The sequence below is a fragment of the Bombina bombina genome, chromosome 4 (assembly GCF_027579735.1).
Source record: "Bombina bombina isolate aBomBom1 chromosome 4, aBomBom1.pri, whole genome shotgun sequence".
Classification (NCBI taxonomy): domain Eukaryota; kingdom Metazoa; phylum Chordata; class Amphibia; order Anura; family Bombinatoridae; genus Bombina; species Bombina bombina.
Window position 1 is genome coordinate 363,316,619 of NC_069502.1, and position 72,089 is coordinate 363,388,707.

Here is a 72,089-nt window from a genome sequence, read left to right on the forward strand (position 1 = left end):
AGTAAACTCTGAAAATATATTTCATGATTCTGCTAGAGCATTTATTTGTTAATCAACTTTCTAATGACTCCTATTTTATTATTAATTAGTCTTTTTTCTCTTATCTTTATTTGAAATTGTAACTTGATAATTTAAGGACAGGACAGAGCCTGCCCATTTTTTGTTTTAGTACCCCCTGGCGAGCTTTTGAGATTGGTGGCAACTGGCCACATTTATTAAACCAATTCTGCACCTAAAAAATGCTCATTCCTGCTTTCAAATAAAGATTCCATGTGAATGAAGAAATAATGACTTACTATTAAATTATATAATTGTTTAAATTTTCATCTCTATCTTGAAATAAAATGTTTGTGTTTACTATTTTATTAATTATCCATTTAAGGCCTTTTTTATAATATTTACAGAATTAAAGATGGAAACTTTGCCCAAAAAATACCAAATATATTCTTTTTTTTGGATTATATATATTTTATTTCTCATGATTTATAAATAAAGGCAAGGGATAAACTTTAATCCACTTTATGGGGCAAAAAGTCAGATTCAAACGTAAAGGGACACTTAACCAAAATTATTTCTTTCACGATTCCGATAGAGCATCAATATTTTTTTTTATCAACTTTCTAATTTACTCCTATTATCAAATTTTCTGTGTTCTCTTGGGGGTCAATGTATTAATGTGCGAGGGGAAATGATACGATGAAGCTTATCATGTCCGCCGCACATCGATAAATGACAGCTGCTTCATAACTTTTCCTGCGAGCCTCAGGGGCATGAAGCCCCGTATCGAGCTTGATAAATTAACCCCTTGGTAACTATCTCTTTATTGGAAAAAGAATGAATGTAAGCCTATGAGCCAGCCCATCCTTGGGTCAGTACCTGGGTAGTGCTTGATGATTGTTGGCTAAATGTTGCCACCAATCAGCAATCGCTATCCAAGATGCTGAACCAAAAATTGTTCCATTTCTTAAAGGGACAGTCTAGTTAAAATTAAACTTTCATGATTCAGATAGGGCATGCAATTTTAAACAACTTTCCAATTTACTTCTATTATCTAATTTGCTAAATTCTTTAGATATCCTTTGTTGAATAAATAGCAATGCACATGTGTGAGCCAATCACACAAGGCCTTTAGGCGCAGCAACCAATCAGCAGCTACTGAACATATCTAGATCTGTTTTTCAGCAAGTGATATCAAGAGAATGAAGCAAATTAGATAAAAGAAGTAAATTAGAAAGTTGTTTAAAATGACATGCTCTTTCTAAATCAAGAAAAAAAAATTGGCTTTCATGTACCTTTAAGCTTTACAATGATTTACATTCCTTCTTTTTCAAATCAAACTCCAAGGAGACTGACTAAATATTAATAAAAAAAAATAATAGTATTAAATTTTATTAAAATTCTATGCTCTACCCGAATCTTGAAATAAAAAATTTGTCTTCAGTGTGCCTTTAAATATTCATTTATAAAAAAAATTATACTTATCAATTTATTATCAAATTCACTTTGAGCAGCGCCGTCCTCATGCTTTTCTTGTGCAGTTTTCTATACTCTCCACTGCACATTCAGCATTGGTTGTATTATTTTTTAAGTCCAGGTATGTTTTTCTCATGCTGCAGTCTCACTCTCTTGTTATGTGCATGACTGCATCAGACAAACATACCTGTCCTTATAATATAAATATCTTATTGTTAGAGGACCGCTCATGCTGCAGTCTCACTCTCTAGTATGTGCATGACAGCATCAGCTAAACATACCTGTCCTTATAATATAAATATCTTATTGTTAGAGGACCGCTCATGCTGCAGTCTCACTCTCTAGTATGTGCATGACAGCATCAGCCAAACATACCTGTCCTTATAATATAAATATCTTATTGTTAGAGGACCGCTCATGCTGCAGTCTCACTCTCTCTAGTATGTGCATGACAGCATCAGCCAAACATACCTGTCCTTATAATATAAATATCTTATTGTTAGAGGACCGCTCATGCTGCAGTCTCACTCTCTAGTATGTGCATGACAGCACCAGCCAAACATACCTGTCCTTATAATATAAATATCTTATTGTTAGAGGACCGCTCATGCTGCAGTCTCACTCTCTCTAGTATGTGCATGACAGCATCAGCTAAACATACCTGTCCTTATAATATAAATATCTTATTGTTAGAGGACCGCTCATGCTGCAGTCTCACTCTCTAGTATGTGCATGACAGCATCAGCTAAACATACCTGTCCTTATAATATAAATATTTTATTGTTAAAGGACCGCTCATGCTGTTTAATAAATAACATAATTAAGAAGTAGCTATAGCTAATAAAAATACAATGCAATTCTAACACTTCATTAAAATGTATAGAATTATTTTTATACCAATTATATTTGTTTATGGTCATCTGTATATGTGACAGATATCATCCAATCACAGACTATGGGGCATATGTTGTATCAAGCTCCGAATGGAGCTTGATGCCCCGTGTTTCTGGCGAGCCTGCAGGCTCACCAGAAACAGCAGTTATGAAGCAGCGGTCACAAAGACCGCTGCTCCATAACCTGTCCCCCTGCTCTGAGCAGGCGGACAAAACTCGCAACAATACAACCCGATCGAGTTGATTAACACCCCCCTGCTGGCGTTCTATAGTCTGCGAGTATGCAGGGGGCGGCGTTGCACCAGCGGCTCTTGTGAGCTGCTGGTGCAATGCTGAATAGGTTGAGCGTATTGCTCGCCATATTCAGCGAGGTCTGTCGGACCTGATCCGCTATGTCGGATAAGGTCCGCCAGACCTTGATAAATATGCCCTATATGTATACCCTGTGAGCTTCTGCACATGCTCAGGAAGTTATTACATAAAAAGACTGTAAATTAAATGTATATAAATGAAGTAAATTATTAAATGTATATTTAAAAGGACATGAATCAATGTTTCTTCCACGATTCATATAGATAATAAAATTTTAATTAAATAACTTTCAAAATAACGTATATTATTTGATTATCTTCCTTCTCTTATCATTTGTTGAAATGTTTTTCTAGGCAAGCTTTGGAGCAGCAGAGAAGCTATTTTCTCGCTGTTGATTGGTGGCTGCACAGTGCATATACAGGGAGTGCAGAATTATTAGGCAAATGAGTATTTTGACCACATCATCCTCTTTATGCATGTTGTCTTACTCCAAGCTGTATAGGCTCGAAAGCCTACTACCAATTAAGCATATTAGGTGATGTGCATCTCTGTAATGAGAAGGGGTGTGGTCTAATGACATCAACACCCTATATCAGGTGTGCATAATTATTAGGCAACTTCCTTTCCTTTGGCAAAATGGGTCAAAAGAAGGACTTGACAGGCTCAGAAAAGTAAAAAATAGTGAGATATATTGCAGAGGGATGCAGCACTCTTAAAATTGCAAAGCTTCTGAAGCGTGATCATCGAACAATCAAGCGTTTCATTCAAAATAGTCAACAGGGTCGCAAGAAGCGTGTGGAAAAACCAAGGCGCAAAATAACTGCCCATGAACTGAGAAAAGTCAAGCGTGCAGCTGCCAAGATGCCACTTGCCACCAGTTTGGCCATATTTCAGAGCTGCAACGTCACTGGAGTGCCCAAAAGCACAAGGTGTGCAATACTCAGAGACATGGCCAAGGTAAGAAAGGCTGAAAACGACCACCACTGAACAAGACACACAAGCTGAAACGTCAAGACTGGGCCAAGAAATATCTCAAGACTGATTTTTCTAAGGTTTTATGGACTGATGAAATGAGAGTGAGTCTTGATGGGCCAGATGGATGGGCCCGTGGCTGGATTGGTAAAGGGCAGAGAGCTCCAGTCCGACTCAGACGCCAGCAAGGTGGAGGTGGAGTACTGGTTTGGGCTGGTATCATCAAAGATGAGCTTGTGGGGCCTTTTCGGGTTGAGGATGGAGTCAAGCTCAACTCCCAGTCCTACTGCCAGTTTCTGGAAGACACCTTCTTCAAGCAGTGGTACAGGAAGAAGTCTGCATCCTTCAAGAAAAACATGATTTTCATGCAGGACAATGCTCCATCACACGCGTCCAAGTACTCCACAGCGTGGCTGGCAAGAAAGGGTATAAAAGAAGAAAATCTAATGACATGGCCTCCTTGTTCACCTGATCTGAACCCCATTGAGAACCTGTGGTCCATCATCATATGTGAGATTTACAAGGAGGGAAAACAGTACACTTCTCTGAACAGTGTCTGGGAGGCTGTGGTTGTCTGGCAGGCTTTTGAGTGTCCTTGCAAAGAAAGGTGGCTATATTGGTCACTGATTTGTTTTTGTTTTGTTTTTGAATGTCAGAAATGTATATTTGTGAATGTTGAGATGTTATATTGGTTTCACTGGTAAAAATAAATAATTGAAATGGGTATAAATTTGTTTTTTGTTAAGTTGCCTAATAATTATGCACAGTAATAGTCACCTGCACACACAGATATCCCCCTAAAATAGCTATAACTAAAAACAAACTAAAAACTACTTCCAAAACTATTCAGCTTTGATATTAATGAGTTTTTTGGGTTCATTGAGAACATGGTTGTTGTTCAATAATAAAATGAATCCTCAAAAATACAACTTGCCTAATAATTCTGCACTCCCTGTACATATATTTCAATTTTGATTGGCTCAACCAGGTGTTTTGTTAGAAATTATTTGTGCATTGCTGCTCCTTCAATAAATGATACCAAGAGAATGAAATTAATTAGAAAATCAAAGTAAATGCTAAATGTTTGGAAAATGATATCCTCTATCTGAATCAGGCAAAATATTTTGTTTTCTTTTCATGTCCCCTTAACTTTCCAATTATCTGATCTAGCTGATTCAGAATCAGAAAACTTTATTTTCACTTTATAGTCCATTTCAATGTATAACAGATAAGCAAAGACTACTGTACTAACTTTACAAAAAAAAACCCAATTTATTTGTTACATAACTAAATTTTATATTCATATAAAACAACAATAACCTGTGAATAAAGTCAGTATAGTTTATCAATAACCAAAAATATGTTTTTATTTTATTTATAGGTATTATGATTGCAGGGCCATTGTAAAAAAGAAAATGTCATTGATGCACTCCACAAAGAGAGTGCGTTTTAACAGTTGGGAGATGGAGATCCGGGACAAGCTTCTTGAAGAGGCTGTTGTCACTGGAGAAGGAAGTGTCACTGGAGAAGGAAGCTCAAGTAGGAGAGACGAATCTGTCAGGGAAAAGAGAGCTGGTGAGTAAAATTAAATATACGATTACTTTGATTACTTTGCATGGGTGTGGAAATAAAAACCAAAAAAAAAGGGAATAAAGTGGAATACAAGACAATCGATTTATCCTTTAGCTATTACAATTTCCCTTTTTTTTAAAAAAAAAAAACAAATAAAGAAAGACCCATATCTGTAAGGCCAAAAAATCATGTATGACGGGAGTTGCATTCTAGGCAGCATATATAGTTACATAAACATATTTCATAACTCAATTTCCATCATCCACATACATTTCTTGTGTATGTGAATTGTGAATGTGAAAGATGGAATATGAATGCATCTGTCATAGTTGTATATGAGAGAATCAAAATCACACTTTTTATAAGTCTGGTGAGGTAGCTTGATTGTCAAAATGCCATGACTACAAAAGCCTGTTCAAAGATACAAATGTTCAAATCCCAGCAGGGCCAACTCAGCCCTTAATCCTTCTGATGTCGCTCAAATGAGTACCATTACATTTCTTAATAATAACAACTATAACTATTCAACTGCCGATTTTTTTAAATTTTGAGAGCGAGCGCTGAAAATGACCTTCAAGACTTTGAGTACCACTGTGAGAAAGGCGCTATATAAATAATAATTATATATATCATCCTTCTCCCTCACCATGGCCCTTCTTTTGTGTTCCCCTCACTCCCCTATGCCCCTTCATTTGTTGTTCCTCTATATCCTTTTTCCTCATGTCATCTTTCTTCTCTTTCCCTCCCAAGGCCCTTTTTTTTTCTTTCCCTACCTCACCAATACCTGAATTTTATACGCTGTGGCCTTTGCATCCTTTTTTCTGTAATGTGACTTCAAATATTTAAAATATAAAAAATCGACCATGACATTAAATGCCTATTATGGTCTGTTGACAAGATTTTCTATATATATTTCACTACCTGGCCTGTATAGGTTTTTTTTTACATTATGATTCATTCATCACTAACAACTTTTGTCCACTAATACACGTGTTAGACTTACCTGTCTCTTATCCTTGATGTTTTCCAGATCAACGAAAATACTCTGCAGGCCGATCATCAGCCCCAAGTACCTAAATAAGGAATACAAAGTAGGTTTTAGAATAAAAAAAATGGATTGAAGATTAGATTTCTACTCCCAGAGTATTACATTCAAATAGTAGTACCCTGTCCCAGTTCCCTAGCCCATCACTAATAACTATTGTTCACTAATACACGTGTTAGACTTACCTGTCTCTTATCCTTGATGTTTTCCAGATCACCGAAAAAAAATCTGCAGGGCGATCATCAGCCCCAAGCACTGATCAGCCTAGTTCTGGTAAGTATCTAAATAAGGAATACAAGTAGGTTGTAGAATAAAAAAAATGGATTGAAGATTAGATTTCTACTCCCAGAGTATTACTTTAAAATAGTACCCTGTCCCAGTTCATAACTATTGTTCACTAATACACGTGTTAGACTTACCTGTCTCTTATCCTTGATGTTTTCCAGATCACCGAAAACACTCTGCAGGGCGATCAGCCCCAAGCACGCCTCAGCCTAGTTCTGGTGGTAAGTACCTAAATAAGAAATACAAACATAGGTTTTAGAAAAAAAAACATGTATTGAAGATTAGATTTTTACTCACAGAGTATTACATTCAAAATGTATCCTGTCCCAGTTCACTAGCCCTGTTACCTTTTTCTTGGAAAGTTACTTTCCATGATCAAGTGTTGTGCTTCAAGATATAATGAACCAAACATTTTTCTTTCATGATTTCATACTAGAATCTGCTAGAACAGCAAATGAACCTACTTAATTACAGTATTTGATAATCAATTTTTCTTTGTTTTCTAATATTATCTTTGTTTTAGAAAGCAATAATGTAAGCCTGGTCCCCGTTTTTTTTTTTTTCTTTCCAACCCATGCATAGTGGCATAGTGCTTGCTTACATTCTTGATTTATAAAATAACAATAATAAGAAGACAACAAAACAAATGTTATGATAGGACTATACATTTATAAGGCTGCTTTATATTTCCTGCTCTTTCAAAATATTGAAAGTCAAATATTTGTTTAATTATCCATTGTATCGCGATTTTAATATAATGACTTTCATCAGCCTGATAAGGATTCTGCCGGCCATCCACTTGTTGCGACTATCAGCTGACCATTCTCTGCTAAATGTATGGCACACTATTCACCTTTTCATTAAATATATTTTTTTTTAATGCTTTACCATTTTTTAAAAAAAAATTAATATTCAAAATAAATATTGATGTCTTCACACAAACTTATTATCTATAATTTAGTATACCTTGGCTTGTGCTGATTTTATTCTATATTTAACAGTGTTAGTAACTCGGATTCGGATCCCACCAGTAGCAGCCTTCGGAAGTGGAGAGATGCCCACTACTCCTCCACGTAAGTTATAACAAACTGAAAATATAAACAAAAAGACAGGCAAAAATTATCTTGACATTTTATGTAATTAAGCCTTTACTATATCAAAAATAATCAGCTACAAATGATTTATAACGCAATTTTTCTACAAATAAATTTATTAAAGGGATACTAAATAAAAAAAAATTATTTCATGATTCAGATAGAGCATGAGATTTTAAGCACCTTTCTAATTTACTCCTACTATCAATTTGTCTTTGTTCTCATGCTATCTTGATTTGAAAAAGCAGTACTGTAAGCTTTAGAGCCGGACCATTTTTTGTTCAGCACCTGGGTAGCACTTTCTGATTTGTGGCTAAAAATTGATAATAATAGGAGTAAATTAGAAAGTGGCTTAAAATTGCATGTTCTATCATAATCATGAAAGAAAAGATGTGGGGTTAGTATCCCTTTAATTGAATATAACTTTGATTTAGATTTGACAGAGAGATAAAATCGGTCCATCCTGGATATTAAAATATATTTGAGTGAATAATGTATAATAAAAGTTTGTGGATAGTCTGTTGCTGTATTTTTCTTAGATATTATGGAAGAAATCTTTTAGCGAGAGTCTTTCTATGTCTGTACAACATGTCGACAAATACATTGGTTTCCATACAACAAAATAATATTTGATTACTGTTTCATCTATTTCAGAACTACGCGGCATTTCTGCAGGTGGAAGCCATAGCAGTCAACTGCATTCACCTGTTCTTTGTGTAGAGGGAAGTCCTGTTGTAAATATTCAAGCAACATGCTTTTCACCATCGTCATCTGTCATCGTTGACCAAACATCAACAGAAGACCATGCCCCCATTGTGGATGAGCAGACAGCCCAGACTCAAGCACCTCAACTGGAAGAACAACATCGGTATAGCCGGACGGAAGAATTACTTCTGGAAAATTTACTGGCAACAAAAAAATTAACAAAAGCGGTCAACAATATGAGAAAAGATGTCCATAGACACATAGACAGGGCATTAGCCTGTGTCAACAGAGATCAGAGGCAAGCAATTGATCAAATGCACGAATCCATTTTGGATGCAATTTATCTGAATCTACACAATGTTTCCTGACCTGAAACATAGATAGAACTTTATTATATAACTTAATTTTATGACTCAAACTTGTGATACTTATATTATTTTACAAAGTTTAAAAATTGAAAGTTACATTAAAAACCTTCTTTATGAGCAGCACTCCATGCCGGTTTAATAAAAATTATTTTGAAGTAAACATGTATTGATAATTCTTACCCGTGAACTCCTTGTAGCATCCTCTTTTTTAACGTCTGTCTCCTCCCTCAAAGTCAAGTCTACAGTTTTTCTTTAGAATTCTATGAAAAACATGAGAAAGAAACACAGAATATTTTATTAATAAATGTAAATAAATGATGGAATGTGGATTAAGTGGTAAATTTAAAAGTCACTCACTTGTTTGTGCCTCTGTGCAAAGCATTACTATTATTGTTTTTTTTTCTTATGAGGAGCGGACTTCCAGAATGACAACACTGTCCTAGAGATTAACCGTATTTTTTTGCGTATGGTAGCAGCTGGCTGATTGTTCAATCTATATTTTTTTGTATCACTAATATTTTTTCTTACTGCACAAAAATATTATTCTTAGTTGTAATTCAATGTTTTTTTTCTTAAACATTAAGACAATAATTTTGGATAACAGTCTCCAAAACTCCCACTAACTAATAAAAAAATTTGTGGCTTTACTTGAACTGTAACTAATGTGTGACAATGCTTACAACATAAACTTTTCGTGTAACGTGTAAATATGTGTTAACAATTGTAAAATTAGGATGAAGGTGCACTTATTAATTATAAACGATTTAAAAAAAATGGATACACTAGTACAAATGCTTGAGCAAGCTTGTTTAGGGCGGCTAAATCAATATCTAAAAAAATAACGAAAAATATAAAGAAAGTCAATAGAAAGTTGAAATTGTAATAAAATCAACCATCACACCCTTGGGAAGTAAAATCGCTGTCAAATAGAAATTTATTTTTAGGGTCGCCATTCTATGACAAATCATCACATAACATTTCAATGTTTATTATGAAATATTTAAGGTTGAAGGTCACATGACATTACCTTCAAATTACTAATATAAATCAAAATAATGGGATTTTTGGGCCTTAGCTTTTAAGTTTAAATTATTTGGAATTTGTTTTACATTTTGGATGGATACCCTGCTGTAGTGGGAATAAAATATATTATGTCTCAAAGAGGGGTAGAAAATTTTGAATTTGTGAAGTTACTTTATTGATGACCTCTAGCTAACTAAAAAATATCATCCAAATAAGAGATCTTTTGCTTTAGGAGCCATGATGATTGATTTGTCATGTAATGACAACCAGCAAAGCCGGATTAGCCTAACGGGATACAAGTAAATGTATTGTTGGGCGGGAGCAGATATGGCTAGAAAAGCTAGAATTTAAAGTGCTGATTAATGGATGTAATTGGGCTTTACAGTGCATATAGCAAGAATATGTTGAAAAAATTAATTAAAAAATTATATACTATAATTTTGAAAAAAAAATTTTGGGGGAAGGAGTATCACAGTAATCTCACCTTTGTGAAAAATTGCATGTGTGCATTATACTGAGTGGACGGAAAATAGGGCTGTTCGCCCAATTTTCCAGGGATGATTTTAATTCCCAGTCCAGTACTGACTGGCACACTGCACAAGTGGGTCAGCAGGAGATTATATGATCCACTTTTTAATCTGAATCAAAGCTGAGAGCTGGGTAACCCAGCTTTGGAAGATTTATTTTTAAAAATGTCATCTGCTCCAGGAGATGGGGGGACAACTGTGCACGATGAGGTGAAAGTGTATTTCCTGTGATTGAAAATACATGTTCACTGTGGACGCTGGTTGGGGGACAGGAAAGTAGCTCTTGGGCTACCACAGACAGGACAGGCCACAAATACCTCTTTTCATCACAAAATGTCAAGTGATCAGTACTGGGGGGCAGGGGAGGTTGAGATAGGTAAAACTTAACCGTGTCGTCAATATTGCTCTCTTTCATCGGGGGGATCTCTAATGTCTCCAACCAATGTGCCCAGTGTATCAGCCCAAAAAGTAGCTGCTGTGGTGGGACGAGGACAAGCAGCAGTGCTAGAGCTTTTGGGTAACAGAGTCTCACTATCAGACTCTGTCATCTCTTCATCTTCCTCTACAGGTGACATTTTTTTTTGTCTATCACGCACCCTCTGTATCAATTTGTCCCGCCATGAGGTCAAGGTATTTGTACGGAGTGCTATCTTTCCCTTTACTCTAGGATCACAAAGTAGGGCTAGCATATAGTGAGGGCTACTGTCGATGCACTCTTTTACGCGCCGATTCAGTTGCTCCTTCAACCTCCTTACAAGGGCAGCAACATCATCATGAAGATTTCCACCAGGCAATACTTCCCTATTAGTAAGGAAATTATCTAATAGGTTAGAGTTGAGTGAAGAGGGGAATGACTTGTGCCAGGCTAGCGTTCTCTTGACTTAAATTTTCTGTCACCGCCGAAAAGGTGTGAGGACTGCCACTACCTGTTCAATCATGGCCCAGTCATCCCTGCCCAGTGGTCTGTCAATGCCAATGGAATGTTTGTATGCCATTGCATGGATTGCCTTTTGCTGTTCAAATATACGCTCCAGCATATCTAATGTGGAGTTCCATCTAGTACTCACATCTTGTTTGAGACGGTGCTCTGCAAGTCCAAAATCTTTCTGTTCCTGCCTAAGGAGATGGCTATCTTTGACACTATGATGGAAGTGGCCAGCTATTTTTCGGCAACACTCAAAAAGTGTTGCCAACCTTCCAGTATCGTGATCGAGGGCAAACTTAACAACAAGATGCAGTACTTGTGCCGAACAGCGTATACCCACAAACCCGCCATCCCGTAGTGCCTTTAGCATATTGGCTGCCGCATCGGTGACAACAAAACCCATTTGTGCCTTTGTCCCTGCCTGCTCTCCTAGCCACTGAGCCACCATATTACTCAGTACATGTCGGATGTTCTGTGAGGTGTGCTGATGATCCATCACCTCAGCATGCAGGAGAAAGGAGCGATACCCATTGGCTACTGCACCAGTCACTGAGTCTGAGGTTTTTGAGCCTGAACGTTTGGCTGATATAACTGGTGGTGACACATTTTTCAGCCACCAATGTGCCGTCAAAGAGAGGAAGGCATGTTGGCCACTAGGAGCACTCCATAGGTCAGTGGTGAAGTGCACTGACTGTCCAGCAGCCTTTACCAGCTCCTCCTTCAAAACAACAACGCCTGATCTGTAAAGTGAGGGAATTACAGATCTACTGAATGTGGTACGAGAAGGAACTTTATAATGGGGTACAACTGCCTCCATAAGTTGTTTAAAGGGGTCCCCTTCCACCATATTTAAAGGAACCCCTCCAACCGCTATGAGCTAGCCAATGAGGCGTGTAATTTTTCACACCTGCTGTCTTGACATGCGACTGGAATGTACACCAAATTGCTCCATTGTGGGCTGGGTGGATTTCATGGGATGTTGGCTGACACTGATAGCAGCTGCACCAGAAGAGGCATGATCACCATGCCCCTTGTGATTCCTACTGGTGGTGACTGTGACACTGCTAGTAGTAGTTCCCCTAGTAGTGCTGGCTGGAGCAGAGACACCACTTTCTTCCCTTAACACCACTGGCTTGTGATGGGTGCGAAGGTGTTGGTTCATTCCTGAATTGGTCAGATGCCCCAACACTCTACCCCGGCTGACTTCCCTACCACACAATTTGCATTTGGCTTGGCGACCATCACCAATAGCCTCAAAATTCTGCCACACTTGTGCATGACGGGTACCTTTGCCACTGTGCAGTGAAGAATCTTTTGTGACAGTTTCTTTGGCCGCACATGCTGTAGCAACTTCTTTTCTTTTTGTTATTTCATGGCCTTCTCTCTGTGATGTAACAGGAGGAGGCCTAAACATTGAAGGGATGGCGGGAATGGAGGAGGTTAGTGGCCTACCAGTAGTGGCGGGTGCACTAACTACAATCTGGCTGGGAGACTCAACAGAAGCTATTGGAGAGCTCAGTGACACTCGTGGTGACGATGTTGGAGACGGAGAGGAATACAGATCTATAGAATACTGTGAATGATGGGTAGGTGAATAGTGAATGTGATCATCTGGTTCAAAATTATGAGATGATGCTGATTCATCCATGTCAGTAAACATGGATTTATCACTAGCGACATATGTTGGGGAGCCCTCTTCTCCCTGGTGACTACTGGTGCCCTCTTCACATATATCAATAGCAGATGGGCTATCAGTAATGTTGGCACTGGCAGTAGCAGTGGTGGTGGCAGCAGTATCAGCATGAGAAATTTTGTCTTCCTCATACTCAAATACTTCACGTTTGGGCTGCTTAAATGAATGTTCACTGGAAAAAGCCTGCGTTGGTACTGTTTGGCTTCTACTGTAAAACATTTTAGTTGGCAACACGGTACTAGAACTGGACATAGCAGAGGTGGTGACACAACTGGCACTAGTGATTGTACTAGTTGTTTTGGGGGGAAGATCTGTAAAATTAAGATGCCAACGAAATGCGGACTGCTTCCTGGTCTCAGAGGAGGATCTATCAACCCTGCTAGAGGATTGTGACCTTGAATTTTTACTTACAGCCCTTTGAAATTTAGAGGGTGGACTCAGATGACTACTAGTACTACCGCTAGTGAGTCTACGAGTGCTTTGACTACTGCTGCTGCTAGCTCTGCTTGAACCAGTAAACTTTACCTGAGGCTGCTTCATTTGCCTCTCCTTTGTAGTATCAGGTCTATTGTGAGACCTAAATGAGGTTTCACGTGTGGAGGGTGGATGAGAAATGTCTGTGCCTGGCAATGAGGATGTGGATTCTGTGGAAGGATTTGACACAGACAGTAACGGTACACATGTAGTGTCACTGGTGGTTACTGTGACACTGCTACTGGTTGTTTGAGGAACATGAGGTGGGGGAGGACTATCCATTATAAATAGGTAGTTGTCTATATATATTTAAAAAATAAAAATTGAAAAAATAAATAATACTAATTATTTTAATAGTATAGATTTAGCCAATAATAGAGATTGGATAATGTGTCTAGTTCTGATGATGCTGATGTGTTCCAAAAAAAAACTAAAAAAAAACTAAAGGACAAGTGTGCCTGCTGTAATGTAATATGAGAAGACAGCAAAGCAAATAAAGATAGAACTCTGATAAATTAAACAGACAAAAAAAAAATGAAATTAAATTGTGTGTGGATATATATAAAAAATGATGACTAGTATACATACACACACACCAAAAAAAATCCTATGCAAAAATAAAAAATGTGCCTGTAATGTTATATACGTTTACAGCGCAGAAAATAAATTATACTACAGTTAAACAAACAAAAAAAAATGTTATTAAATTCTGTGTGGGGATATCAAACTACAAATGAATAGTATAGATACACACACACACACACACACACAAAACAAATAATAGATTTATCCACAAAGAGTAAATAAGGGTGATGTCTGTGTCTTTTGCTGATGTGTTCAAAAATCAAAAAAATGCTATCATCATTCAGCAACCAACCTGTGTGCCTGTTATCTAACTTTAAAGTTTAAGACAGCACACACACAGCAAATAACTAAATCTCTGTCTTAAACAAAAAAAACAAAATAATTGCAGTGAGCTCAGCTCAGCTCATTACAGATAGAACTCCAAAAAGTCACACAACACAATCAATAGAATAGTACACAATTAGAATATTTATTTTTAACTAACTATACTAACTAACTAGTACTCTAGTGAGAAGTTTTAAATAATAACAATCAATTATTAATGAAAGAACTATAAGATAAGGAAATATAATATATTTGACTGTTGTTAAACTTTCTCCTCTCCCTTGAGTCACAATTTCAGCCAAAAATAATAATATAATAAGCACAAATACGCAGACCAGTTAATCTCTAGGACACTGTGCCTTCTTCTCTTCTTCTGTAACTGTTCAACTTCACAACAAGTTCAGGGATTGTCTTCTGCTGCAATGCTGACACCAGAATGGAAGTCTGATAATGTCTGCCTTCTGATTAACACAACAGCACAGATAAGCACAGCCCTTGAGGAAAAGCTAGCACATTGCACTGCGTGTGACAGTAATCCAACCCACAAAATTATAATAATATTAATTATTGGACCAGAAAACTATCACTGTGACAGAATCCAACCCCCCCAAAAAAATGAATGATCTGATTGGACAAGAAGATATATGACACTACACTCATTTTAATAAACTAATCAATTCGAATCGATTCGTTGTCACTCGTTATTACTACTAGTATACCATGATAGTCCAAAAACCAAAATAAATATTTTATATTTTCATTTGTTCAATAAATAATTACATAATCATTCAGATCTCACTTTCTTCTAACTATTTTGTGGTTCTTTGGATTTAATAATAAGATTTATTTTGACGGCGCACGTCCGAATGAAAACGAATATATCGGAACTAATCGAATTTTTCGGAACAAATGCATTCGGATTAGTAGTTACGTAACGATACGTCACGTGTAACTAAAAATCGAACTGCGTCACATGTAAAATTGTAAATAAAAAAATCAATGTGCCACACACATCCGAATCACAACGAATACGTCCGAACGATTCGAAGATTTCGGAACAAATTAATTCGGATTAGTTTTTTCATTCAGATATTCGATTCGGCCCGAAGCTCCGAATTATACAAAATTCGGACGAATTTGAATTCGGTACGAAACGAATCGCACATGTCTAACTGGTATACAAGCCCAAAGTGAGGCTAAGCTATATAATACCAATATAACCTAGATCATAGTACATCAATGATAAGTTATCACATAACTCACTGATATTTAAGTATCCTTGAAGTGTCAGTATATATAACTGATTGATTTATGTACACAGGAGAAGTGTTTTTAAACTTGCGAGATGGCAGCAAGATACCTATTATACCTGCTGTCTTTTAATTAATTCTGAATAAAAGTTACTTTTTATTATTTTTTGTTTTCCTTTCATCATGAAGCTCACAGTTTAATCAGTGCATAAAAGCATCTACCCCTTGGTGGCTTTGCTCTTATAATTAAAATTTGATGTTGTCACCTTGATGAATTTATTGATTGGTTAATGAACCCTTAAATAAAACGCTCTGTGGAGTGCCGGGAGCCTTTGACAAAGCAGATGTGAAAAGCGCGTCAGGCGTTCACACTGCCTCGTTTTCCTCTACTGTTGGCCTTAATTGGCATTTTTTTTAGAACTCAATCCATATTATCTGCTTATAGGGGCATTTTGTTGGGAATGATAGGGCTGATCCTGAGGGCTCCCCCTTTATAGTTTATGGATATATTCCCTAAAGGTTATACCGGAGCTTGTCTGCTCCAAGAACCTAACCTGCTAGCATTTGGGTTAGTTTGTTCTATACACTGTACTTCTTATATATTGTAACTATACAGGTTTATCCTATTTACTCTGCTAGAGGAGGCAGTGTTTGTTCTACACTCTTTGTATTTTTAAGTATGTTTTAACATTGGGTGGCAAGGTCCACAATTAATTTAACTTATTTTTTTATATGAATTAAACGTTATGTATTGCCAATAACTACCCTCTCTAAGTGTGCCATTAAATGCTTCTCTTTTTTCTTTTATTATTGTTATTGTATAGTAAAGCCAATAAACAAGTTATATTGGAAGATCATATTACACACTAAACTGAGCAATGCATTTCATGGTCTTTGCAAGCCCTCAAGAATAAAGACATAAGAGGACTGAATGTAAAAGTCATGCAGCTCAGACAGCTACAAATAAGGGGCATGTACTGTTTGTATGAGCCCCTGTTACACAGTGAAGGTAGCTGGGAGTATGATCTGACCCTCTGCACAGGTAGGGAGGATGCATTGTTTGTATGTGTCCATGGTACATGCATGGGAAGGAAGCTGGGGTATGGTCTGATGCTTTGTACAGGTAGAGGATGCACTGTTTGTATGGGTCCTTGGTACACAGTGAAGGAAGCTGGACAATAGGCAGTGTGTGAGAGTTAGCTGGGGCATTCCAAGTGAGAGTAGGTTAGCGTAAGTGTAGGCAGCATTAGGGGGTTAGTTGGGCTTTCCAGGGGTGTGTAGGTTTGGTGTGATGTAGGTGTAGGCGGTCAGTGGGAGTTAGCTTGGTGGTGCAGGGAGAGTGAAGGTTTGCACTGATGTAGGTGTAGGCGATCAGTGGGAGGTAGTGATGTGGAACAGGGAGAGTATAGCTTATATGTGATGTAGGTATAGGCATTCAGGGGGAGTTAGCAGGTAGTGCTAAGGGGATTAGACTGCACTTTGATTTGGATATATCACCACCAGTGCGATGTGTTAGAATCAGCGAAGTGCAGGTTGCGAGGAGGGTAGGGCCATGTTTGCCTCGCCAGCAAACTTACATCATCTGAGGTAGTTAATGTAGGTGAATTGAAACTTTGGTCCCGCCGGCAATATTTGGAGTGTGTCTGCATAGAAAATATTTTTAGTTTCAGTGAGCGCACTGTCTGGGCTGTGTAGCCCCACTTCAAATAGGCCCCTCGGGTGCAGCAAAATGCTTAAGAGTGACGATGTCAGTGTCGTAGGTGGTGATGTCAGGTCTCCATTGATTTCTTTGGGAGAGACATTGCCATTTGCCGGCACTGCTCGGCCACGCCCCTTTTCTTTGAAAATATTAACAGATCTACGGACTGGCAAACCCAAGCAGGCAGTTTGTTAATGTTTTGAATATCGGTGCCTTCAAGAGAAGCACATTGTAGTTTAGCTGAGGAAAGCTCCTATAAGTGAGGTTGGTAAAAACAGACGGTTTTGTTAAGTTTAGTTTACCTTGGTTTAGTAAGGAATGAAAAACTATCGGCTAGATTAAGAGTTGTGTGTTAAGGTAAAAAAGCAGCGTTAACAGGTCCTAACGCTGCTTTTTTACGTCCGCTGCTATTACGAGTCTTGCAGGTTTAGGGGCCCTGCACACTTTTTTGGCCTTACCGCAAAACAACTTATGTAAACTTTGTAAACTCTTTTTTCTATGGGACTTCCATAGCGCTGGTATTACGAGTCTGTCCTGGGAGGCCAAAAAGTGAGCGGTACACCCTCTGCCTCCAAGATTCCTAACGCATTCTAAAGTCAGTAGTTATGAGTTTTACACTACAACGCTGTAGCATAAAACTCATAACTAACGTGCTTAAAAGTACACTAACACCCATAAACTACCTATTAACCCCTAAACCGAGGCCCTCCCGCATCGCAAACACTATAATAAAATTTTTAACCTCTAATCTTCCGCTCCGGACATCGCCGCCACTAGAATAAACATATTAACCCTTAAACCGCCGCAATCCCGCCTTGCAAACACTAGTTAAATATTATTAACCCCTAATCTGTCACCCCTAACATCGCCGCCATCTACATTATACTTATTAACCCCTAATCTACCGTCCCCAATGTCGCCGCCACTATTTTAAATGTATTAAACCCTAAATCTAAGTCTAACCCAAACCCTAACACCCCCTAACTTAAATATAATTTAAATAAATCTAAATAAAATTACTATAATTAACTAAATTATTCCTATTTGAATCTAAATGCTTACCTATAAAATAAACCCTAAGCTAGCTACAATATAACTAATAGTTACATTGTATCTAGCTTAAGGTTTATTTTTATTTTACAGGCAAGTTTGTATTTATTTTAACTAGGTAGAATAGTTACTAAATAGTTATTAATTATTTAATAACTACCTAGCTAAAATAAATACAAATTTACCTGTAAAATAAAACCTAACCTAAGTTACACTAACACCTAACACTACACTATAATAAAATCAATTCCCTATATTAAATACAATTAAATAAATTAAATTAATTTAGGTAAATTATGAAAAAAAAATTTAAAAAAAAATAACAGAAAATAAAAAACAAATTACAGATCTTTAAACTAATTACACCTAATCTAATAGCGCTATCAAAATAAAAAAGCCCCCCCAAAAATAAAAAAAAAACCTAGCCTAAACTAAACTATCAATAGCCCTTAAAAGGGCCTTTTGTGGGGCATTGCCCCAAAGTATTCAGCTCTTTTACCTGTAAAAAAAAAAAAAACAACAGTAAAACCCACCACCAACACAACCAACCCCCCAAATAAAATATTAACTAAAAAAACCTAAGCTCCCCATTGCCCTGAAAAGGGCATTTGGATGGGCATAACCTAAAAAATAAACCCACCCAATACATCCTTTAAAAAATCCTAACACTAACCCCCGAAGATTCACTTATCAGCCAATCGGAATTTAAGGGACGCCATCTTGGATGACGTCACTTAAAAAGATATTCATTATGAAGAAGCCATCATTTGAAGAGGATGCTCTGTGTCGGATGTCTTGAAGATGGACCCGCTCCGTCTGGAGGACCACTTCTGCCGGCTTTGTTGAAGACATCTTGCCGCTTGGATGAAGACTTCTCCCGGTAAGTGAATCTTCAGGGGTTAGTGTTAGGATTTTTTTAAGGCTGTATTGGGTGGGTTTATTTTTTAGGTTAGGGCTTTGGGCCTGCAAAAGAGCTAAATGCCCATTTAAGGGCAATGCCCATCCAAATGCCCTTTTCAGGGCAATGGGGAGCTTAGGTTTTTTTAGTTAGTATTTTATTTGGGGCGTTGGTTGTGTGGGTGGTGGGTTTTACTGTTGGGGGGGTAGGTGTAATTAGTTTAAAGATCTGTAAATTGTTTTTTATTTTCTGTAATTTAGTGTTTGTTTTTTTGTGATTTAGCTAATTTAATTTAATTTATTTAATTGTATTTAATGTAGGGAATGTATTTAATTATAGTATAGTGTTAGGTGTTATTGTAACCTAGGTTAGGTTTTATTTTACAGGTCAATTTATATTTATTTTAGCTAGGTAGTTATTAAATAGTTAATAACTATTTAATAACTATTCTACCTAGTTAAAATAAATACAAACTTGCCTGTAAAATAAAAATAAACCCTAAGCTAGCTACAATGTAACTATTAGTTATATTGTAGCTAGCTTAGGGTTTATTTTATAGGTAAGTAGCTTTAAATAGGAATAATTTAGGTAATGATAGTATGTTGTATTTAGATTTATTTAAATTATATTTAAGTTAGGGGGTGTTAGGGTTAGGGTTAGGGTTAGACTTATGTTTAGGGGTTAATACATTTAATATAGTGGCGGCGACGTTGGGGGCGACAGAATAGGGGTTAATAAGTGTAGGTAGGTTGCGGCGACATTGGGGCGGCAGATTAGGGGTTAATAAATATAGTGTAGGTGGCGGCGATGTTGGGGGTAGCAAATTAGGGGTTAATAAGTATAATGTAGGTGGCGGCGGTGTCCGGAGCGGCAGATTAGGGGTTAATGAGAATAATGTAGGTGTCGGCAATGTCAGGGGCGGCAGATTAGGGGTTAATAAGTGTAAGATTAGGGGTGTTTAGACTCGGGGTTCATGTTAGGGTGTTAGGTGTAAACATAACTTTAGTTTCCCCATGGGAATCAATGGGGCTGCGTTACTGAGCTTTACGCTGCTTTTTGCAGGTGTTAGACTTTTTCTCAGCCGGCTCTCCCCATTGATGTCTATAGGGAAATCGTGCAAGAGCACGTACGACCAGCTCACCTCAGACTTAAGCAGCACTGGTATTGGAGTGCGGTATGGAGCACAATTTTTCTCTACGCTCACTTCTTGCCTTTTAACACCGGATTTGCAAAAACCCGTAATACCAGTGCTACAGGTAAGTGAGCAGTGAGAAAAAACTGCTCGTTAGCACTGCACAGCTCCTAACGCAAAACTCGTAATCTGGACGTATGTTAGTACGAGCTCAAACTGAGCTAGGCTTTTGTTTATAGGATTAAGTGTGTTATATTGTTGTAAACAGACATTCTGTGTAATCTGCACTTGCACAGTAAAAATAAAACTGACTGTTAAGAATTTATCAAGACACATGCACCCTCAGACACACTCTGACACACACTCTCACACACTTACACTCAGATACATTGTCACAGACACACTCAGACCCACATACACAATGGCAGAGACACACACACTCTGACACACACACTCTGTCTTCACACATACTGACACACAATAATATGGACAAGCTGAAGTTAAAATGGAAGATGATTTGCATTAGTGCAGATTAAAAAATAACCTCATTGTAAATATGTTTCCAATCTGAAGAAAAACAGTTAAAAAAAGCATAAAATATATTTCATCACTCATCTCCAACAGTACAGATCACAACACAGAAGCTGTAACAGCAGAAATTTGCCCGGCACACTGTTAGGGAATGATAATCCCTCGCTACAGGCAGCCCTCCAGAAGCCCTCACTATAGACATCCCTCCAGAAATCCTCTCTTCAGGCAGCCCTTCTGAAGCCGTCATTGCAGCCCAGACTAGATGACAGCTCCTCCAGCCAGCAAGCCTCAATGCCCTGTTCCGCTCACCTACTCCTTCAAGTTACAAAAACCTGCTTGTGGTACATGGTAATACCGTGTAAAGGTATATTAGAAAAAAAAAAAAATTCTTAAAGTGCTTATGTCCCTGTGCGCTGTTGTGCGCTCTCTATAGGTAACATTGGCACTAGTGCTATTGTAAAATTTACAAAAATAAATCTGGTAGGCAGTTTGGGCATAGGCCACCTGGGCCACTGGGCTCCGGAATTTAGTTAAAGTGGTTGTAAAGTTTAATAAAATCAATCAATAAGTGCCCGGTATTTAAAACTTATTAAAAACAGGGGCACTTTCATTGATTAAAGGGACACTGAACCCAATTTTTTTCTTTTGTGATTCAAATAGAGCATCAGTTTTAAGCAACTTTCTAATTTACTACTATTATCAATTTTTGTTCGTTCTCTTGCTATCTTTATTTGAAAAAGAAGGCATCTAATCTAAGGAGCAAGCCAATTTTTGGCTCAGCACCATGGACAGCACTTGTTTATTGGTGGGTGAATTTATTCACCAATCAGCAAGAACAACCCAGGTTGTTCACCAAAAATGGGCCGGCATCTAACCTTATATTCTTGCTTTTCAAATAAGATACCAAGAGAATGAAGACAATTTGATAATAGGAGTAAATTAGAAAGTTGCGTAGAATTGCATGCTCTATCTGAATCACAAAAGAAAAAAATTGGGTTCAGTGTCCCTTTAAACTTTACAATGAAGCTTCTTTTTAAAAAAACTTACCTTTCTTTATGGAAAACAGACCGACGATTCTCTGCCCACATCTCCTGCTGTAGTATAAAGGTTTTTTAATGTGGAATTAGAAGTTTATGTGAGTGATTTTGAAGCAACAGGACATGCTTTTTTTAAGGTTCAATACTAATGGAAGGAGTTGTTAAGCCATTTGAGATGTGGTGAGCTTAACAAAAAAAAAAGCATTTTAATGCAATTTTCTAAGCATCTTTATAAAGGCTTAAAATGTTTTATTTGTACTATCATTGTGCAATAGTTTTCAGCATTTAAGTCCAATTCATTGCTGTTTAATCCTCATTAGAAAAATGGTACAATTGAATGTAAAATGCAAATAATAAAATTAACAAGCTGCTGAAATGTCCGGCAGATAGATATAAATATCTTGTGCATTAAGAAAAAAAACTAAAGGGGGGAACTTCCGGGAGGCGGCCATGACAGGTCGCATGAATTACAGCTCCTATAACTTCTGCCACAAATCCATGCAAAACTCAATCATATTCACCTTATTATCTACACATTGTGAACAGGATCTTAAAGTACAGCTAGCTCTACATGGATATACTATTTTTCTCAGATTTGAGGCAATATCTAGTGCTCCGGAACATTTCATAGGTTGCGGCCTACCATTTATACCCCCCGGCAGGATGCTAGCCAGCCCTGTCGTTAAGAAGCAGTGATAGCCCGCAAGGCACTGCATGTACTACCCTGATCAAGACACACGGTATATGGGAAAAAGTGCCATTACCCTCCTTACTACCTACTCGCTACAGACGTTTACCCACCATGGAGATTCCCTTAACCTTTTGGGAGGACCTGCGCTGTTTACTCGCTTCACACCATGCTGCTTTGGCAGATAATCTATATGCAGCGGGCAGCAGTAAAGGAATTAGCCCAACACAGTCACCCATATCGCTTGGACATTCTGACCTGGAGGGGGAGGGTGGTATTGCCCAGGGGCCCCGGCGTCCGCTCCTTGCCCTGCCAGTGTCAGAAGGAGACCGAGAGCTCGGATCTACAGATGGGATGGTGCGGCTTGGTTCAGAGACAGAGGAGGTGACCGCCGCTCAAGATATCAATAGTCAGCTTAAGGCCTGCATGGTTACCCGCGAGGAGCCCTGCTCTGTGGTGCCGCTGCACAAAGGGGATGAAGGACGCAGCATTTGCTTTAAGTCTGCGTACATCTGTGATGACCGCGGTTATTACCTTGAGTGTCCCCATGTCACGGTACCGACATCATGTTTACACACACAGGATCTAACGCAACCGCATCCAGCTATGTCAGAGACTCTCTTGATTCATCACGACACCCTGCCACAGTTGTTGTGGGATCCGGGGGGCTTGTTCACCCTCTATACCTGGTCCATTATGTAGGACATTGGCGATGGCACATATTGACTATGAGTACAAGCTCTACACGATGCACATATTTGCGCTTACTATTGAAAGGGAAAATGACTCCTTTATCTCTTCAGGGGGACTCCAGTAATATGCCCTTAGGGGCAAGAAAGGGACTTTACTGGACGCTGCCATGTGAAGCAGAGGGCTCATTATGGGTTCCTTTTATGTCGCTAATAGGCATAATAGTAGGTTAATACTTGTACTGCCTAGTCTATAAGTTTACAGACTGCCTAAAGCTTAGATAATAGTATAATGACAGTATACAATCCTAGTATGGGTCGCAAATCATTTGGGCTCTCTATTTTTACTGTAATGCTCTATTCATAAGATATGTCTATGCAGTGCAGGGGTATGCAATGTTTTTCAGTTATTACAACATATCTCATTTTGATGCTGCCCTTACAGGAAGATTAACTGGAAATTGAAGGCCTATAGTATTTACATAGATTCATCTATGCCTGAGAGTGTTATATACTACCCTATAGGTTGAATGCCATAGAGTTAGGCGCAGGCTGGTCCTGCTTTAGCACCACTACCCACAATATATTCTTCCTATATTGTCAGGCGTGCTGCCTGGTTTTGGGGGGGATCAGGTTTTGCAAGCCTCACAAGCTTTACACTTTCTGGTATGTATCTTCTGTTATATGTATATATTAGCCCTTATTGTAATATAGACTGTAAGAGCCTTGACTGTATGCCTGTCTAGCCATTAGGACAGTGGTTGTAATCTCATTAATGCTCCTCACTGTTATGTTTCTGTTAGCTACCTTAGGTAGATTTATGCGCTAACTTAGACTATTATCCACCTATACCTGAGCAGCCCTTTATGGTATTTTATTGCTGCCCACTAATTCTTTCAGCCCAGTGTTTTAGTTTTAATCTTAAGTTATAGCTTCCATTTTGTAGTCTCTGCCCAACGTCCATATAGCCTTTTTCCCCCTGAGAGCAAGAGTACACCTTATCTGGCACAATATATCTACAACACTAGTCTTATATACCTTTCCTGAGGATCCTTATTATATTATGAACCTCACTCTCTTTAATTCACAATCGTAGGAAGTCCCCTGAACAAACCTTTAACCTAGCAGTAGCGAGGCTTGTACTAACACCTATCTCTTAATTGCCATGAAGAAGGGGGGTCAAACTATTTTGTGTCTTCCCTAATCAATCTAGTTATCAATACCTTTTAATACACCTTTGATAATAATGTTGCACCCAAGGAAGAATACTATAAAACCTGAGGTTCATTTGAGACCCATGAGTGGTCTCCTTAATATCATTGTGCCTTCTACTGTTTTATTTTGCATGTTGCGAGGTCCAAAAGTGGCCTCTGTTGTGGTGGAGAAGGCCCATCACTTTTTTGGCATTCTTTCTATGTTATATACCTGAATTTATTTCTGTATACCTTGCTTGTATGTCATTTCATAAAACCTCAATAAAAAAAAAAAAAAAAAAGAAAAAAACTAAAATTCTATTAGGTATTGTGACGTTTGCAATGGATATAAAAACTGTCCAAAAAAAAAGGTTATCTGATGCTAAATCCTCAGGCAGACTGAAGCAAATACTTTATACACAAGAAGATGAGATTGGATGATTCTGTAATATTGCCCAACAGATGAACAGCTTAAACAGTTTATAACACCTCCAGTACTTGGATTCTAACTCTAGCCTACCTTGTTACTTTAATATGTGTAAACCACAAAGCTAAATCTAGTTTCCCTAAAAAATACACACAAAACTTAACATGATTATAAATTTTGCTCATATTCTGCACATCCCTGACATTAGCATGTAACCTATAGCAAACAAGGGAAAGCAAAATTCATCCAGGTTTAAGAACCAAACAACTTACTGTAGATATCACTAAATACTTAATGATGTAGGCTAGATTACAAGTAGAACGGAAAAATGCAAGCGTAAACAATGCTGGAATTCTGTGCGAGTATCACATGTCCATGGTTAATATTTAGTGTGTGTGGTAATATAGTGCATGCTAGACTATTCATGTTCGATAGCCCAGGTACATAATTTCCCTCAGATGATAGATATCTATGAGGGCCCACACTGATATTCAAATTGGATAATACTTGGGCGCAAAACCAATGTAGCACAAACATTCTGCTCAAGTAGTCGAGTTGATCTCTTTTCTGTATTTGAATGCACAATAGCACAAGAACTATTCAAACTTGGTTTTCAAAAGCTTTAAATAAAAGAGAAATCAATATTTTGGATTAGATAAGAGAGCAACACTTAACTCATGGCTTATATAATAATGCAATGAGTGCCCTACTACAGTTTCCCTTAAACATGTAAATCAACAAATTGTTATACCCAACCATGTGTACTGTTATTGTTTGCACAAGGCCAAGCACAAACTAATGCATTGTTTATTATCAGATGAGCTCCACTCGTAATCTAGGCCATAATTTGAGAATACAACAACATTTATGGGCCAGGAGATGATAAGCCCTAACACTTGACTATATCCAGTGGATTTAACATTAGAAATGAGGCTAGCAAACTGTAAAGTGTGCAGTCATTTTAGCAATTGATTGTGATTTTTTAAGAATACAAATAAATAATGCAAGAAAGTCTAAGAAAATATTTTACTGATCTCTAGTAATGAGATTCTTATATCTATCTTAGGTTCCGATGAAAACAATGCTTCACTGCATTTCGAAAAATAGGAATGCAGAGTATACTTTCAGACTTAACCCAAGAGGATCTCTTATGCTAGTTTGCTAAATTGCATCACACACTACTCATTTACTTCAGGGCCAATACGGCAAACATTAATTTGAACTGTATGTGTTTTTCTCCAAACAGTGGTTTAAAAACCACCCTACAATGTAACTGAATGAGAATGAATCATGCTTTACAAATAAATAACTGTCAAATCACACAGTTACTTGAAATTCGGCTTTTATGCAATAAAATAAAACATAAATAGGAGACATCTGCTGCAAAGTGTTGTAGAAATGCAGTTGGTCTCAAGTTACGTCTTTTGCATTTCAAACTAATTTGTGGTTGAATTAATCAAAATGAGCCTTTATTCAGAGCAGCAGCTTAACAAAGAACCAAAGAGCATCATAACAGAAATGCAAGGGTCAGAAAAACACAGGGAATTAATGATGGGTAAGCAGCCATAACTGGAGAGTAAGACAGCACACACACACAACTTTATACAAACACACGTTCTGTAGCTGAAATAGCTCCTTCACAACTGTCAATGTTTGTAAAATGTACGGTTATATAATATTCTACCTTAAGCAAAATCAGGATAGGGGCTGCATGCATGGAGATACTTCCATAGTGATACAGCCAAGATAGACCTAGATCCCAGATCTTCTCATACAATGAGGGTTTGATTATCTAAAGCTCTCTGCTCTAACAAGATTCTCTGGCAAGTATCATGAGTACTGTAAGGTCTTTCAAAGAGTTTTAGAACTTAAAGAGACATTGTACACTAGTTTTTTTCTTTGCATAAATGTTTTGTAGCTTATCCATTTATATAGCCCACCTGGGAGTGTTTTTATAATATTGTAAAGTTTTGCTTATTTTTAATAACATTGTGCTGATTTTCAGTCTCCTAACCAAGCCCCACAATGTCAGATGTATACGCTCATTTACAAACTCCTGCTGGCTCCTGTTTATGTTTTCTGTCTTTTTATATGCAGGGAAGGAGGGTTGGGGGAGTGTCTTATCTTCCCATTTCCCCTGGGTGTCCTAGCCTAACCTCATCAACACTGTTAAACTGCAAGTAAGTAAGTTTTTAAAAGGTTTTATACTGGATTTTTTTTAAATCAGTATCTGTGCATATTCTTCTTTATAGTAGTGTCTATTACATGTAGTTATATGAAGATTGTTGTATACTTTCCCTTTAAGAGCTGTTTATCTAGCTATGCAGGTTCTGGTTGTGAAGGAGAGACATGGTCATTACATTATAATGCTTATTAAAAGTCCACAAAGATTTTGTGTGATTTCTCTTCATGCCGGCAAGTTTTTGATCTTCAGGCCCTGAGAGAGAATAGGTAGAGTGCAATAAGTCACACACAAAAATAAGGTTATATCCAAACCGAATGGTAGCTTTATGTGCTTCCTGATTAAGCAATATTTTACCTGTGCTAAACCTCTTAAGCACCAATCAACGGAACATAAGGATTGAAAAATATCGCTGTGAGGCCCAAACAAAAAAGGCTTGCTAACAGTGACAAGTCATCATGAAATATGTAAGATAAAAATGTGTATAAGTTTAACACAAGTACTTATATATAAAGAGTTCCAAGTCTTCAAGGGTACAAGTAAAACATAGCATTTATTCTGTGTACAATTAACGCCCATTTTCCAACCGGAAGTGACGTTTCCACTCCGATACATCACTTCCAGTTGGAAAATGGGCGTTACACCCAGTGACGTTCCCGAGTGGGCTTTTAAAAGCTGGCACTTTTAGTTCAGTGGCATGTCACCTTTGATAAAGCCTCGATGAAACGCGTCAGGGATCAGGTGAAGCAAGAGGAGGGTCAAAGGTATTTCTCTCTCTTATTGACAATATTGTATACTCCAGGTCTGTAACTGAATTCATTGAATTTTAATTGTACAACGAATAAATGCTATGTTTTACTTGTACCCTTAAAGACTTGGAACTAATTATATATATATATATATGAGTCAGTACTTGTGTTCAACTTATACACATTTTTATACTACGAATTTCATGATGACTTGTCACTGTTAGATACAAAAAACTGTATTGAAAGACTATGCGCTGGTGTAAGATCAAGCTACACATAAAAAACAGGCAATCCCAAAACCTGAAGGGTTAATTGTGCAGATAATATAGTAGTGGATATATGTGAGCGCCTAATGTGTTAAACACAAATGGCTAAAGATCTTTATAAGTGGCCTCTTATTACTAACAATACTTTTTTCTTTTTGTTCTCTTTGTATCCAACCTAATATCTATAAAAGATAATATATAATATAAAATATCAATATACTTGTCCAATAATGATAATGATCAATAATATATCCAAAAAGCAGAAGCTGCCTATAATATTGTTTGAAATATAAGATAAACTTATTTTTATTTATTTAGAGCAGTTTTAATAGGAGTCACATCAAATTCATTAAAAAAAAAATATATATATATATATATATATATATATATGTAGCAGGAATATGGTACCAATTCTAAAAAAATGTCTAATAGTATATGTTACTAAAAGTAGCTAAAGTCGTACAGTATATTTATACTGTTAAAATACTTTAAAACAGTTGTATCTTATAATAACATAAAAATAGATACAATATTTTCAAGTTTTGTTTAAAAACAGGATGATTAGGAATTCATCAAAAAATTAATAACGTTAAATCCCACATAAATGTATATGTAAAAATGTCCTTCTTATAAAGAATGTCCTTATTGTGCAAACTCTCTGAAAGAGTCTCTTTAGTATTCCGGTTTTAGTGAATAAGCCAAGGTGTTTAGTGATAAGCCTGTGAGTGAAACTTATAGTTTACCTGAAACACCGGTTAGCAGTTCTTTTACAGGTTATCCGGTATATACCTTGTTATCCTTAGATGTTAGTGATTTCCAGAGGGTCCTGTGCTCTAGGTTTTAGAGCTGTCGAGTATAATTATCAGATTTGCAGCGTTCCTTGTGTGCTGCAGAGACGCCAATCTACCCGTGTCTATTCACAGACACGCCCCCACACATGCGGGGATGACGTCCAAAACTTCTGGTTCTTTGCAAATGGTCCGTTTTGCGGCAACGCGTTTCAGCTTCCAGGAGCCTTTGTCAAGCTTGTCACTGTTAACAAGCCTTTTTTGTTTGGGCCTCACAGCTGTATTTTTCAATCCTTATGTTCCGTTGACGCACAAAAACAAAATTCTTCATTTTAGACATGGAAACTAACCAATGAAGATAATTCTATCTGTAACATAAATGCGTTCATATTATGCTAAAGAATAGTGAGGCTTCCCTTTGAGTCTCCAGTGTTTATAGCAGACAAGGTTTCCCTACCTAAGAAGAAGAGATTCAATCTAGTTGGCAAATCTGGTCTGTGGAAGGTACTTGTTGGATACATTTTTATATTTTGAATTTAGTGGACCAGTATACAAGAAATATTGTAAATAATATCGTTTTGGTGAAACATAGAACAGCTTTTTACTAGAGGTTTGCATGACACATATTGTGCAATGATTTATGTACTTTGATCAGCATCTAAATTAATGATCTTACCAGCTGCGACAGAGCTGACGCCACTTAATTCTTGTGGTAGGCGGCCTTTCAATTAAAGCCTCCTAAATGCCTATACAGAGAAAGTAGCAGTATCTGCAAGGTTTAAAGGTTTTATTTTGCCTTCAGTATACTGCCATAGTTGTGTTAGTAAATATTTCAGACTGAATATTCATTAAAGACTATTTGAAATAGAAGCATTTTTGCAGTATTCTTCCATTAGCAAAAATGCATCTAGTAAAAATGATTACTGTTTTTCTGCAGCATACGCACATATCCTATGAGGGTCTGTGTACCAGTGTTCAGGGATAGGCACAGACAAAGGCTGTGGCGGACATTTTCCAAAGTACAGACCTTAGTGAAGGACACCAAGGTACATTTGAAATTAAAAACATTATTTTATAGTGCTTGGTGTTATTATACTGATGCAGATACCACTGATCCTATAACCAGCCCTCCTCTGGCTCCTCTGGCTATACCCATGAGCCAGTGTCACTACTGTGTCATTATATAGTGCTGGGTGTTATTATACTGATGCCGATACTACTGATCCTATAACCAGCCCTCCTTTGGCTATACCCATGTGCCAGTGTCACTACTGTGTCATTATATAGTGCTGTGTGTTATTATACTGATGCATATACCACTAATCCTATAACCAGCCCTTGTCTGGCTATACACATGTGCCAGTGTCACTACAGTGTCATTATATAGCGCTGGGTGTTATTATACTGATGCAGATACCACTGGTCCTATAACCAGCCCTCCTCTGGCTATACACATGTGTCAGTGTCACTACTGTGTCATTATATAGTGATGGGTGTTATTATACTGATGCAGATACCACTGATTCTATAACCAGCCCTCCTCTGGCTATACCGATGTGCCCATGTCACTACTCTGTAAATTATATAGCCCTGGCTGTTATTATACTGATGCAGATACCACTGACCCTATAACCAGCCCTTGTCTGGCTATACGCATGTGCCAGTGTCACTACTGTGCCTTTGTATAGAGCTGGGTGTTATTATACAGATGCAGATACACATCCAGTATTTCACTCAGGCTTTAATTTATTCCATAACTTATTACCCAATATCACTAGCAGTCTCTTGACAAGCCACTAACTTAATTCACACTACATATATTTTTTATTCCTATTATTTAATCAGAAAGAAAAGATATACTAAGGTTGTGGCGGACACTGCAAGGGCTAGTCACGGACACCAGTGTCCGTGTACGGACACCTTGCCTATCCCTGCCAGTGTTTAAGCTCAGAGAGCTGAAGATGGTGTGTATTGCTTCTGTGAAGACATAATTTGTGCCATACAAGCAAACACTGGTTCTCTGAAAAGGTGTGGTGTTTAAATACTGGTACAGGGGCCCTCACAGGATATGTGTCTTTGCCACAGAAAAAGAGTATTAACTTTTACTAGAAGCATTTTTACTAAAGGAATTATATTACAAAAATGCTTCTATGAAGCATAGGCATTCTCACATTCTGTGACAGATACAGTATGCATTTACAGATTCGTCTTTGTCAGCCTTATGACAAATGTGTTTCAGGTTAGGATGCACAATACAGCGCAGGAGCTTTACATTTTGCAGAGGCTACATCGCTCTTTTTCATTGCTGACTGCTTTTTCTTTAAAGGGACAGTCTAGTCAAACTAAAACTATCATGATTCAGATAGGGTGTTATAGGGTGTGCAATTTTAAACACATTTCCAATTTACTTTTATCATCAATGTTGCTTTGTGCTTTTGGCATTCTATGTTGAAAGCTAAACCTAGGTAGGCTCATATAGTAATTTCTATGCCCTTCAAGGTTGCCTCATCTCAGTGCATTTTGACAGTTGTTCACATTTAGACAGCGCTAGTTCATATGTGCCATATAGATAATATTGTGCTTCATCCCATGGAGTTATTTATGAGCCAGCACTGATTGCTAATTGACTAAGATCCAACTCTGTCCAAAGAACTGATATAAGGGGCAGTCTGCAGGGGCTCAGATACAAGGTAATCATAGAGGTAAAAAGTATATCAATATAACCGTGTTGGTTATGCAAAACTGGGAAATGGGTAATAAATGGGTTATCTATATTTTTAAACAATAAAAAATCTAGAGCAGACTGTCCCTTTAAATATATTTTAGGTCATTTTAAAACTGTGTAAAAAATGAAGTCATATGCTGTATCATACACACTAGCCACAAACAAAGAATGCAGCTGTCAAAAAGCTGACTGTGGTAGTGCCCAGTATGAAGAGGAGGGGCTTCAGAATCTTGCATTAAAATAGGACAACAGTTCTGAAAAGAGCTATATACACAGGATGAAATACAATAACATGATGTAATCAGTCTTTTGTAGTTGTGCTCAGAAGTTTAATGTCCCTTCGAAGAATGATGATTTTCGCAGATATTTAGACTGCGCTTAGAATGTGTTACCTGGCATGAAACCCTTAATATTCTACAGTTTTAAATGTCTCAAATAGTGTTGACATAAAATTTATGTTTAAATCATTTTTATTAATAAATTCTTTGTACATAAGCCAAACAAAAAAGAAAGTTTTCTTCATGAGTTATACAAAGATGAAATTATTTCCTCCCATCCGATTTTCCAAAGAAGCAAGGAGTAAACAAATTAACATTTTGGAGGAAAGCAACTTTAACGCAGTCTTACAACCTTTCCCCCATCACCTCCCCATATATCTAAACACCCATCATACCTTTGGGAATTTCACTGTTGGATGCCATGGACCATGGGAAGATAATCAAGTTACATATTCCAGTAATTGGTTCTTCACCAGTGGATTCACCAATAGAACAGTAATTTCTAATCTGACTATATGTGGGGTATCATCGTTGACATAAAATTTAAAGGTACTGTATGTCTATTGTGGGTAATTATTTCTAGAGCAACATCTACTCTTACCTATAACATTTCAAATTTTTATAGTAGCAATATATACGCCCAAATTTACTTTTAATAAAACCTTGTTCAAAAATATGACCTCTCTCCTGAAATAATAATTCTAAGATGCTGCACAAAATGTTCATTGTGACTAGATTATGGTTTATACTTGCTTCTTACGCCTACTATAAAATAACACCAAATCTTAAAAATAGTCATGGTCTTATAAAGCGAAGATGAGGGATCTAAGTACCAATTTGACAAATTATCCTTTGCAATGTATTGTTTACATAAAATAAGAATGGGAGGTAGCGCTGCTTTCGAAAACAATAGTATAGCTCAGAAAAAGAGCATTTATTGCATTTTAGAGAATGTAAATCCATTTTATAAAACAACATTTTCAGGTTTCTGCACATTTATTTAAAATTGTTGCTTACAGAAGGTCCAATCATCAAAAACTCACCAGCATGGAGAAAAATCACACAAAATCTTTAGGAATTTTTTTAACCATGTATTGTAATGTGGGTTTCTCTCCGCATCCAGAGCCCTGTATAACGAGATAAACAGTTCTCAAGCTAAAATTTGCATTTCTAAAAAAATTAGATCATCTTGCCTGATAAGAGAGCTTTAAATCATTGGGTCCAGAAAAAAATAGTAAGTAAAATAAAACCATAGTATAGCATCCAGAAAAATAATATTTATTGTATTCTAGACATTATGGGGCCTATCTATGAAGCTCCGAATGGAGCTTGATGCCCCGTGTTTTTTGGCGAGCCTGCAGACTAGCCAGAAACAGCAGTTATGAAGCAGCGGTCACAAAGACCGCTACTCCATAACCTGTCCGTCTGCTCTGAGCAGGCGGACAGACATCGCCGGAATTCAACCCGATCGAGTACGATCGGGTTGATTGACACCTCCCTGCTGGCGGCCGATTGGCCGCGAGTCTGCAGGGGGCGGCGTTGCACCAGCAGCTCTTGTGAGCTGCTGGTGCAATGCTGAATATGGAGAGCGTATTACTCTCCGTATTCAGCGAGGTCTGGCGGACCTGATCCGCACTGTCGGATCAGGTCCGCCAGACTTTGTTAAATAGAGGCCAATAAATCCATTTTCAGGTTTTTGCACATTCTATTGAAATGGTTTTCACAGAGGGCCTGATGTTGTAAGGATTATCAAAATGTTAGAAGGCAGTCTCTCCAAAAGGCATTTTACTACACTTCACTGTTGGAGACGATGGTTCTCTGCCACTGGTGGAAAGTAAAAAGCAGCATCGCCATGTGTAGTGTAAGTGATTAATTTAAAAACTCTATTGGTACAATCCAGTAGTTAAACTTGTAAATGAATAATAAACCTATATTAGCTGGTGGCTTGTGGGTATATTGTACATGGTAAATGTCAAAAGAGAAGCCAACCCTCGCTCAAATAAAGTCTGTAAAAATATACAAGAAAAGAGCCAAGTCCTGTTCTGAGTGAACCCTTCAATCACAATACATCCAAGTCCCCACAGACAAAAAATAGATCCTTATCCATAAAGGAAACAGTCACTCACTGTACGGTGTCACGGTCCGGATGGTGCAGTCCCCTAGAACCGAGCTGAAGACATCAATAAATAACATTCCATACGGCTTACTTTCTGGTGTGTCGTAAAAGTGCTCACATCTCCATCGATCCGGTATCAGCTTCATCTCACCACTGTCTACCGCGTCACTTCCAGCAACCACCTACGTGAGAACGGCTGTCATCGAGGGGAAGAGAAGGGATTCAATCGCTTTGTTACGGGGAGGAAGATGCAGAAGTCTAAACACTGGTGCAGGATACAAGTATAAGGAGGAAGATGCGACTTGCTGCAGTAAAAAACCTAATGCTTTAGTAGTATAAATTAAAAGGGAGAACACAGCATACACAAAAGTAGAGGAAAGCGCAGCACAACCTGATTACGCATTTCAGCTTGTAGCCATAATCAAAGTCTGATAGGAAACACTGCACATGTGTGGAGTTTGTTGCTCTGATGTGAGCGGCATTGGATGCTTTTCTTTCACAAGTAATTATCAATGGATTTTTCCAGATTCCTCAGTATAACAATCTCTATCCTGGTGGATAGACAGTCAGTGCTTGGCTCTTGGGGCTTCCCCTTTTTGTCCATCCTGGGCTATAGTGACAGCAGGTGCCAGTCTTTCAAGCTGGGGTGGCCTTTGGGGAGTTCAGAGAGCTCTAGAAGTCTGGTTTCCTCAGGAGTTGAGGTTAAATATAAACATCTTTGGAATCCAGTTGATTATTCGGGCTCTCCAGTTGTGGCCTATCCTGAAACAAGAGAAGTTTATTTGTTTTCTCAGGAAAAGAGAGAGAGAAGGCGGTCTTGCTGATAAAAAGTTCCTTTATTGTAACATCAAGGTTAAAAAATCCATGCAGATTCAAAGTGCAGAAAGAGGGTGAAAGCACTAGACGGTTGACATGTTTTCGCCATGGGCCGTAATCATAACCTAAAGTGCTCCACCTTACAGGTGAATATAAGGGGTAAGACTTATTTTAATTGGTTAAAAATTAATTGATAGAAACACCCTTAAACACAATGCAATTAAAGTGAAAGACCCAGCAAGCTGCAGCAGCAAAATGAGCACAGGTAAATACATAGATAAAACATGAACAGGAGCAAAAAAGTCATTGTAAAATGTTACAAGAAAAAATATGTAATATAGAAAAGTATATGCAAATATCAGGTTAAACGCTCTGAAATTAGTCAAAAAGACAAATAACTGTATGCATATTCTAATACATAAGGATCTCATGTTATAATAACCGTAAAGCACTCAAGAGATGAGTAAAGAAAGTATAATACAGAAAATGAAAAAATAAAGAAGATAAAGAAAACAGAGATTAGAAAACAACAGAGCAAAACCAAGTGTATGAGAATGCAAGGCACTGATTACATAATGATCTATCGCTGAGGTGATATGGAACAATGTGTGTGCAACAGTCTAACATATACAATGTTAAAACTGAATTTAATTCATTCATTTGTTATAACACCTTAGGACAAGTGTCCAAAAAGGGGTGCACAATAAAAGTGCCTCGTAAAATATGACACCTGTCTATAATGAAAAAGGAAGTGCCGACAGCACACAGAGAAAAGATGAATGTAAAACCATAAACTTTTACTCCCAAAAATTTATGAGGTCATATTTGGAATTTAGGCCATGGGGTGTTCTGGTACTCAATGTGAAGATCCAGAACACCTCAAGTTTGGCTAAAAGAGTGTCAATGTCACCACCTCTCTTCGGTACCGTAACCTTTTCAATAGCTGTCCATCGAAATGTATTGAGTTCACAATTGTGCATAGTAGCAAAATGTTGTACTGGGGGGGGGGGGATGTCCCCCTAGACAAGCTAGAAATATGTTCTTGTATGCGTGAGTTGATGTCTCTAGAAGTGAGACCAACATATTGACCACAGCGAAACATACCTAAGTGTCTAAGCCAAGAGCTTTGTGATCTGGTTTGCTGTTTGAGTTGTGTGGGAGAAAGAAGAGATGCCAAAGTAGGACATTACTTATAAGAACACCTTACACCCTGGCATACTAGATCAGTCAATTTATCATCAGCTGCCAAGAGGGGAAAATGTTGTTTGATTATTCCACAAATTGGGCACTGTAGGTAGTGACAAAATAGACCCTATTAAAAGTATTGTCACTATCTTTTTGTTTATCAAGGAGGAGAGTATCCCTGGATATTAGATCAACTTGTTTTTTGGCCTCTTGAATATGACTAGATGCATATTTTCTTTGGAAAAGACTCTTCTCTAGGAGCCTAGCTTCCTGCACGTAGTCCTGCTGTCTACTGCAGTTTCTTTTAAGCCTGGAAAATTGGCCTTTGGCTACTGCATATGACACATTTTTAGGATGACAGTTGGAAGCGTGCAGCAAGGTATTGTAGGGTATACAATGGTATTTATTTTATACTCCTGATTACCTGACAAACAAATGTCCAAGTAGTTTATTTTTTCAGAATCAAATGTGAAGGTGAACTTAAGTTCAATGTCATTGTCATTTACCCATTCCAAAAAAGAAGGTATAATCTCAGAAGGGCCTGACCATATAAAAAGCAGGTCATTTATGTAGTGCTTGTAAAAGTGCACATAGGACCTAAAAGGATTATTAGCTCCAAAGATGTGGCAGTCTTTCAAGCTGGAGTGGCCTTTGGGGAGTTCAGAGAGCTCTAGAAGTCTGGTTTCTTCAGGAGTCGAGGTTAAATATAAACATCTTTGGAATCCAGGTGATTATTCTGGCTCTCCAGTTGTGGCCTCTCCTGAAACAAGAGAAGTTTATTTGTTTTCTGTCAGACAATGTCACGGCTGTGGCATACATCATTCATTAGGAAAGGACTCAAAGTCATTTAGCAATGTAAGAAGTGTATCACATTCCTTGGGTAAAGAAATGGGAAGCGGACTATCGCAATCACCAGTCCCTTCTTTCAGGGAAGTGATCTAACTAGCAAAAGGTCTTCTTTCAACCTGTTTCCAGGTGTGGACTTCTAGACATAGACTTGACAGCCTCCCACCTCAATTACAAGCTTCTCAGATTCAGGGCCAGATCCAAGGATCCGAAAGCAGAAATGATAGATGCCTTGGTTAGTCTGTGGATTTTTCTCCTAACGTATCTATTTCCTCCATTTGTGACTTGAATCAATCAGGAAGACGCCACATTTATTGTGTATACTTCAGCTCGACCCTGCTGGATCTGGTATGCAGATCTGATCCAGATGTCCAGCTCTACGCCATGGCTCCTTCCACATTGCCGGGACCTTTTGTCTTTAGGTCCCCTAGTTTACCAAGATATACAGTATTTATATTTGATGGTGTGGAGGTAGAATGCCTAATTTTGAAACACACAGGTTTTCAGATGGGCTAGGCACTGAAACAGCATACCAGTGTTTGGCAGACACCCTCTGCATGATTTGGGTAAAGGAGCAGGATACCAGAGAAGGCAGGATGGGTAAAAAGGATAACAAGTAGCAGTGACAAGCTGGTGATGAGAGAATAGCAGTCCAATAAGTCACCAAATACAGGCGGAAACTGTCCAATAAGTCACCAAATACAGGCGGAAACTGTCAGGAGACAAAGCCAAGTTCGGTATTCTAGAATATCAGACCGAACTTTCAGCAATCAAAAATGAAATCCAAGAGAGTAGTCAGGAGGCAAGCTGAATTCAGAAACTAGAGGGGAAAAAAAAGGAAACCAGGCATGGCCAGAGGCACTAACACACTGGTAGAACCAAAATGTGAGGGCAGGGAGTATTATTTGAGGCTGCCTTAAATATCAGTGCTGATTGAGAGACTACTTGTAGCTGGCAAGCAGGTGGAGTCAGAGAGCTAGCCAGTGCAGGTAGCAAGACAAAGAAACTCTCAGGCTGAGCCAGAGCCCTCCATTGACACAGACACAGAGCAACAGGCTGAGAGAGAATCAGCAGCAAAGAACTCAGGTTTGACAGTTTCTGCACCATCAGAGGACTTTAGCTTGTGCTGATGCTTCGGGAGATCTGTTGCCTGCACTTGTTGTTCTCTTTAGCTCCACCTGCCTGCCAGCTGCAGGCAGTTACCTCATTAGCACTGCTATAAAAGATAGCCTCACAAACCACTCCCGGCCCTGACATGGTGGTTCTAACAGTCTGTTAGTGCTTCTGACCTTGCCTGATTTCCTGTTTGTTTTTTTTCCTCATGTTCCTAAATTTGTTTTTCCTCCTGACTACTCTCTTTGAAATCCCTTTTGTATGATGAAAGATCAGACTGCTATTCTGGTATACCGAACTTGACCTTGTCTCCTGACTACTCCAAAGGAGTATCGGACTGCTCTAAGGTATCTGTTTCTCGGCTTGTCTCCTGGCTATTCTCTCATCATCAGCCTATCATTGCTACCTGTTTTCCTGTGTCACCCTCCTGCCTTTTCTGGTATACTGCTCCTGTACACAAGTCCTGCAGAGGGCACCTGCCAAGCACTGGAATACTGTTTCAGTGCCTAGTCCTGCCAAGTTCTAGTATCCAACTACTGCATCCATGTTCTGCAGAAAGTGTCTGCCAAGTGCCAGTCTCCAGCTATTACACACAAGCTCTGCAGAGGGTGTCTGTCAAGTTCCTGTACCCAAGCTTTGCAGAGGGTGCCTGTCAAATTCCTGTACCCTAGCTTCACAGAGGGTATCTGCCAAGTGTCAGTCTCCAGTTCCTGTTTCCAAGCCCTGCAGAGGGTATCTGCCAAATACCATTATCTAGCTATTGTACTAAAACTCTTCAGTGGGTGTCAATCCAGATTCTGTTTCCTTTTCCAATCCTCGGCCTCAAGTGGACAATTCAGTCTTTATCATCAAGTGGGCATTCCTGTCTTCAGCCTCAAGTGGGCATTCCTGTCTCGGCCGCAAGTGGGCACTCTAGTCTTAGGGGTAGATTTATTAAGCAGTGGATGCTGCATTATATGCCCATCATTTCAGGCTGATCCTTAGCTATGATCTGGATGATTGACACCTCCTGCTAGCAGCCGATTGGCTGACGGTGAGCAGGGGGTGGCATTGCACAAGAATTTCACTAGAAATGCTTGTGCAATAATAAATGCTGACAGCATACGCTTTATGCATTTACCGAGGTCAAGCAGACAGTGAATTATGAGCGCTCGACCCATAGTAAATCTACCCCTTAGCCTTAGATGGGGCATTCCTGCTTCTGGTCCTATCGTAGGCATTCCTGTCTTCAGCCTCAAGTGGATATTCCTGTCTCAGCCTAAAGTGGGCACTCCAGTCTCAGCCTTAGAGTGGTCATTCCTGTTCCTGGGCCTATGGTGGGCATTATCTCCAATTCCATCTCTGGAGTAGGCGCACTTGCTCACCTATCCTGCTTCTAGTGTTCGATCCTTCATTGTCCTGTACAATAAACTTGCATTGACTGTCTATTTCTTCAACTATACCTAAAATCGGTAGTTCCATTAAGAAGCTCATTTCACTGGCCCCTTTTAGTGCTCAAGATATCTCTAATTCCAACACCTCCACACATGAGCTCCAAACGCCTGAACCCACTCCTATGAGCATGACATAAGAGATGTTTCCTTGGCACACATAGATGAAGAAATTTGTGGTTCCCTCTTTGTGTCACAACCCTTCAACTTACAAAGAGAGGCTTCTTCATTACCTACATGTCATTAGGGCCTTTAAGTTTTATTTACATGCTGCTAAAGATTTCAGAAACCCAATTTATTTATCTATTATTTTAGTTATCATATGGCACAAAAGACACTTACGATAGCCTCTTGTTTAAAACAGGTGATTCACATAGCTTTCTTGGTAGTGGGAAGGTCGCCTGCTAATCATATCACATATTTTTCCATTCGATTAGTTTCTACTTCTTGGGCCTTGATAAAGGAAGCTTCGAGGGAATGGATTTGCAAAGCTGCAACCTGGTATTTCTTATACAAATTTGCCAAATCTTATAATTTTGATGTTTTTGCCTCCTCAGAAGTGAGTTTTGGCAGGAAACTCCTTCAAGCCACAATGTCTGGAAAATAGGAACTGCCATCTCTTTTGTCCCACCCTTTTTTTCTCATGGACTCCACAGCTTGGGTATTAGAGCTCACACGTCATAATTTATGCTTATCTGATAAATTCCTTTTTTTTATGGTGGAGAGAGTCCAAGAGACCAGTTACTTTCTATTTTTGGCAGTAGTTTTATTTGCCGTTCTTCAACCCTGCTTTGCTTTTCGGTTATTTTCCTCTTCTTGGCTATATGTTAAACTGTGTAGTACAGGGAGAGCTTAAAACGCTCTTGTTGTTTGTGTTTTTTTGTCTTCTTCTAGTGTTGTGAATTCAGTCCCAAACGTCAAGGCTCATGGACACTCACAACCATAAAATAAAGGAATTTATCAGGTAAGCATAAATGATGGGGTTTTTAGAAAAATAATAAGATATATGTCAAAATATATATTTAAATATAAAAACATTTTATTCTATGTGAAGAACATTGCAATGTAAAATATGCATAAAAGAAAATATATTTAGCAGTTAATCAGAGAGGTGGTATTTGCAGCTTCAAAATAGGATTATTTTCTGTAGGTAATCCTAATGGTTTAAAAATGTTAGAAATAAAGAAGATGCACTACATAGCAAACTACACTCAGTTGGATATAAGAAAAATATATATTTATATTTGAAAGATTTAGTTCCTCATATGAGTACAAAATTTAGGCAAAACCGTTAAAACAATTATTGTCTCAAAATTTAATTTCTATACTTTAAAACTTAAATTAAACCACCGGTGGTAATGACTAATATTTATACATATATTTATACATGCTCGAATCCATACCTGCTCTCACCCGCTGTATCACGTGTAATGGATGAGCCAATCGGGAGCAGGCTTCTTCGGCATCGGGTTTGAACTGTTGGTTTTGTGTCCAATGTACTTTGCAGAAATGTTAAAGACCATTTTTTTCTTTCAGAGCACTCTGATTTTCACTAACTGGCAAAGGTTCATCTGGTGCATCTACGCGTTTCAGCCTGTATAGTGGCCTTTAATGTAAAATATGCATAACTACCTTTGGGTTTAGCACTGTAGGTCAAACGCGGTGTTGGGTTAGTACGCAAGCGATAAGTGTTACAGTATTTTTTAACAATGCTCTTCATTAAAGTCTATGGGGAGAAGTTAGGGCAGTCACGATATCTGAAGTGCTGAAGTTAGCTCACAACAAGTCTCACTCATTCGCAAACATTTTACTTCCAGCGTTGCTTGCACGTGAGCGAAAGCGCTAAATAGCGTGTATTAAACATTTTAATAGCTACTTTCACATTCACTTGAACATTTCAGTACTGCAATATTTGCTATAGAAAAGCTATGTAAACATGTAACAGTAGCAGAAGAAATAACACTTCCAGAGGATTAGAGAGCTAGGTACTAAAATAAAATAATAAGGTATTTTAAGTATATAGAGAAAGATAAAGAGGTCTACTCTCCCTGCAAACTAAGTCAATTTTAATTGTGTCTTCAATGATCAAAACAGCTATATCATATACAAAAATAAGCCAAAAAGAACAATTTGCAATGTATTATATACTCTTCAGCTGAAACCCAAGAACCCTCTACAACCACTTAATCATCCCCCTCCCAAAAAGAAATCCTAGCTTTAAAGGGACAATCAAATTAAAATAAAATTTTGATGATTCCGATACGGCATGCAATTTTAAATATTTTTCCAATGACTTTGTTCTCTTGGTGTTCTATATTGAAAGCTAAACCTAGGTAGGCTTATAAACTGGTTTCTAAGCTGTTGAAGGCTGCCTTTTGACAGTTTTTCAATGTTAGACACTGCTAGTTCATGTGTGCAATATAAAGATTGCAGAGGGAGTGGTTAGTGATGTTTTACCATGTCTCTAATTACATTGACCACTACCAGCTGCAAATGTTTTTTAGGTCTGTATATATGAAGGTAGTTTAAGAGGTAAATATTATATGCCTGAGGAAACTGCTTCTAAGCAGCTACCAAATGTGAGTACCCTGTATATATTTTATTCAATAGGAGTACCATTTGGAATTGCTGATACACACAGGGAGCGCCATTTTTTTGCTTTCTTTGCAGAAACGTTTGATCATTAGATAACATCATGCTCACCCCTGTGGAGTTATTTATGAGCTAGCACTGATTGGCTAAAATGCATGTCTGTCAAAAGAACAGGGGGCAGTCGGCAGAGGCTTAGAAACAAGGTAATCACAGAGGTAAAAAGTATATTAAAGGGATAGTCAAGTCCAAAAAAACCTTAATGTTTCAAATAGGGCATGTCATTTTAAACAACTTTCCAATTTACTTTTATCACCAATTTTGCTTTGTTCTCTTGGTATTCTTAGTTGAAAGCTAAACCTAGGAGGTTCATATGCTAATTTCTTAGACCTTGAAGGCCACCTCTAATCTAAATGCATTTTGATAGTTTTTCACCACTAGAGGGCATTAGTTCATGTGTTTCATATAGATAACATTGAGCTCATGCACGTGAATTTACCATGGAGACAGCTCTGATTGGCTAAAATGCAAGTCTGTCAAAAGAACTGAAATAAGGGGGCAGTCTGCTGAGGCTTAGATACAAGGTACTTACAGAGGTAAAACTTGTATTATTATAACTGTGTTGGTTATGCAAAACTGGGGAATTGGTAATAAAGGGATTATCTATCTTTTTAAACAATAACATTTTCAGTTAGACAGTCCCCTTAAGTAAAAACCCTAAAGAAATAAAAATGTTTTAAATAAATCACCCTAGTCTGGGACTCTTGTTTATCTATTTCTAAAACATTTTCTTTTTGTTTCTTTTTATTTTTTACCAGTAAGGGTTTAGGTTATAGAAATCATTGTCAAGCATTTCCTCTATTCTAATTGTGTAATCGTTGATGTGTCTGTAGTGCCAGAATTTTAATGACCTGTGAGCTATTAATGATACCATCAGCAATGCTTAGAATCACCCCCTACAACACTATTAATAGCAACAAGGTTTTCATCTAGGCTACAGCTTAAACTTGGTTTTGATTTATTTAAAGACTACATTTGTTATAAAGTCGTATTTTACAAATCTAGATACGTCTTGATGAGATATTGTATTTTTATTCTCTGATATGTATTTTTCTATTTATTTCTAGTTGACTCAAACAAAGTGGTAGAAAAGGATTCTATAATGAGAATCTGGTTTGTGGTTTGGAATGGAGAAAGTAAAATACAGATGTGAAGGATTTGTGAGGACAATTGATATCCCTTGTAAATTTGCTTAACACTGTTACAAAGAGACAAAGGCGGTGATAAATATCCCAAGGAAATGGATTATTTCCAATGTAGACTTGCCATATGTTTTTTAAAGCTATGAATTACATTTTTTACATACTTGCTGATTAGAGATTATAATCAATACATTATAAAAGGGCAAGATTATATATGGCCAGTAACAGCATTATTTAGAGGTATACAATTTTTTACACAAGGCAATTTTAAGGTTTTTAATACATATAAAATGTTACTTGCTAATTTTTATCCATGAAAAATTAGTGATTAAAGGGACATTCTAGTCCAAAATACATTTTCATGATTCAGATAGAGAATGCAATTTTAAACAATTTTCCAATTTACTTTTATCACCAATTTTGCTTTGTTCTCTTGGTATTCTTAGTTGAAACCTAAACCTAGGAGGTTCATATGCTAATTTCTAAGCCCTTGAAGGCATTTTGACAGTTTTTCACTACTAGATGGTGTTAGTTCATGTGTGTCATATAGATAACACTGTGCTAACGCACGTGGAATTCCTGGGAGCCAGCTCTGATTGGCTAAAATGGATGTCTGTCAAAAGAACTGAAATAATGGGGCAGTTTGCCGAGGCTTAGATACAAGGTAATCACAGAGGTAAAAAGTGTTTTTATATAACTGTGTTGGTTATGAAAAACTAGGCAATGGGTAATAAATCCCAACTTTATCTATCTTTTTAAACAATAACAATTCTGGTGTAGACTGTCCTATTAAATGGGAATCGAGTTTAACACAATTATTATCTCCTAAATTTATTTATAATTGTATAAAAAGAATTAAAAAACAAATGTTGCTTCTGAGTTTTTGAAAGAGCAATTTAAAATAATCCATAATGCTTTTCTAACACCACATTAATGAGTCCAAGGTCCCAAGTGCACATAGAATGAAAAAATGTCCTTTATTTGCCATGCATATTTCAGAATTCATGGAACAGTAGATCCAAACTCTATGTAAGTGTTCCACTATTCTCATGAATCAGTTAGTCAGACATAAGAAGGAGAGAGATGATATACGTTTAGAGACAGAAAAACTGCAAAGCTTATTAAAGCCCAGTGGCGTCACTAGGGGGGTGCGGGGGGTGCGGGGGGTGCGGGCCGCACCTGGGTGACACCCTCCAGGGGGTGACACCAAAAAAAAATTTTTTTTTTTTTACATTTTATTAAAATTCAAAGAAATACAATGTTGAGATGCATAGATTATTTTATTAGAGGGGCTAGCATTTGTGAACATTAGTGGGACTGGGGAAGTTGTAGACACACAATTATTTTGCCCCTTGAGCTAGTGCTGCAATTTCAACAAATAGTTTTCCTGGATGCTTTTGCTTGTTTGTATTTTGCTCCTCCCCTGCCCAATTTCACTATGAATGTTGTGGGTGTGCCGTGGGGCTTGCAAAGTTGCGCTGCTAGCCTAAACCTGCCTGCCTATCTGTGCTCACTGCTCAGTGACATGCGGCCCAGGGCTGTGCACTGACAGACTTGGAACAGAGTCAGAGAGCAGACCTTTCATAGTTTGCGCACCTAAACCTTTTCTTTAGTGATTTATTTTAGAGTGCTATGTTTATCTTTCATTTGATGCTCTGTTGAGCCAGGGAGCAGCTCTAGGCATGAGCTTCATAATTAATGCAGTGCAGTTTACATATTTTGTATGTGTGTGTCTGAGTTTTTGTGTGTCTCAGTGTTTTTGTGTGTGTGTCTGAGTGTGTTTCCGAGTGTTTGTGTGTGCATCTGAGTATGTTTTTAAGTGTGTCTGAGTGCTTGTATGTGTGTTTGCCTGTGTTTTTGTGTGTGTCTGCTTTCCGCACCAGGTGACACCAACCCTAGTGACGCCACTGTTAAAGCCCTTTAAGGAGTCCCAGAAATATGATTATTGCAAACAGTTAAAGGATACAATAAGAAAACTAGATATTACTGGCAGAAAAAATAAATAAATAATAGAAACATGAATAAAAAGGGTAACATTTTCAAGAATAGATTCAGACGATGCTGATTAAACCAATTCCATCAGCAATGAATCCAGATCTAGTGAAGATGACCACATAGAAGGGACAAGTAAATCCCCAAGACATGAGAAACTTAGTTACCTTGTTAAATCTCCCTAAACAGCTAGCACCCCAAAAAGGGGGAAGGCAATTATACACTCATACTTGTACAAACTGATGTACTTAAAGGGACATGAAACCCCAAAAAATCTCTTTCATGAGTAGAACTTACAATTTTAAGCAACTTTCCAATTTACTTCTATTATTAAATTTGCTTCATTCTCTTGGTATCATTTGCTGAAGGAGCAGCAATGCACTACTGGTTTCTAACAGAACACATGAGTGAGCCAATGACAATCAGTATATATATGCATCCACCAATCAGCAGCTAGAACCTAGGTTCTTTGCTGCTCCTGAGCTTACCTAGATAAATCATTTAGCAAAGGATAACAAGAAAAGGAAGCAAATTAAATAATAGAAGTAAATTGGAAAGTTGTTTAAAATTGCATACTCATTCTGAATCATGAAATAAATCACTTGGGTTTCATGTCCCTTTAATAAAGACTTAGGTTTTGCACCTTCTTTGCATTTTTATTTATTTGGTACTATAATTGATGCAAGCACTTTTATTCAAAAATTAGTTTTGAAAAAGCACTTTCTATATTCTTCACCAGTTGATGATGATCAGGTAACACACAATCACCTAGATTACGAGTTTTGCGCTAAACAGGGTGCGAAAATAACACCAAAAAAATTGTGTTATTGCACTCTCCATAGCGCTGCCATTACGAGTTACTGCAAAACCTCCTTGTGCTGTGCGTTATGGTGCGTTAAGCTCCATACCGCACAAAAGCCAAGGGCTGAGTTTACATGCTCGTGCACGCTTTCCCCCATAGACATCAATGGGGAGAAAGTGTTAGAAAAAAAACTAACCCTTGCGGTCGCGGAATTGCAGATTGCCGTAACGCAACCCCATTGATGTCTATGGGGAAAATAAAAGTTACGTTTAACCCTAACACCCTAACATAAACCCCTAGTCTAAATACCCTATTCTGTCGCTCCCCGACATAGCCGACACTAATAAGTTATTAACCCCTAATCTGCCGCTCCCGACATCACCCACACTAATAAAAGTTATTAACCCCTATTCTGCCGCTCCCCGACATCGCCGACACTAATAAAAGTTAAGTTATTAACCCCTATTCCGCTGCTCCCCGACATCGCAGACACTAATAAAAGTTATTAACCCTTAAACCACCGCCCCCCACATCGCTAAAACTATAGTAAAATATTAAACACTAAACCTACAGCCCCCCACATCATAACTAATAAATTAAACTTATTAACCCCTAAACTGCCGCCCCCACATAGCAAAATACTAAATTAAACTATTAACCCCTAAACCTAACACTTCCTTAACTTTAAATTAAAATTACAATATAACTATCTTTAAATAAATAAAAACTTACCTGTGAAATAAAAAAACTAAGTTTAAACTATAAATAACCTAACATAACTATTCTAATAACATAAAAAAACTACCAATTAAAAACCTAAATTAAAAAATTTTAAAAACTTAACACTATGAAAAAAAATAAAAAGTCTAACATTACAAAAAATAATAATCACTAAATTCCGAAAAATAAAAAACTCTAAGATATAATAAATGAAATTATCAAAAATAAAAACAATTACAACTTATCTAATAGCCCTATAAAAATAAAATACCCCCCAAAATAAAAACACCCCCTAACCTACAATAAACTACCAATAACCCTTAAAAGGGCCTTTTGTAGGGCATTGCCCTAAGTTAAACAGCTCTTTTACCTTAAAAAACCTCCCACCCAGCCAACCCTCCAAAATAAAAATCCTAACTCTAAAAAATCCTATGCTACCCATTGCCCCTAAGGGACATTTGTATGGGCATTGTCCTTAAAAGGGTATTCAGCTATTTTACAGCCCTTAAAAGGGCATTCAGCTCTTTTACAAGCCCAAAGCTCCAATCTTAAAAAAAAAACAAAAAAACACCCCAAAATGTAAAAAAAAAACCACTAACCTCAGAAAATCTACTCACGGTTCCTGAAGTCCGGACATCCATCTTCATGCAGGCGGCGAGAAGTCCACCTTCATTCATCTCGGGGACATCTTCATCCCGGCAGAGCTATTCTGGAGGGCGATGACATACTGCATGTAGCACCCTCTTCATACAATCACTGCCGTACACTGAAGTTGAATGCAAGGTACCCGTTTCAAAATGGCATACCTTGCATTCCTATTGCCTGATTTGATTCTTCAAATTCAAATCAGCCAATAGGATGAGAGCGTCTGAAAACCTATTGGCTGCTCAAATCGGCCAATACGATGAGAGTTTCTGAAATCCAAGGTACACCATTTTGAAACGGGTACCTTGCATTTAACTTGAGTGTACGGCAGTGATGGACTTCTCGCCGCCTGGTTGAAGACTCCTCACCTCCTGGATGGAGATGGATGTCCGGACTTCAGGAACCATGAGTAGATTTTATGAGGTAGTGTTAGTTTTAGTTTTTTGGGTGAGCTTTTATTTTAGATTAGGGATGGGCACCTGAATACCCTTTTAAGGGCAGTAAAAGAGCTAAATGCCCCTTTAAGGGCAATGCCCATAAAAATGCCCCTTTAGGGGCAATGGGTAGGTTAGGTTTTTTTTAGACTTAGGTTTTTTATTTTGAGGGGTTGGTTGGGTGGTGGGTTTTTCTGTAGGGGGGACTTTGTATTTTTTTCTAGGTAAAAGAGCTGTTTAATTTAGGGCAATTGGGAGGATTTTTTTTATAGGGCTATTAGATTAGGTGTAATTTGTTTTATTTTTGATAATTTTGTTTATTATTTTTTGTAATCTTAGTTTTTTATTTTTCGTAATTTAGTGTCTATTATTTTTTGTAATGTTAGATTTTTTTAAAAAAAATTGTAGTATTAGTTTTTTTTAATTTTTAATTTAGGTTTTTAATTTGTAGTTTATTTTATTTTATTAGAATAGTTATGTTAGGTTAATTTATAGTTTAATGTTATATATAATTTTTTATTTATTTAAAGATAGTTATGTTGTAATTTTAATTTATAGTTAGGGGGTGTTAGGTTTAAGGGTTAATAGTTTAATTTAGTGTTTTGCGATGTGGGGGACCGGTGGTTTAGGGGTTAATAGGTTTTGTTGAGTAGTTACGATGTGGGGGGCTGATGGTTTAGGGGTTAATAGGTTTAGTTTAGTAGTTACGATGTGGGGGGCTGGAGGTTTAGGGGTTAATACTTTATTATAGTGTTGGCGATGTGGCGGGCCAGTGATTTAGGGGTTAATAGGTTTATTTAGTGTTGGCAATGTTCGGGGCGGCGGATTAGGGGTTGATAGGTTTATTTAATAGTCGCGATGTGGGTGGGCGGCAGATTACGTGTTAATAGTTTAATTTAGTGTTTGCAATGTGGTAGGGTGGTGGTTTAGGGGTTAATAGTTAGTTTATGGGTGTTAGTGTACTTTGTAACATTTTAGTTATGAGTTTTGTGAAACATTTTTGTTTTGCAAAATCCATAACTACTGGTCTCAGATGGCGGAATAGTTTGTGTCAGTATAGGCTGTAACGCAAGCATTTTACCCAGACTGCACAACCTGTAATACAGTGATATGGAAAATCCCGCAATCAAATTCATTTTTTTGAGTGCGGAATGGACGTTGCATTACAGGCTAAGATGTCCACGGTATAGCTATACCGCCGCGACTCCTAATATGCGTTCCTGGCCATTCCACGCGCAATGGCCAATTTTTTAGCGGTATAGCCGTACCGCAAAACTTGTAATCTAGCCAAATATACACTGTGATACGATGATTTAGGCCTGAAATTTCAGCATCTCATCAGTCTCAAATTAATTAATTGATTTAGAAAGTATCTCTATCAGACATGATCAACACACTTTAGTGAATTATGATACAGTTGGAGATTATTACTACTATGCTCTCCTCACTTGTTGCAGAGCAAAATGCTGCTCCTGTTGCCACACAGCCTGTCCCTGCTAGTACCGCAACCTTCTTCCCTGTTTCTGGTAGCATACCCCGTATACCATTTTGCCTGACAAGTTTGATGACAGCACCGACTGTAGGGGTTTTCTCAACCAGTACAGACTGCATTTTCGCAATGACCCTCATACCTTTCAGCCTCATCAGTCAAAGGTGACCTTTATCATTTCTTTATTGAAAGATAAGGCCATAGCCTGGGTCTCTCCCCTTTTGGAACAGAGTGCTCAACTCCTATAATAATGCTGATACCTTCATTTCTGCATTATCTTTTGTATTTGGGACTTCTGGTCGCACTTCTGCTGCAGAGTACTCTCTCTTGGATCTCCGCCAGAGCATTAGATCTGTGGTACAATACGCCATTGAATTCTGCACTTTAGCACTTGAGACCAGTTGGAATTGCAGTGCTCTGAAGGTGGCCTTCCGGAGAGTCCTGCATGAGCACATTAAGGATGAGCTCACTTATCGTGATGTTCCCTCTTCCCTGGATGATTTTATAGCACTTTGCATCAGTCTGGATTCAAGCTTTCAGGAAATACAAGCTGAGAGAGAGAGAACTCGCAGAATCCTTCCCTCTCGTCCTCCAACCGTCCAGCCAACAGACTGCCCTCTACTCTTCCAGCACCTCCCGTTACCTCTGAAGAGGAACTTATGGATCTCTCTTCCCTTAAGACCTCAGAATCCGAAAGACAGAGAAGAAGGAGATTAAGATTGTGCTTCTATTGTGGTTTCAATGCACACCAACTTAAGAATTGTGATATATTGCCGGGAAAAGCCAACGCTTAGTTGATAAAAATGGGGTACCTCTAAGCATGGCCACTACTAATTCCCCTCACTCTTCTCGTATCTTGGTACCTGTTACCCTCACCTTTCTTCAGAACTCTGTCCACACTCAGGCCTTTGTTGATTCTGGGGCAGCCGAAAATTTCCCAGATCACCGTTTTATGATTCACGCAGGGTTGCCTCTTCTCCAGAAAAAAACTATGTCTCAAAATAACCACTCTGGATGGCACTCCCATTGGATCAGTTTTAATCCATTTTGAATCAGGACCCCTAACCATAACTGTGGTGGTCCTTCATTCTGAACAGTTGCACTTTGATGTTATTCATTCTCCTGCACAGCCAGTTATCCTTGGTCTTCCTTGGCAACGTAAACACGATCCTCAGTTCGACTGGACTGAGGGACAGTTGGCCATCTGGGGTAAATACTGTCTTCACTCCTCCCTTGCTAAGGTTACTCCACTTCAACACATGCCAGCCTTTTGACCCCTTCTAACCTTCCCTCAGTATATGCAGACTTTATGGATGTCTTTGAAAAGAAAGCAGCTGATGTGTTACCACCTCACCACACTTACAACTGCAAAATTAACCTCTTTCCTGGAGCCCCACTTCCTAAAGGAGGGACTTATCCACTGTCCAAAACTGAAACCAAAGCCATGGAAGAATATATCCAAGAGAATTTAGCTAAAAACTTCATTCACCCTTCCTCCTCTCCTGCCGGCAATGGGTTTTTATTTGTCAGGAAAAAGGATGGTGGTCTGAGACCCTGTATCGACTAAAGAGCCCTAAACAACATAACAATCAAGAATCTTTATCCTATTCCCTCGATCATGGAATTATATGATTCGCTCCAAAATACTTGCTACTTTAAAAAATTAGATCTTCGTGGGGCATACAATCTCATTTGTATCTTCATGAGTGGAAGACTGCCTTCAACATGAGATCAGGGCATTACTAGTACCTCGTAATGCCTTTTGGGCTGTGCAATGCCCCTGCTGTCTTTCAAGCATTCGTCAATTATGTCTTCTGTGACCTCCTTAATCGTACTGTCATTGTCTATCTGGATGACATCTTCAAATTCTCCACCACCCTGGATGAGCATCATGAGCATGTGAAACAAGTGCTTCTTTGTCTCAGAAACAATTCTCTGGTAGCCAAATTGGAGAAATGTGAATTCGATCAAGTTCGGATTCAATTCTTTCTATATATCATCTCAAAAGAAGATTTCGCCATGGATCCCACTAAGCTAACAGCAGTTCTGGAATGACCTCAGCCCTCCACATTGAAGGAGTTACAGAGATTCTTGGGATTTTCCAACTATTATCACAAGTTTATAAATAATTTCTCCAAGATTGTTGCTCCACTCACTGAGCTGACTAAACGAGACTGTAAGAATTGGCCTCCAGTAGCTGTGGATGCTTCTCTCATCTGAAAATGACCTTTCGTACTGCTCCTGTGCTATGTCATCCTGATCTTAATTTACAGTTCACCTTAGAGGTTTATGCCTCTGAAATAGGAGCTGGTGCAGTCTTAACCCAAAGAGACCCTTCAACTTCCAAATTGCATCTTGTGACCTTTTTCTCTAAGGTTCTCTCCTGCAGAGAGGAATTATGACGTGGGAAATCGTGAACTCCTGGCCATCAAGATGGCTCTTATTGAATGGCGTCACTGGCTAGAGGGTACTACCAACCCCATTCAGATACTCACGGATCACAAGAACCTGACGTACATAGAGACTGCCCATCGTCTCAATACTCGACAGGCCAGGTGGGCCTTATTCTTTTCCCGTTTTAACTTTATAGTTTTTTACCTTCCTGGGACCAAGAATAAAAAGGCTGATGCCCTTTCCCGTCAGTTTCCTCAGTCTAATGACTCTTCTGAAGCTCCTATTGAACACATCATTCCTCTCTCTTGTGTGGTTGCTCAGCTTAACACCTCTCTTTTTCAAAGACTGCAACATGCCCAGTCAAGAAAACCTTCTGAAGCCCCTGTGGCTCTTGAGATCCTATATGTTCCTCCTAATCTGTGCTCTCCTGTGCTATCCTGGGCTCATGACAGCAAGCTCTCTGGGCATCCTGGGTTGACAAGAATCTTTAAACTCCTTCCCCAACACGTGTGGTGGCCTACCATTAATTTGGACTCTCAGGATTATGTCAAGACTTGTAAAACTTGTGCTGTTAATAAGACTCCCCATTCCCTACCTCATGGCCTACTTCAACCATTGTCAATACCTAAACATGCATGGACACACATAGCCATGGATTTTGTTGTAGACCTAACTCCTTCTGACCATCATACAGTCATCTGGGTTGTGGTGGACCGGTTCTCCAAACTGGCTCATTTTGTACCTTTACCTAAGTTACCTACAGCCCACGAATTGTCGACTTTTTCCTGTTACACGTGGAACGACTCCATGGTATACCTATAAATATCTACCTCAATTTGTTTCTACCTTTTGAAGAAGCTTTTGCAAATTGCTTGGAACCACTGTTTCTTTGTCCTCTGGTTATCCCCCCCAGACGGGCAGATGGAGAGAACCAACCAGGATATTGCAGCTTATCTCAGAACATATGTCAATTCACAGCATACTAATTGTTCTGGGTTGTTACTCCTAGCTGAACTGGCAAGGAACACTCATTGGCATTCTGCTCTACGATGCTCTCCTTTCCAGGCCGCAGCTGGTTATAAACCTCATGTTTTTCCTTTTTCTCCTCAGTCTACAGGAGTCCCTGCTGCAGAACATCACTTCACTGATCTCACTACCCATTGGCAACGAATACGCTCTCAGTTACAATCAACTGTCTCCAGATACAAGAGGTTTGCCGATCATCTTTGAGCTAACATTTGTGCTTTTTCTACAGTTGATCGCGTCTGGGTCTCTACCTGACATATCCGCTTACGTCAAACTTGTCACATTTCCTTGCTCAAACCCTACATCATGAATAGGTATACTCGACTCAGATGTTCTCCTCCTCCACTCCTGATTCATGGCAAACCAGAGTATGAGGTTGCCAAAATCCTGGACTCCAGAATCAAGTGCAGACAACTCCAATACCTTGTGCACTGAAAGGGTTATTCTGTGGCGGACCGTTCCTGGGTCCCTGCTAATGATTTACATGCTCCATCTTTGGTCTCCAGGTTCCATGCTGCTCACTCTTTGAAGCTGACTCTGGTTCCCAGAGGAAACCCTTGAGTGGGGGGCTATGTCACGCCGCTCCTTTCTTCTCCGTTGCACTGCTCTGTTGCTATGGCTGTTGCCATGGACGCGGCAGATGCTGTGAGCGTGAGGCGATGATGTCATCACCGCACGTCAATTCCCCTCTGTTGTTGGTTGGATCCTCAGAGTCTCCTTGGCACGAAACGGCGCCTATATAAGTACCTGCTTAACTTTTACACACTGCCCAAGTATAGGACTTACTCTGTGTGCTATTTTCTACTGTTGCTTGATTACCTTATCGTTGCTGAACTTTGCCTGTCTGACCACTCTGCTGTTTAACCCCGGAACTGCTGGATTGCCTTTTTGATGCCAAACCTTGCCTGTCTCTGACCTCTCTGCTGTTTTTTTCTGTACTGCTTATTTTAAGGACTGCCCTGTTTTCCGTGAGTTCTACTTACCTCATTTTATACCTCTCATTCTGTTCTGGGATATTTCCTTATCATTCCACTTGACACTGGGATAAGAAGACTATTGGCCAAGTTTGGTCTGATAGGGAAATATCCAACGAGCATTAAAACCGTACGGTCTATATATTGATGACTTGATCATCATTTGAAAGGATACTGAAAACTATGGTTTGCGTCAGTTTATGACTTGTCTGAATGACAATGAAGCTAAAAACAAACGAGTATTTGGATGTGCCTATAGTTACCAAAATAATGGTGACACAGTCTTAAAATTCAGTTTTTATATATATCTTCATAAAATCAGCTTGTGTTTTACACCAATACAATATACTTAACAAACTAATACATATCTTCATAAAATCAGCTTATGCGTCGCACCAATAGAATATATTTAACAACCTAACACTTATACAACTGTCTGCCAATTGTAAAGTTTAGTTTTTAAAAGTCCCAGTCATATTTGAGACTCTTTAACTTTTAAGAATATTTTTTTGATCTATTTCTTGGTCTATGACTACTAATGATTGTATATGTATTAGGTTGTTAAGTATATTCTATTGGTGCAACGCATAAGCTGATTTTATGAAGATATGTATTAGTTTGCTAAGTATATATGTTAGCAACACTTTTGCTTTGCTTAATATTTGCACTGTTTAATAGTTTAAGGAAATGTAATAGAGATATAATAGTAAACGTGCTGTTTCAGGTTTTGCTAGCTGGAGACTTTCCCTGTCACATTTTAAGGTTATGGTTTTGCTGCTTGCGGAGCAGCTGGCCTATTCTTCATAAAGAGCAAGGGACTTTTTTTTCTTTTAATCTTGCTTTTTGAACTACTGACTATAAACAGTCTTGACACATTATTTTATAATCTCTATCTATCTATCTATCTATCTATCTATCTATCTAACTAACTATCTATCTATCTATCTATCTACCTGGCTGTCTGTCTGTCTGCCTATCTATATATCTATCTATACACACACACACACATATATATATATATATATATATATATACATGTGTTTATAGGTGTATATACAGTATTATGTATATACATATATACACCTATAAACAAATACACATGTACATTTTTATATATATATATATATATATATATATATATATATATATATATATATATATATATATATAAGTATCCAAACAGGTGCACTCACTGTGACACAAGGCATCCGCCGGGGTGCTGCGTAGAAAACATATAGCAATATCCGTTCAACCCCTGAAGGTAGAGAAAACGCTTCACTCTCCGGTCTTATCAAATATCCTTTATTAGGTATCCAGCTTCAATTAACAATTCCCCCACATGGGGGAATTGTTAATTGAAGCTGGATACCTAATAAAGGATATTTGATAAGACCGGAGAGTGAAGCGTTTTCTCTACCTTCAGGGGTTGAACGGATATTGCTATATATATATATATATATATATATATATATATATGTGTGTGTGTGTGTGTGTGTGTGTGTATGTATGTGGTGTGTGTGTGTGTGTGTGTACATTATAGACCCCTCCAGTTAAATACCTTTTTATATACCACATCCCTTTTAACCCTTATAAAAAAAAAATTGATTAATATTTATTTAAATATTTTTTTATCAGAAAGAGTATATAAAAGTGTAATAGATTATTTTAATGTACTTATTTTGTGTTTGGTCATAATTTATTATTTGGTCACACTTTAAGCTGTTTTCAGGCATGCTATTCTGTAGAGCACAATTTTATTTCTGCTTGAGCGTAACTGATTACTTTCATTTAGTAATATGCAGGCTAGTTAGTGTGGTCGCTATATAGCATACCACTTGTAATCTAGCCCAATCTCTTTCTTAACATTTCTGGATTAAAAGCAAAGACTGCTGTAGTGGAATTAATTAGCTGCTCCTGGAATTTGCAGCGCTGAATGGAGGGAGCTTTGACCGGAGGAGGAAAGAGGCCCCCCTTTCTCCTTCCTCTCGGTGGTATAGGCTGTCTGGGGACAGGAGGGGCTGAGGCAGAGTCTTTAAAGGGGGCAGGCTGAGCGGGAAAAGCAGCACAATAACTTGTTGACAGGAAGTAGAGCATCTTGGTGTGCTGCTTGTCCTGCTCAGCCTGCGTCATGGCAGCTTAGAGAGGCGGCACAGGAGCGTGGCCCTACCTGGCTTGAGGGTCAGGTCCGGGCTCTTCTCGGCCCTCCGGTGCCTGTTGCAGTGGTGGGGCAGGCGGCCCCCAGGAAGAGGTCAGGCAGGATCTCAAAGCCTCCGTTGAGGCTCAGCCCAGAGGTGCACGGGAGGGCCGGTGGCGGTCGGAAGTCGGCGCAGGGTGCGCAGAAGAGGCCTGTGGCAGTGGAGGTCGAGGAAGCTGGGCAGTCCAGGCCCGTGGCGGTGTCTCAGGCTGGGAGGAGCGGCAGTGCTCAGGAGCTGAGGCCTATGGCGGTAACGGCCGCTGCATGCGGTACTGGGGATGGGGGGTTGATTACGGCCGGGAGTGGTCTGATTGTGGGGGGGTTCTCTGGGGGGGGTCAGAGCTGGGCCTAGTGGTGCTAGGAGGGAGCATGGAGGGGTGGAGGGTGGTGTTGTTGGGGGGGGGGGATCTCTGCCCCTTTGCAGCATGTCAGTGAGGGTGGGGTTGGTGTCAGCCCAGGTCCTGGCAGGTTGGGTGGGAGAAGGGAGATAACAGTGCAGGCAGAGGTCCATAGGGGCATTTCATCTAGTAACTGCCCCATGTTAGTGGACCAGGAATGTGGGTCTGGAGAGGAGGTGGAGGAGATGGAGAGTGATCCAGGGGTGGTTGGTTTGTATCTTGACTCATCAGATGAGGAGTGTGTCCCCCCTCTCCTGGGGCCAGTGGTAAGCCTGTGAGCCAGTTTGGGGGTGTTGATAGTGGGCCCACTGGGGGTGTCATTAACCCTGGGGTGTCATTTGCTTCGGGGGTCGGTGGTGTTGATGATGTGGGGGGCTCACATGTGAGTTTTTCTTTTTCAGAGGCAGGATCTACTGGGCAACAGCCTGGCCCGTGGCCAGGCCCGTCCACAGCGGCGGATTCTATGGACGGCCTAGAGGAGGACTCCTTTGGCCTGCACGGCTCTTGGACAGAATCCATTCGAATAGAGCCTGATGACGGCGGACAGCAGGATCCGTTGCCCGTTGCTGGGGTCGAGGTGAGAGGAGGGGCTAGGGGGGTGGAGTTGCCAGGATCTCGGGGTAGGGCCAGGCTGCCTGTGGGAAATAGTTGGGGTGGTAGGGGGGTGGGCAAACAGCCGGGTGTTTTGGTAGGCCAAGGGGGTGTTCCTAAGGGGGGCGCTAGAAGACGGCCAGTGGCGGAGGCTGCGTGGTCAGGAGGTTACGGGGGTGGGGCTCCTAAGAGGGGAAGGGGGGCACACACAGCTAGGGGAGCCATTCAGCCACAAGGGAGGCGGGGGGGAGGGGATTGTTACCACTTAATTTGTGTTCACGTGCTGATGTTTTACCAGTCTGCACGGACGGCTGCCATAGTTCATGAAGGTGTACAGCAGAGAACGGAGCCACGTGAGGGTGGGCTCCAGGCTGCGGTTGAAGACTCTTCAGGAGTGTGGGCAGCGGACAATTCTGCAGGTGAGGCTGGGATAGTGAATGCGAGGGGTAATGTTGTGGGGTGTGATGATGTTTCTGTGGCTGTGAGGGTTGTTGCGGGCTTGCGGGATTTGTTGTTGCAGTTCGAAGGGGCGGTCCCTCCAAGGGAGATAGCAGTTGAGAGATCATGGCTCCCGGCTCCGGTGGTGTCGGTTCCTGTAGCGTCGGGGGGGGCAAGGCCGGTCCGGTGATGGGTTCACCGGCCCGCATTGGTGGGCCACCTGCGGCGGTTCAGGGCACTTGTCTGCCAGTGGTGGTTCAGGGACCTGGGCCTGCGGTTGTTTCTTCCCCTTGGGGAATCCAATTCGGCGGAGGGGGCGGAGTTGAAAGTGGCAGACACAGCAATGTCCCGTTCCTGCCTCTGTTCCATCGGGCCATTGGGGATGCACTTGACGGCGGAGGTCAGGGACAAGATATGTAAGTGGGAGTTTATTGAACTGTTTTCTCTCCTTCCTCTTGAGCAATCCTTTGAAATCCCAGAGGATTCAAAAAAGGATGTGGCCAAGAAGGAGGAGGAGGAGCGTAAGAAACGTTATAGGAAGCTACCTAAAACGTTTTCTAACTGGTTCCAATCCTTTGTCATTTATGCCAGTGTTTTTGCGAGTAAATTCCCGGAGCAGGGTAGTTCCTTCTTCTGTTACTTGGACATATGGCGGGATGGCTTGGTGGTCGTATGACGAGCACTTTCATCAGCGGCTGTCGGTCAAGCCGGATATGAAGTGGGACGACCGGGACATGGGGTTGTGGCTAAAAATTATGACACCTTTGAGAGCCTCCCAGTCCTTTTGGTCGGGAGCCAGTGGTCCCTCCACTGGTGGGTCCCCGGCATCGGTTAGGAAAGGATGTTGCTTTGCATTTAACGAGAAATCATGTAAGTGGGGTGCCGCGTGCAAGTTCAAGCACGAGTGCTCAGGGTGTGGGGGGGCTCACCCCTATGCGAGATGTTTCCGGAAGGGAAAGACAGGGGGAGCAGGTAATTCGGCAGACAAAGGGGGTGACCCCGGTGAGGCTAGACATGATGGAGCATTGGCTCGTCCTGTATGCTAGGCGGCGGGGTTGTCGCGAGACAGCGGCGGTGTTGTATCATGGTTTTCAATTCGGTTTGTTATTCCGTCGCAAGGTGGGAGTCGGGTATTCTGGGGTAATTTGAAGTCGGCCTGCTTGTGGCCGGAGGTGGTACGGGAAAAATTGAACAAGGAGGTGTCTTTGGGGCGTATGGCTGGTCCATTTGATCATCCTCCCATCGTGGACTTGAGAATATCTCCGCTTGGGGTGGTTCCCAAGAGGGAGCCTGGTAAGTTCCGGCTAATCCATCATCTCTCTTTACCCAAAGGGGGATCATTGAATGATGGGATCCCTCAGGAATGGGCATCGGTGAAATATGCCTCTTTTGACCAGACGGTGGCGTTGGTTAGGGAGGCTGGTCCTTCGGCCTTGTTGGCAAAAAATGACATAGAGGCGGCGTTCCGGTTGTTTCCGGTGCACCCGTCCTCGCATAGTTTGTTGGGTTGTTGTGTGGATGGCTTGTACTACGTTGATTTGTGTTTGCCTATGGGCTGCTCCATTTCATGTTCGTTGTTTGAGCAGTTCAGTTTGTTCCTGGAATGGGTGGTTTCTGTGCGGTCAGGTTTGTCGTCATTAGTGCATTACCTTGACGATTTCTTGTTTGTCGGCCCAGCTGGGTCGGAAGTTTGTGGGAGGCTACGTGATGTTTGCTGTCAGGTGGCATTGGATTTTGGTGTGCCAATAGCCGAGCAAAAATCGGAGGGGCCGGTGTCGGTCCTGGATTTCCTGGGTATTACGATTGACTCTATTGTCACTATGGAGTGCAGACTGCCCGGTGATAAAGTGAAAGATTTGCTGGAGATTGTTGACCGCTGTTTGTTAACGAAGAAGATCACGTTGCGCGATTTTCAGTCATTGGTTGGCAAGTTCAATTTCGCGTGCAGAATCATCCCCATGGGGAGGGTTTTTTGCAGGCGGTTGTCCTTAGCTACGACGGGTGTCGTCAAGCCGCACCATTTTGTGCGTTTGTCGAGGGAGCTGTAAGATGACTTGAGAGTGTGGAGGTGTTTTTTGTTGGGTTTCAATGGCTCTGCATTGATTCAATCGCCTAGGGTTTCGAATGAGGAGTTGGGACTGGTGACGGATGCAGCTGGTAGTTGTGGTTTCGGGGCTTACTTCATGGGACATTGGTGTGTGGCTGAATGGCCAGCGGAATGGTCGTCTGGTGGCTTAGTGAAGAACTTGGTTTTCTTGGAGCTTTTCCCAATTGTGGTGTCTCTGTACGTGTGGGAGGTTGAATTGAGTAACAGGTCGGTGGTGTTCTCTACTGACAATATGAGGGTTGTTTCGGCTTTAAATACCTTGACGGCTTCATCGTTGCCGGTGTTACGTTTGTTGCGTCTGTTGGTTTTGAAGTGTTTGAGGATGAACGTGTGCATTAAGGCTAAACATATCCCGGGTGTTGATAATCCTATAGCTGATTCCCTCTTTCGCTTTCAGTGGCAGCGGTTCCGGGAATTGGCTCCTCGGGCAGACGCGACAGGTTGCCAGTGCCCAGTGTTTCTGTGGAGGCTCGGTACGGAAGATTGGCTGAATTGGTGAAGGCCTCGCTTGCTCCAGGTACTTGGGCTTCTTATTCCAGAGTGTGGTGGGATTGGGAGTCCAGGCTGAGGGTATTGGGTTTTGAGGAAAGGGGTACGGATCTTACTGGTGCTCTGTTGGATTGGATGTGGGAATGGGGGTGCCATAGATTGTCCCCTTCGGCTATGGATAGGCGTATGGCAGCTTTGTCATTTCGTTTTAAACTGCTTGGTCTGCACGATGCTACAAAGGTTTTTTGTGTTAGGCAGGTTTTGAAGGGTTTAAAAAAGGGATCGGTTGGCCCATCCCCGGACGGGAGGAGGCCAATTACTTTGTCATTGCTGCAAAGGTTGTATGAGGTCCTGGAAGTCGTATGTCGGTCGGGTTTTGAAACTTGTTTGTTTAGGGCGGCTTATGTGCTGGCCTTTTTCGGGGCTTTTAGGGTCTCGGAATTGGTTAGCAAAAATCTGAAGTTGATGGGTGGTTTGGGTTTTTCGGATGTGTATTTATTTGATTCTAGAGTGGAGATATTTTTGAGAAAAAGTAAGACAGACCAGTTGGGAAAAGGTAGGATGATTGTCCTTTTTCCCAGTGGTGCCTTGGTTTGTCCTTGGCGCTGTGTTAAGGAGTACTTGGGGGTCCGGCCGGGACTTGAGGGTTCATGGTTAATTCATCAGGACGGGAGTCCTATGTCGCAGTTTCAGTTCAAGGCGGTGCTTAAAAAGGCATTGGGCCGGTTGGGAGTCAATCCGGCCGATTTTGGGACCCATTCTTTTCGAATTGGGGCCGCGATGGAGGCATCCATGAGGGGGCTTTCCAAAGCGGAAGTTAAGGGGATTGGCAGGTGGGGTTCTGGTCGTTTTCGTCTGTATGTGCGCCCTGAATTGGGTATTTGAGTTTAATTTTATTGTGGTTCATTGATCTTCTATGTTTTAGGTGTGGAGCGTTTGTGGTTGGTCGGCCACTCTTTCATTTATTGGGCCCGGAGGGCAGCTGCTGCGAAGGTGGATGGTTTGCAGTTGGGCATTGACAAATCTCGTGGTGAAGTGAAATGGTTTGGTGTAAGGGGACTAAGATGGGACGGATTACTGCCTCTGGTGTTGGATTATTGCAGGTGTTTTCAGCCTCCAAATGTGTTGGTAATCCATGCTGGGGGGAATGACCTTGGTTTTTTGCCACAGAGAGAGTTGTTGAGAATCGTGAAGAGGGACATTGGTAGATTAAAGAGCTTGTTCCCATTTTTGACCATTGTGTGTTCGGATATTCTGTCGAGGATGGTGTGGAGGTCGGCCTGGGACCCGGTGCGCCTGGATAAGAGCAGGCGGAAAGTAAATAAGATTATGGGTGCTTTTGTGAGGAAGCTTGGGGTTCGGTCGTTCATCACTCAGACTTGGCGGAGGTTGGTGAGGGTGAATTCTATCTGCCTGATGGGGTGCATTTAAATGATTTCGGGCTGCAGCTTTTTATCCTCAATTTTAAGGAGGCCCTATGTGCGGTTGGTGGGTTGGCGGGACTGGGCTGAGGTGTCAGGCCAGTTGGTGGCGGGGTGCTAGCCCTTAAATTAAGATTAATTATGGCCAATGGTCGGTGTGGTGGAATTTTGTATTTCCCATTGGGGAATGTAAGGTGGGGTTTTCTAAGGGCAAGGGGTTTCTTAGAAACCTGGATGTGGAGGATCGTGACGGGCCCAACCATTTTGCACGATTGGGTCCAGTAAACAAGGAGTTACGGCGATAGTTAAATTAAGAAAATTAACAGGGGACTAGCACCGCTGTGGTTTGTAGTGTAATATGTTTACAATTGTTTGCACTGTTATTTATTAAGTTATTAAAAGTTTTACTAAGTTATTTATTAATAAAAGGGCTGCGGCCAATTTTTGCACCAACGCCTAAGTCTGTTGTCTGTTATTTATGAGGGGTTTAGGTTGAGGGTTGTTATTAAAGTGTGTTGGTTAAGGGCCGGAGATTTGACGACATAAAAGGTCAAGCTGCTCCTGGAATTTGCAGCGCTGAATGGAGGGAGCTTTGACCGGAGGAGGAAAGAGGCCCCCCTTTCTCCTTCCTCTCGGTGGTATAGGCTGGCTGGGGACAGGAGGGGCTGAGGCATAGTCTTTAAAAGGGGGCAGGCTGAGCGGGAAAAGCAGCACAATAACTTGTTGACAGGAAGTAGAGCATCTCCCTCCCACCCATCCCTAATTTTGAAGAGTTGTGTTGTTATGTGTTTTTCGTTTCAGGTTTTATGTCGCAGTCGGGAGGCGGGGGTGCTAGCCCTTAAATTGCAGATTAATTATGGCCAATGGTCGGTGTGGTGGAATTTTGTATTTCCCATTGGGGAATGCAAGGTGGGGTTTTCTAAGGGCAAGGGGTTCCTTAGAAACCTGGATGTGGAGGATCGTGACGGGCCCAACCATTTTGCACGGTTGGGTCCAGTAAACAAGGAGTTACGGCCATAGTTAAATTAAGAAAATTAACAGGGAACTAGCACCGCTGTGGTTTGAAGTGTAATATGTTTACAATTGTTTGCACTGCTATTTATTAAGTTATTAAAAGTTTTACTAAGTGATTTATTAATAAAAGGTATGCGGCCAATTTTTGCACCAACGCCTAAGTCTGTTGTCTGTTATTTATGAGGGGTTTAGGTTGAGAGTTGTTATTAAAGTGTGTTGGTTAAGGGCCGGAGATTTGACGACATAAAAGGTCAGGAAAATAATGTTACATGTTTAGGTTTATAAGTTTTCCCACATACACTACGAGAAAATAAAATGCAAAATACTGAGTAAATAAAATCATCCCTTAACAGAGTACTATATTGTACACAATGATATGTGAGTTTTATTTACTTTTTGCATGTATTCGGTTACGTAGTGTCAGTATTTTTGCAGTGTCATCAAGTAGACTCAACAAGGAGTTCCTTGGTCATGTGTTCAGTTCAGTGGAATGCAGCGGGGTAGCCTTATTCTTTAGTGCCAGAAATCTTGCATGTCGGCCTTGCCATAATAAAGCTAGCAATAATGGCTAGATATTTATAAGCATTTTAACTTAAACAACATACTTAATTGGTTTCACTGATGTTTTATTAATCTGTGTAAAGTCAGGGAATAGTTTTCATACATTTTTAAATTGCCAGATGCTGCCATCATAAATTTCATAACCAGCTGTGAAAATTAAGGATATGAGGCCTGTTAGTTTCTATGGTCCTCAACTTGAAAATCACCAACACTCCAACATTTAGAAACTTTTCTTTAAGAATTCTGGAGTAGGCGCACATGGCAGGACTAGTGAGTTCAGCAATACTCTGTTTTTATATTGATCTACACAGTATTTTTACTAAAGCTCACTCATCTCTCCATTCTTAGAGAACCAGTTGCACAGAATAATGTGAATTGACAAAGCATGAGAGGTACTTGCAGTGTTAGTGAATCTATTCTCGTAGAATGTGGCTCATTAAAATGTCTTTCTCAAAACCTGCTTTATTGTATAGAAGTGTCTTGTATAACATACATCTGGCTCTAATTCTCTATTAAAACAACACAGAATCTCAAACATTACAGGACTACCTTAATAATAACTTGATTATTTTTACATTTCTCTTCAAGCAAAATTATGTTCATAGTGATTACTTTTTTATACATTCAGGGCTTATTATTATTACTATAATTATTATCAACATCAGTGCATTTTACTCAAATACCCCAGTAAAATAAATCTTGACATAGAAATTGCTATGCATACTGTATATAAGAGGTAAAATACTAAAAACCCGCTAACATACTAACAAATAGCTTAATCAATTCTCTGGGACATAGCATTAAAAGGAAATGAAACACATTTTTTTTCCTTCATGATTTAGATAGAACATGCAATTATAAACAACTTTCTAATTTACTTCAATTACTCATTTTTTCTTTGTCCTCTTGGTATCTTTTGTTGAAAATCAGAGACGTATGCTCAGGAGCTTGTCCATTTATAGCGGCAGTTTTGCAAAAATGTTATTTATTTGCAAGAGAACTAGAGGGCAGCATTATTTCCTGCATTGTAGTGCTCCAGTCCAGACGCCTACCTAGGTATCTCTTCAACAAAAAATATCATGAAAACTAAGTCAATTTGATAATAGAAGTACATTTTAGACTTTGTTAAAATTGTATGCTCTGTCTGAATCACAAAATAAACTTTTTGGGTTTCACATTCCTTTGAGTTAGAGGAATTCATAGACTGAGTTCAGGAACCGGGCAGACTGGTGCGCAGATATACGCCTCTGTCCGCCGGCTCTTCAATAAATCTGGCGCTTTGTATTCTGGGTGCCATGATAAGATGGAGTTGGAATTTCAGTGGCCATACTTTATGAGCTTATTTACAAGCCCTGCCCACTCTTGCTGAGATGTAACAGTGATGCTGTATTTTGGGGGGTTATAAGTAGGTTATCTGTTTTAGATATGGTAGTAATTTTTATTATTGCCTTCTTTGTTCAGTCCCTTAATCTTTAGTTCACCATAATCTTAATAAATTAACTTGCATACAAAGTCAACTAAGGTTTGATATAAATGCAAAATGCTACTTATATTTAAACTATTTATACTACTTACAACTGTTTAATCTATCTGAGCACATAACAATTGTATGACATTACAATGTAACCCATCACTTCCCCTAAATACCTAAAAAAAATCCATTTTCTATTATATAAATTCTATATACTTTCTTAAATAATATTTTGGCAAAGAGCTGTAGCTTTTATGACCTTATTTTTTTTGTCTGTGGCTCTGCACTTTTTTAGCCAAACCAACTGCAGAGTATCATTTTGAATTTTAATGTTGAGCTGTCCTGATTTACAGAATGAATGTTTGCGGTTGTCTTCGGCAAATTTATTTTCTGGTGGTTTTGTCTGAACTTTCCCAATCATTCAGTGTGGCAGATAATAATAAATCTGTGCTTATTTATGTGTGTTGTAAAGGAAAATTCACCTCTTATGGGTCCTAAAACATTAATAGCAGCTATTTTTTATTCTAATTTTTGGAGAAGATATTACATGCAAATTTATAAAGAATTCATAAAATGGAGCTTCAATTATCTTACTATGTACCTGCATTGATTGGTTGACTTGTTAGTGGCTTTTTTTTAAAATGGAACATATGTAGGGACTTATATCAGAGCAGAAATCAAAGTTAATACATGGCTCCTGGGTGACATACCATATGAGGTGAAAACATAAGGGCTTCATCAAATGTACCTCATTACACCAGAGACGCTAAGGATCGCTGTAGCTTTATATCTAAATCCTCACTCCCTTTTGCTGCAGTTACATATACATTTCATTTATTAAACAGAAGTTATTGTTTAACTTTATATGGAAAACTTTTGCATTGCTTGCACACCCTATATTTTATTGAATTCACCAAGTAACCAATAAAATTTAAATCAGTGCAGTCTGGTTTACGAGAAACACAGTGTATCAGGGAAATGAATCTTGAGGCAGGATAGCAATAGCTACAAGCCATCAGAAATAAAACCACCCAAACCACACATTCAGCAAATGATTTTCCTCAAAATTCCTGATTTCCTACTCTAAACATCAAATTTTCCACATATCACTGAAATTAACCTTTGCCTCACCCTATGAGTGATAGATGTAATGCTTACCTAGTTTACTAAAGACAATATATGAAGATAGATAGTATGGTCCTGTAATACTGCATAGTGGGCAATAGTACATTTATGAGTGTGTCACTTGGATGTTAGCTTTATAATAGATAATTATTATCTCTGGCAATACAGAAAATACTCTGTGCATATGTTTTGGAAAAAAGGTACTAGAGTACAACAACAGCTTTATTCTCATATTGTACTCATTCCTCTAATTAGATATGATCTTATTTCTCCTTTCCTTTGCTCCAGTCATGACCCAGTCAAGACTGTAGGAAAATCTTATATTTATAAGGTGTTTACTATCCCTTTAAACTCCAACACTCCTGTGTTTTTTCTACATCATTAATGACATCATAGAGATTAAAGTACCCACAAAATGCTCTGTACATAGCCCAAGTACCCTAGGCAGCTGGCATTTTGCCTAATAAGAACTCAGGCAATGCCTTCTATTGAGTACATTGAGTATACTATATTTGCTCCACATTTTTCCTGAACTATTTTTGCAGGTGGAACTAAGTTCCCCCAGGACAGAGAACAGAAACGCTTCAGTTAACACTGCTGATGCGGGTGGGAGGAGACAAAGGAAACAAATGAATACTGACCAATGTTGTCAGTAATTATTCGTTTTCTTAAAATGTCGGGGTGCATTCATTTAGGATATTTATTTTGTGGAAACTAAACATATATCCCTGTTAGCATTTATTACAAACACATGCACATGCCTAGTTTCCTTAAATATCTTCATTAGATCAGACTCAAGACTGTTAAGGAAGATCCTATTAGCAGATGCTTTATATTAATGCCTATAAAATTAGGTCCAAATATAAATTTCTCCAAGACTGTATGTAGATGATCTCAAAGGACACTATCAAAAATGTTTTCTACATCTATAGTTAGTATTGCACACCCTTACTTTTAACTGAGATTTCCTTACATTTCTCATTATCTAAATTTCTATAGTGAATAAAAGCTGTCATGTTCTTTTTCGAAGATCTATAATTTAAGAAACCAATTTGGTCCTTATGGTAAGGATGCTAGGATTCTGGTAAATATCTTATAGTCAAAATTAATAGAGCTATTGGCCTGTAAGAATCTAAATGCATTGGCTTTGTTTGTGGTTTTAATATGACAGATGAGGGAGTTATTAAAAATTAATTCCAGGCTCAGTTTTCCCATACGAATAAGAGTTTAAAACATATGATAAATTGTGCCTTTAGGTTTATTTTTGTGATTATAGTAGATGGTTTTGTTCTTTGAAACCACAACCCATCAAAATGGTTTGAGCTTGCAGGGAAATCAGAGATCCTTAGTTTATCACTTTCTGTAAACACACATGCTTCTTTATACTATCTCTGTAAGCAAAAGCCCAATACTAAGAACAAATGACAAGGCTAGATTACAAGTGGAGCGCTAATGTATTGCACACAATTCACCAATTACAAATGGCTGGTTAATGCTACCGCGAGCTTGTGGTAGCTATTAGTGCTCCAGAAATTAACAAGAGATCAGATTTTAAAAATGTGCCCCAATTGCCCCCAAAATTAAGTGTAGTGTTTTTTCATTAAAAAAATGGCAGTTATAAAGGGTTAAAGTAAGCGGGAGTGGAGTATTAGAAATAAAAAGGCACTGAAAAGTGCCTTTACATTGCAGTCTATGGGGACTTTGTTAAAACTGTTACTATATATGTCTATATACTTATATATTTATAGATTATATGTATATACACATATAAACACCAACATTTTACATTCCAGTTGGTAAAATGGATCACTGGAAATTAATTAAAGTGGAGACAATTTTAGGGTAAACTGTCCCTTTAAATCTTGCAAAAATTTGTAATATTAATATGGAAGGTTGCTTTATTATTTAATATTTCTTGGATAATTTTAGCAACCTCTTCATAGACTATCTGCCCTTAAACCCTCATCTCACCTCACTACCTGTCCCCTTGATCCCATCAACTCACAACTACTGCCCTCCCTCTCTCCTACTCTTATTCCTATCCTCAAACATATTTTTAATCTCTCTCTCTTCACTAGTATATTCCTCTCATCCCTTAAACATACACTAATCACACCTAGCCTCAACAAAATCTTCTCTCAACCCATCATCCCCATACAACTATTGCCCTATTTCCCTACTCACCCTTGCCTCACAATTTCTGGAAAGGCTTGTATATACACATTTATCACATTTTCTCACATTAAACTCCCTCCTCGATCGATTGCAATCTGGATTTTGCCCCCAACACTCCACAGAAACTGCAATCATTAAGGTTACTAATGACCTAATTACAGCAAAATCAAGGACACTTTTCTTTGTTAATCCCTCTTGATCTGTCTGCAGCTTTTGACACTGTTGGCCACACTCTCTTGCTCCAAATCCTTCAATTCTTTGGCATCTGCCACACAGCCCTCTTGTGGCCCTCCTCTTACCTGTCTAACCGGACCTTCTCTGGCACATCCTCTGACCCTTTACCACTTTTTGTTAGGGTACCACAAAACTCTGTCCATGGTCCCCTTCTCTTCTTAATTTATACATCATTCTTAGGTTCCTTAATATAGTCCCATGAGTCTCAATACGATTTGTATGCTGTTGATACCCAAATCTACATCTCTGCACCAGACCTATCTCCTTCCTTGCTAACTCATGTCACTTACGGTCTTTCTAATATTTTATCCTGGACGTCCTCTCACTACCTTAAACTAAATATCTCCAAAACTGAGCTCTTCATTTCCCCACCTTCTTCTAAAATCCCTATCTCCAATCTTTGTCACTTCCTCACAAAATCAACAACTTCTACTTGAATCCACTCTCTCATCATTTCCTGCTAATGCAACTCCATCCTTTCTGGCCTCCCTAGTTGTGTCTATCTCCCTTACAATCCATAATAAATGCTGCTGCCAAGCTGATCTTCCTTACACATCACTCCTCATCTGCTGCACCTCTCTGCCAGTCCCTTCAATGGCTTCCTCTAACATTCAGAATAAAACACAAAATCATGACTTTTAAACTTTTAAAGCTCTCAATAACACTGCTCCACCCTAATATCTCCAACCTAGTCTCCAGATATTCTCCCTCCCGTCCTCTTGGCTCTGCTCATGACCTCCTTCTCTCCTCCTGTCTTGTTACCTCCTCACATTTCTATCTAATAGACTTCTCAAGATTGGCCACTATTTTGTGGAACTCTCTGCTTTGCTCCACAATACTCTCCCCTAGTTTTCAAACTTTCAAGCACTTTTTAAAGACTTTACTGTTCAGGGATGCATATAATATACAATAACATTTTCTTATCTTAGTTCCTCTCCTCTTTAAGTTATCCCCTTAGCATGTAAGCCTACAAGCCTAGCTGCTTTGTACATCATCTTCATGAGAGCTGATTTACAACAGTGAAACTCTTGACAGGGCCCTCTATCTATTTGTCTCTCATAATTGTTACCTTGCATATTAAACCCATGTTTAGCGCTGCAGAATCTGTTGGCGCTCTAAAAATAACTGATAATAATATCTAGTTTCATCCTTTGTTGTGAAAAAACTTTGTGTGTATATTCCCAAAACATATTTCCTAAAATCTTCTAATATATCTTTAGTATCCAAATGTATTTTCCTGTGGGAGGTGTTCTTATCAGCCAGTGAGAAATCTGTCCATTGGGATATGTTTAGCACAAGCATGCATTTAATGTTAGTTTAAAAATCATTTCAAATTATTTTAGCCATTTAAATAAATATGCAAAATTAACATTTTAACATGTTTAGTAACTGTTCTTTCTTATGCATAATAAGAGACAGAGGTGGTTCTAGGCCAGGAAATTGGGGTGCAAAAGTCCACAAATCTAAATATATGCTGTTCAGAGGGTATTGGTGGGGTCCTCGTCTTCTGCTATCTTTTCTATTTTTTTCCCCTCTGAATCCAAAACACAATGTGTAAAACACAAATCCTGGAGGCAAGAGGAAGCCAGTGAGGGGATTGGCAGAGAGGTGCAACAGATGAAGAGCGATGTGTAAGGAATATGAGCCTGGCAGATGCATTCATTATGGATTGTAAAGGAGCTAGACGGCAGCTAGGGAGACCAGAGAGGACGGAGTTGCAGTAGTTAAGGCAGGAAAGGATGAGAAAGACGATTCAAATCTTAGTTGTGTCTCGTGTAAGGAAATGTCTAATATTAGAGATGTTTTTAAGGTGGAAGCGGCAGGATTTAGCCAAAGCCTGAATGTGAGGCGTGAAAGAAAGATCTGAACCAAGTGTGACCCCAAGACATCGGTCATGCAGGGTAGGGGTAATAATGGAGTTACCAACAGTTTTAGAGAGATGGGGGGTTGGAGATTTTAGAAGAAGGGGGGATAAGGAGCTCAGTTTTGGAGAGATTTAGCTTAAAGGGACAGTTCACCCAAAAATGTTCTCCCCTTTAAATTGTTCCCAATGATTCATTTTACCTGTTGGAGTGTTTTAAATTGTTTACAAGTAGCTCCTTTACCCCTATTTTGGCATTTGAAATAGCTGATTTAGCCTGTGGTATCCCAACCTATAATGATAGTTTCTATACTGGAGTATATTCTATTGAATAGCCTAAGTAAAAGCAGCCATCAGAAGAGATTACACTCTCAGTGGGGGGGGGGGGTCAAAATAGTAAAGTAATAAAATTATAATTTTCCATTGTTCTCTCTAAGTATTGTGCTTTGTTTTCTAGACAAATATAAGATAAGGAAGCAAGTCTGTGTACATAAAAGTGATAACATAATGAGATCTAATATTACCTGAAGCTCAACCCATTATAATAGGCTGTGGTTTAAAAGCACAAAGCCAGCTAGTTCATATACACAAATAAACCAAGAAATGCAATTTCTCATACATTTTATACTCTGCAGCTGGTATAACAAGTCAATGAAAATACATTCATATAAAAACAATTTTACAGTGTACTGTCCCTTTAAGGTAGTGAGAGGACATCTATGAAGAGATGTGAGAAAGACAGTTAGTGACACGGGTTAGCAAGGAAGGAGATAGGTATTGAGCAGAGATGTGGATTTGAGTGTCGTCAGCATACAAATGATATTGAAACCCATGGGACTTTATTAGGGAACCTAATGATGACCTGTAGATTGAGAAGAGAAGGGGACTGAGCACAGAGCCTTGTGGTACCCAACAGAAAGTGATAATGGGGCAGAGGAAGCCTCAGGGAAGGCTACACTAAAGGTACCGTGTCCGTTGGACAGGTAGGAAGAGAACCACGAGAGGGCTGTGTCAGAAATGCCAATGGATTGGAGGCTTTGGAGCAAAAGAGGGTGGTCAACAGTATCAAAGGCTTGAAAGCAGATCAAGGAGGATAAGCAGAGAGAAGTGGCCTTTTAATTTTGCTGTAAGTAGGTTGTTGGTAACCTTAACGATTGCTGTCTCTGTGGAGTGATGGGGGCAAAATCCAGATTGCAGTGGGTTAAGGAGGGAGTGTAATGTAAGGAAATGGGATAGGCGTGCATGTACTAGCTTTTCAAGAAGCTTTGAGGCAAGAGGGAGTAGGGAAATAGGATGGTAGTTGGATGGGGAGGTTGGATTGAGAGAAGGTTTTTTGAGAATAGGTGTGACCAGTGCATGTTTTAGAGATGAGGGAAATGTGCCAGTGCTGAGGTTGAGGTTGAATATGTGTGTGAGTATAAGGGTAAGGGTAGAAGAGAGGGAGGGGAGTAGCTGTAAGGGGGTGGGGTCAAGGGGACAGGTAGTGAGGTGAGAGCGCAGTATAAGTGCAGAAACTTCTTCCTCAGTAACAGGGGCGAAAGAGCTAAATATATGGCTATGTGGGTTTTGGTTAATTGCAAGTTTTTGAGAGGGTGAAAGGCTGGAAGCATGCTGAGAGCTGATTTTGTTTCTGATGGAATCGATTTTGTTATTGAAGTTGCTGGCAAAATCTTGAGCTGAGAGAGAAGTTGTATTAGGAGGTTGGGCTGGGCGGAGAAGAGTGCTGCGTATAATAACAAAAGTGCGCTAAAAAATCAACAGCATTAACCAGAATGAAAGTAAGAATAGTTAGAGAATTTTTTTTAATTTTTTTTCCTTATGCAATATTGCTATTAATGAAAGATTGCCTAGATAATCATGTAGCTGCGAAAATATAATCACATTTTACCATTCATACCAAGTGTAATGTGGGGACCACCAGTGGTATAAAAATATAAAAAATATAAAAAATGGACTATGTCCAGAAACGTAAAATTATTGTCCAGATAAGTAAAAACAAAGGTCCAGAAAAGATATCCTCTATTTCATTAGCAGCGGATATAAGACAGCTTGAAAGTTAATGTTATTACTCCGTGTTTCACTGTGAATATATGGCAGCTTTGATTGCCGCTTGCTTTTAAATATCCACAAGATGGCGTTTTTCCAAAAGGTGTTAGTTTCAGAGTGTTACTTCTTAAAACATTTTTTCCAAGACAGTAGTGATATAACTGGAACCTCTAATTCCCCAGGTTTAAAACAACTATAATGGTACGTTTCACGTTTTACCTTATAAAAGTTGATGTTCTTTAGGGGCCATTAGGGTTTCTTACCACACTTTCCCTTTACTTGTGTGATGCGACTATGGGATCTGCAGCACTCAGCTGTTGGCGTCCTCTTCTCAGCGTC

At 39.3% G+C, this 72,089-nt stretch overlaps 1 long non-coding RNA gene across 1 annotated transcript; it reads right to left on the bottom strand.

Annotated features, from left to right (window-relative positions):
* Positions 1–6,690: 6,690 nt before the first annotated feature.
* LOC128655387 (uncharacterized) lies at positions 6,691–8,598 on the bottom strand. The gene is made up of 3 exons (XR_008401774.1): positions 8,352–8,598; positions 7,519–7,640; positions 6,691–6,781 (listed from the first exon to the last, which is right to left on the bottom strand). It is a non-coding gene; the product is annotated as an uncharacterized LOC128655387 (long non-coding RNA).
* Positions 8,599–72,089: the final 63,491 nt, after the last annotated feature.